Genomic DNA, 72,089 nt, shown 5'->3' with positions numbered 1-72,089 from the left:
TTCTTTGTTCACTATGTGACCGAGGAATTGAACTTCTTCCAACCAAAATGCACACTTTGAAAACTTAGCGTACAGTTTTTCTTTCCTCAATACTTCTAGCACTTTTCTCAAATGTTCTTCGTGCTCTTGATCATTCTTTGAGTAAATAAGTATGTCATCGATGAAAACAATGACAAACTTGTCAAGATATGGCCCACACACTCGGTTCATAAGGTCCATGAACACAGCTGGTGCGTTAGTCAATCCAAACGGCATAACCATAAACTCGTAATGACCATAACGCGTCCTAAAAGCAGTTTTTGGAATATCATCCTCCTTTACTCGCATTTGATGATATCCAGAACGTAAATCGATCTTCGAATAAACCGACGAGCCTTGTAGTTGATCAAATAAGCGTCAATTCTCGGCAGTGGATAACGGTTTTTGATGGTAAGTTTGTTCAACTCTCTGTAGTCAATACACAACCTAAATGTACCATCCTTCTTCTTGACAAACAAAATAGGAGCTCCCCATGGTGCTGTGCTTGGTCGAATGAAACCACGTTCTAATAGTTCTTGCAGTTGGCTTTGCAGTTCTTTCATCTCGCTGGGTGTGAGTCTATAAGGAGCACGAGCTATTGGTGCAGCTCCTGGTACAAGATCTATTTGAAATTCAACAGATCGATGTGGAGGTAGTCCCGGTAATTCTTTCGAAAATACATCGGGAAATTCTTTTGCGACGGGAATATCATTGATGCTCTTTTCTTCAGTTTGTACTTTCTCGACGTGTGCTAGAACAGCATAGCAACCTTTTCTTATTAGTTTTTGTGCCTTCAAATTACTAATAAGATGTAGCTTCATGTTGCCCTTTTCTCCGTACACCATTAAGGGTTCTCCTTCTTCTCGTACAATGCGAATTGCATTTTTATAACATACAATCTCTGCTTTCACCTTCTTCAGCCAGTCCATGCCAACTATTACATCAAAACTCCCTAACTCTACTGGTATCAAATCAATCTTAAATATTTCACTACCCACTTTAATTTCTCGATTCTGACATATATTATCTGCTGAAATTAATTTACCGTTTGCTAATTCGAGTAAAAATTTACTATCCAACGGCGTCAATGGACAACTTAATTTAGCACAAAAATCTCTACTCATATAGCTTCTATCCGCACCCGAATCAAATAAAATGTAAGCAGATTTATTGTCAATAAGAAACGTACCCGTAACAAGCTCCGGGTCTTCCTGTGCCTCTGCCGCATTAATATTGAAAACTCTTCCGCGGCCTTGTCCATTCGTGTTCTCCTGGTTCGGGCAATTTCTAATAATGTGGCCCGGTTTTCCACATTTATAACAAACTACATTAGCATAACTTGCTCCGACACTACTTGCTCCGCCATTACTCGTTCCGACACCATTTGTTCCTTTCGTTCTGTTAACCCCAGGTCCATAGACCTCACACTTCGCCGCGCTATGACCATTTCTTTTATACTTGTTGCAAAATTTGGTGCAGAACCCCGAGTGATACTTTTCACACCTTTGGCATAGCTGCTTCTGATTGTTGTTGTTGTTGTTGCGATTGTTATTGTTGTTGGGACGATTGTTGTAGTAGTAGTAGTAGTAGTTGTTGTTGTTGTTGTTGTTGTTGTTGTTGTTGTTGTTGTTGTTGTTGTTGTTGTTGTTGTTGGGCCGTTTGTTGTAGTTGCGATTGATGTTGCGATTGTTGGGATAATTGTTGCGATTATTATTGTAATTGCTGTTGTTGTTGTATTGGTGATTCTTATCACCGTTTTCCTCCCACTTTCTTTTGACTTGCTTCACATTGGCCTCTTCAGCCGTCTGTTCTTTAATTCTTTCCTCAATCTGGTTCACTAGTTTATGAGCCATTCTACATGCCTGTTGTATGGAGGCCGGCTCGTGTGAACTTATATCTTCTTGGATTCTTTCCGGTAATCCTTTCACAAACGCGTCGATCTTCTCTTCCTTATCTTCGAACGCTCCCGGACATAATAGGCACAATTCTGTGAATCGTCTTTCGTACGTGGTAATATCAAATCCTTGGGTTCGTAATCCTCTAAGTTCTGTCTTGAGCTTATTGACCTCGGTTCTGGGACGGTACTTCTCGTTCATCAAGTGCTTGAATGCTGACCACGGTAGTGCGTACGCATCATCTTGTCCCACTTGCTCTAGATAGGTATTCCACCATGTTAACGCAGAAACTGTGAAGGTATGCGTAGCGTACTTCACTTTGTCCTCTTCAGTACACTTACTTCTGGTAAACACTGATTCGACCTTCTCGGTCCACCGTTTCAATACGATCGGTCCTTCGGTTCCATCAAATTCCAAAGGTTTGCAGGCAGTGAATTCTTTGTAGGTGCATCCTACATGATTTCCTGTACTGCTAGATCCAAGGTTATTGTTGGTATGTAGCCTAGCCTGTACTGCGGCTATGTTTGAAGCTAGAAAAGTACGAAATTCCTCTTCATTCATTTTCACGGTGTGTCGAGTAGTCGGTGCCATTTCCTTCAAAATAGTCAAATGGAACAAGTTAATCATACAGAATATTAAGAGTAGTTAATAGTATTTCGTAGCATAATATGAACTCATTTATAAAAGCTTTTTCTTCATATTAGCGTTTTATAAGTTTAAATCCGGGTAGTACCTACCCGTTAAGTTCATACTTAATAGCTAATATATACAATTCAACTACTATAATTTTATATGAAAAACTGATTATAATAATATTTCGCGTTCAAACTTTTATACAATATTTTACAAACTTACAATACCGCTTATTTTACATAAAGCATGAAATATAGCACACAATAACTTTGATACAAGATAGTTGTAAAGATAATTCTAGCTAGTACACAAGTCGTTCAGCAAAGGCAATAAAGACACGTAATTCATACGTCCAGAAACAAGTCATGCATTCTGGTTTTACTAGGACTACTTCCCATCCTTGGTCTTGTGGAACATAACCGTTATGGCCGTTGATAAGACAGCGTGTTGTAACATCGTTAAAGGGACGAGGGTTGCGTAATGACCAACAGTCTCGTAATAACCTAAAAACCTCATTTCTTACCCCAATTACCGACTCCGTCATTTGTGGGAACGTTTTGTTTAATAGCTGTAGCCCGATGTTCTTTTTCTCACTTTGGTGAGAAGCGAACATTACTAACCCGTAAGCATAGCATGCTTCTTTATGTTGCATGTTAGCCGCTTTTTCTAAATCATGAAGTCCTATATTCGGATACATTGAGTCAAAATAATTTCTTAACCCGTTGCGTAAAATAGCATTTGGGTTCCCCGCAATATATGCGTCAAAGTAAACACATCGTAACTTATGGGTTTCCCAATGTGATATCCCCCATCTTTCAAACGAAAGTCTCTTATAAACCAAGACATTCTTGGAACGTTCTTTGAATGTCTTACAAACTGATCTCGCCTTAAATAGTTGTGCCGAGGAATTCTGACCGACTCTAGACAAGATTTCATCAATCATGTCTCCGGGTAGGTCTCTTAAAATATTGGGTTGTCTATCCATTTTGTGTTTTTAAACTGTAAAATAGACAAGAGTTAGATTCATAAAAAAATACTTATTAATACAAGCAATTTTTACATATATCATAAAGCATAAGCACACTATATTACATATATTACACCACACGAATACAAGTATCTTATTCCGACTCGCACGTTTCTTCTTCTTCGGTTTTGGTTCGTTTTGCCAAGTTTCTAGGGATATATGATGTTCCCCTAATACCAGCTGTCGTTTTCCACAACGGTTTAGAAAAACCTGGTGGTTTAGAGGTTCTCGGGTCATTGTTACAACTTAAGGACTTCGGGGGTTGACGATACATATAAAGTTCATCGGGGTTGGAATTAGATTTCTCTATTTTTATGCCCTTTCCCTTATTATTTTTTTTGCCTTTTTAAATTCAGTTGGGGTAATTTCTATAACATCATCGGAATTCTCGTCGGAATCCGATTCATCGGAGAATTGGTAATCCTCTCAATATTTTGCTTCCTTGGCGGAAACACCATTGACCATAATTAACCTTGGTCGGTTGGTTGAGGATTTTCTTTTACTTAACCGTTTTATTATTTCCCCCACCGGTTCTATTTCTTCTTCCGGTTCCGATTCTTCTTCCGGTTCCGATTCTTCTTCCGGTTCCGACTCTTCTTCCAGTTCCTCTTCGGGAACTTGTGAATCAGTCCAATATATATTCGACTCTTCGTTATTATTAGGTGAGTCAATGAGATTTGTGCTAGAGTTAGACATCTATCACACAATATCAAACATGTTAAGAGATTAATATATCACATAATATATACATGTTAATAATATATAGTTTCCAACAAAAATGTTAAGCAATCATTTTTAAAGAAAACACGGTCGAAGTCCAGACTCACTAATGCATCCTAACAAACTCGATAAGACACACTAATGCAAATTTTCTGGTTCTCTAAGACCAACTCTCGGATACCAACTGAAATGTCCCGTTCTTATTGATTAAAAACGTTCCATATTAATTAATTTCGTTGCGAGGTTTTGACCTCTATATGAGACGTTTTTCAAAGACTGCATTCATTTTTAAAACAAACCATAACATTTATTTCATAAATAAAGGTTTAAAAAGCTTTACGTAGATTATCAAAGAATGATAATCTAAAATATCCTGTTTACACACGACCATTACATAATGGTTTACAATACAAATATGTTACATCGAAATCAGTTTCTTGAATGCAGTTTTTACATAATATCATACAAACATGGTCTCCAAATCTTGTCCTTATTTTAGTATGCAACAGCGGAAGCTCTTAGTATTCACCTGAGAATAAACATGCTTTAAACGTCAACAAAAATGTTGGTGAGTTATAGGTTTAACCTATATATATCAAATCGTAACAATAGACCACAAGATTTCATATTTCAATACACATCCCATACATAGAGATAAAAATCATTCATATGGTGAACACCTGGTAACCGACATTAACAAGATGCATATATAAGAATATCCCCATCATTTCGGGACACCCTTCGGATATGATATAAATTTCGAAGTAGTAAAGCATCCGGTACTTTGGATGTGGTTTGTTAGGCCCAATAGATCTATCTTTAGGATTCGCGTCAACTAGGGTGTCTGTTCCCTAATTCTTAGATTACCAGACTTAATAAAAAGGGGCATATTCGATTTCAATAATTCAACCATAGAATGTAGTTTCACGTACTTGTGTCTATTTTGTAAATCATTTATAAAACCTGCATGTATTCTCATCCCAAAAATATTAGATTTTAAAAGTGGGACTATAACTCACTTTCACAAATTTTTACTTCGTCGGGAAGTAAGACTTGGTCACTGGTTGATTCACGAACCTATAACAATATATACATATATATCAAAGTATGTTCAAAATATATTTACAACACTTTTAATATATTTTGATGTTTTAAGTTTATTAAGTCAGCTGTCCTCGTTAGTAACCTACAACTAGTTGTCCATAGTTAGATGTACAGAAATAAATCGATAAATATTATCTTGAATCAATCCACGGCCCAGTGTATACGTATCTCAGTATTGATCACAACTCAAACTATATATATTTTGGAATCAACCTCAACCCTGTATAGCTAACTCCAACATTCACATATAGAGTGTCTATGGTTGTTCCGAAATATATATAGATGTGTCGACATGATAGGTCGAAACATTGTATACATGTCTATGGTATCTCAAGATTACATAATATACAATACAAGTTGATTAAGTTATGGTTGGAATAGATTTGTTACCAATTTTCACGTAGCTAAAATGAGAAAAATTATCCAATCTTGTTTTACCCATAACTTCTTCATTTTAAATCCGTTTTGAGTGAATCAAATTGCTATGGTTTCATATTGAACTCTATTTTATGAATCTAAACAGAAAAAGTATAGGTTTATAGTCGGAAAAATAAGTTACAAGTCGTTTTTATAAAGGTAGTCATTTCAGTCGAAAGAACGACGTCTAGATGAACATTTTAGAAAACATAATTCCACTTTGAGTTTAACCATAATTTTTGGATTTAGTTTCATGTTCATAATAAAAATCATTTTCTCAGAATAACAACTTTTAAATCAAAGTTTATCATAGTTTTTAATTAACTTACCCAAAACAGCCCGCGGTGTTACTACGAGGCGTAAATCCGGTTTTACGGTGTTTTTCGTGTTTCCAGGTTTTAAATCATTAAGTTAGCATATCATATAGATATAGAACATGTGTTTAGTTGATTTTAAAAGTCAAGTTAGAAGGATTAACTTTTATTTGCGAACAAGTTTAGAATTAACTAAACTATGTTCTAGTGATTACAAGTTTAAACCTTCGAATAAGATAGCTTTATATGTATGAATCGAATGATGTTATGAACATCATTACTACCTCAAGTTCCTTGGATAAACCTACTGGAAATGAGAAAAAATGGATCTAGCTTCAAAGGATCCTTGGATGGCTTGAAAGTTCTTGAAGCAGAATCATGACACGAAAACAGTTCAAGTAAGATTTTCACTCGAAATAAGATTGTTATAGTTATAGAAATTGAATTAAAGTTTGAATATGATTATTACCTTGTATTATAAATATAACCTACTGTAAGTAACAAAGGTTTCTTGATCTTGGATGATTACTTGGAATGGATTTAGAAAACTTGGAAGTAAACTTTCAACCTTGGAAGTATTCTTGATTTTATGAAACTAGAACTTTTGGAATTTATGAAGAACACTTAGAACTTGAAGATAGAACTTGAGAGAGATTAATTACTTGAAGAAAATTGAAGAATGAAATTGTTTGTAGGTGTTTTTGGTCGTTGGTGTATGGATCAGATATAAAGGATATGTAATTTTGTTTTCATGTAAATAAGTCATGAATGATTACTCATATTTTTGTAATTTTATGAGATATTTCATGCTAGTTGCCAAATGATAGTTCCCACATGTTTTAGGTGACTCACATGGGCTGCTAAGAGCTGATCATTGGAGTGTATATACTAATAGTACATACATCTAAAAGCTGTGTATTGTACGAGTACGAATACGGGTGCATACGAGTAGAATTGTTGATGAAACTGAACGAGGATGTAATTGTAAGCATTTTTGTTAAGTAGAAGTATTTTGATAAGTGTCTTGAAGTGTTTCAAAAGTGTATGAATACATATTAAAACACTACATGTATATACATTTTAACTGAGTCGCTAAGTCATCGTTAGTCGTTACATGTAAATGTTGTTTTGAAACCTTTAGGTTAACGATCTTGTTGAATGTTGTTAACCCATTGTTTATTATAACAAATGAGATGTTAAATTGTTATATTATCATGATATTATGATATATAATATATCTTAGTATGACGTATATACAGTTAAATGTCGTTACAACGATAATCGTTACATATATGTCTCGTTTCGAAATCATTAAGTTAGTAGTCTTATTTTTACATATGTATTTCATTGTTAATACACTTAATAATATATTTACTTATCATTTAACATAATTAACCAAGTGTATCAATATCTTAATATGATTCATATGTACCTAGTAAGACGTTGTTATAATGATAATCGTTATATATATCGTTTTCGAGTTTCTTAAATTAATAGTCTCATTTTTATGTATATAACTCATTGTTAAAATACCTAATGAGATACATACTTATAATAAAATCATGTTAACTATATATATAACCATATATATGTCATCGTATAGTTTTTACAAGTTTTAACGTTCGTGAATCACCGGTCAACTTGGGTGGTCAATTGTCTATATGAAACCTATTTCAATTAATCAAGTCTTAACAAGTTTGATTGCTTAACATGTTGGAAACACTTAATCATGTAAATAACAATTTCATTTAATATATATATAAACATGGAAAAGTTCGGGTCACTACAGTACCTACCCGTTAAATAAATTTCGTCCCGAAATTTTAAGCAGTTGGAGGTGTTGACGTATCTTCTGGAAATAAATGCGGGTATTTCTTCTTCATCTGATCTTCTCCTTCCCAGGTGAACTCGGGTCCTCTACGAGCATTCCATCGAACCTTAACAATCGGTATCTTGTTTTGTTTAAGTCTCTTAACCTCACTATCCATTATTTCGACGGGTTCTTCAATGAATTGAAGTTTTTCATTGATTTGGATTTCGTCCAACGGAATAGTGAGATCTTCTTTAGCAAAACATTTCTTCAAATTTGAGACGTGGAAAGTGTTATGTACAGCCTCGAGTTGTTGAGGTAGCTCCAGTTGGTAAGCTACTGGTCCGACACGATCTATAATCTTGAATGGTCCAATGTACCTTGGATTTAGTTTCCCCCGTTTACCAAATCGAACAACGCCTTTCCAAGGTGAAACCTTAAGCATGACCATTTCTCCAATCTCAAACTCTATATCTTTTCTTTTACTGTCCGCGTAGCTCTTTTATCGACTCTGGGCGGTTTTCAATCTTTGTTGAATTTGGATGATTTTCTCAGTAGTTTCTTGTATTATCTCCTGACCCGTAATCTGTCTATCCCCCACTTCACTCCAACAAATCGGAGACCTGCACTTTCTACCATAAAGTGCTTCAAACGGCGCCATCTCAATGCTTGAATGGTAGCTGTTGTTGTAGGAAAATTCTGCTAACGGTAGATGTCGATCCCAACTGTTTCCGAAATCAATAACACAAGCTCGTAGCATGTCTTCAAGCGTTTGTATCGTCCTTTCGCTCTGCCCATCAGTTTGTGGATGATAGGTAGTACTCATGTCTAGACGAGTTCCCAATGCTTGCTGTAATGTCTGCCAGAATCTTGAAATAAATCTGCCATCCCTATCAGAGATAATAGAGATTGGTATTCCATGTCTGGAGACGACTTCCTTCAAATACAGTCGTGCTAACTTCTCCATCTTGTCATCTTCTCTTATTGGTAGGAAGTGTGCTGACTTGGTGAGATGATCAACTATTACCCAAATAGTATCATAACCTTGCAGTCCTTGGCAATTTAGTAATGAAATCCATGGTAATGTTTTCACATTTCCATTCCGGGATTTCAGGTTGTTGTAGTAGACCTGATGGTTTCTGATGTTTAGCTTTGACCTTAGAACACGTCAAACATTCTCCTACATATTTAGCAATATCGGCTTTCATACCTGGCCACCAAAAATGTTTCTTAAGATCCTTGTACATCTTCCCCGTTCCAGGATGTATTGAGTATCTGGTTTTATGAGCTTTTCTAAGTACCATTTCTCTCATATCTCCAAATTTTGGTACCCAAATTCTTTCAGCCCTATACCGGGTTCCGTCTTCCCGAATATTAAGATGCTTCTCCGATCCTTTGGGTATTTCATCCTTTAAATTTCCCTCTTTTAAAACTCCTTATTGCGCCTCCTTTATTTGAGTAGTAAGGTTAGTGTGAATCATTATATTCATAGATTTTACTCGAATGGGTTCTCTGTCCTTTCTGCTCAAGGCGTCGGCTACCACATTTGCCTTCCCCGGGTGGTAACGAATCTCAAAGTCGTAATCATTCAACAATTCAATCCACCTACGCTGCCTCATATTCAGTTGTTTCTGATTAAATATGTGTTGAAGACTTTTATGGCCGGTATATATAATACTTTTGACCCCATATAAGTAGTGCCTCCAAGTCTTTAATGCAAAAACAACCGCGCCTAATTCCAAATCATGCGTCGTATAATTTTGCTCGTGAATCTTCAATTGTCTAGACGCATAAGCAATCACCTTCGTCCGTTGCATTAATACACAACCGAGACCTTGCTTTGAGGCGTCACAATATATCACAAAATCATCATTCCCTTCAGGTAATGACAATATAGGTGCCGTAGTTAACTTTTTCTTCAATAATTGAAACGCTTTCTCTTGTTCATCCTTCCATTCAAATTTCTTCCCTTTATGCGTTAATGCAGTCAAGGGTTTTGCTATTCTGGAAAAGTCTTGGATGAACCTTCTGTAGTAACCAGCTAGTCCTAAAAACTGGCGTATGTGTTTCGGAGTATTCGGGGTTTCCCACTTTTCAACGGTTTCAATCTTTGCTGGATCCACCTGAATACCTTCTTTGTTCACTATGTGACCGAGGAATTGAACTTCTTCCAACCAAAATGCACACTTTGAAAACTTAGTGTACAGTTTTTCTTTCCTCAATACTTCTAACACTTTTCTCAAATGTTCTTCATGCTCTTGATCATTCTTTGAGTAAATAAGTATGTCATCGATGAAAACAATGACAAACTTGTCAAGATATGGCCCACACACTCGGTTCATAAGGTCCATGAACACAGCTGGTGCGTTAGTCAATCCAAACGGCATAACCATAAACTCGTAATGACCATAACGCGTCCTAAAAGCAGTTTTTGGAATATCATCCTCCTTTACTCCCATTTGATGATATCCAGAATGTAAATCGATCTTCGAATAAACTGACGAGCCTTGTAGTTGATCAAATAAGTCATCAATTCTCGGCAGTGGATAACGGTTTTTGATGGTAAGTTTGTTCAACTCTCTGTAGTCAATACACAACCTAAATGTACCATCCTTCTTCTTGACAAACAAAACAGGAGCTCCCCATGGTGATGTGCTTGGTCGAAGCAAACCACGTTCTAATAGTTCTTGCAGTTGGCTTTGCAGTTCTTTCATCTCGCTGGGTGCGAGTCTATAAGGAGCACGAGCTATTGGTGCAGCTCTTGGTACAAGATCTATTTGAAATTCAACAGATCGATGTGGAGGTAGTCCCGGTAATTCTTTCGAAAATACATCAGGCAATTCTTTTGCGACGGGAACATCATTGATGCTCTTTTCTTCAGTTTGTACTTTCTCGACGTATGCTAGAACAGCATAGCAACCTTTTCTTATTAGTTTTTGTGCCTTCAAATTACTAATAAGATGTAGCTTCATGTTGCCCTTTTCTCCGTACACCATTAAGGGTTCTCCTTCTTCTCGTACAATGCGAATTGCATTTTTATAACATACGATCTCTGTTTTCACCTTCTTCAGCCAGTCCATGCCAACTATTACATTAAAACTCCCTAACTCTACTGGTATCAAATCAATCTTAAATATTTCGCTACCCAGTTTAATTTCTCGATTCCGGCATATATTATCTGCTGAAATTAATTTACCATTTGCTAATTCGAGTAAAAATTTACTATCCAACGGCGTCAATGGATAACTTAATTTAGCACAAAAATCTCTACTCATATAGCTTCTATCCGCACCCGAATCAAATAAAACGTAAGCAGATTTATTGTCAATAAGAAACGTACCCGTAACAAGCTCCGGGTCTTCCTGTGCCTCTGGCGCATTAATATTGAAAACTCTTTCGCGGACTTGTCCATTCGTGTTCTCCTGGTTCGGGCAATTTCTAATAATGTGGCCCGGTTTTCCACATTTATAACAAACTACATTAGCATAACTTGCTCCGACACTACTTGCTCCGCCATTACTCGTTTCGACACCATTTGTTCCTTTCGTTCTGTTAACCCCTGGTCCGTAGACCTCACACTATGACCATTTCTTTTACACTTGTTGCAAAATTTGGTGCAGAACCACGAGTGATACTTTTCACACCTTTGGCATAGCTGCTTCTGATTGTTGTTGTTGTTGCGATTGTTATTGTTGTTGGGACGATTGTTGTAGTTGTTGTTGTTGTTGTTGTTGGGCCGTTTGTTGTAGTTGCGATTGATGTTGCGATTGTTGGGATAATTGTTGCGATTATTATTGTAATTGCTGTTGTTGTTGTATTGGTGATTCTTATCACCGTTTTCCTCCCACCTTCTTTTGACTTGCTTCACATTGGCCTCTTCAGCCGTCTGTTCTTTAATTCTTTCCTCAATCTGGTTCACTAGTTTGTGAGCATTCTACATGCCTGTTGTATGGAGGCGGGCTCGTGTGAACTTATATCTTCTTGGATTCTTTCCGGAAATCCTTTCACAAACGCGTCAATCTTCTCTTCCTCATCTTCGAACACTCCCGGACACAATAGGCACAATTCTGTGAATTGTCTTTCGTACGTGGTAATATTAAATCCTTGGGTTCGTAACCCTCTAAGTTCTGTCTTGAGCTTATTGACCTCGGTTCTGGGACGGTACTTCTCGTTCATCAAGTGCTTGAATGCTGACCACGGTAGTGCGTACTCATCATCTTGTCCCACTTGCTCTAGATAGGTATTCCACCATGTTAACGCAGAACCTGTGAAGGTATGCGTAGCGTACTTCACTTTATCCTCTTCAGTACACTTACTTATGGTAAACACCGATTCGACCTTCTCGGTCCACCGTTTCAATCCGATCGGTCCTTCGGTTCCATCAAATTCCAAAGGTTTGCAGGCAGTGAATTCTTTGTAGGTGTATCCTACACGATTTCTTGTATTGCTAGATCCAAGGTTATTGTTGGTATGTAGCGCAGCCTGTACTGCGGCTATGTTTGAAGCTAGAAAAGTACGAAATTCCTCTTCATTCATATTCACGGTGTGTCGAGTAGTCGGTGCCATTTCCTTCAAAATAGTCAAATGGAACAAGTTAATCATACAGAATATTAAGAGTAGTTAATAGTATTTCGTAGCATAATATGAACTCATTTATAAAAGCTTTTTCTTCATATTAGCGTTTTATAAGTTTAAATCCGGGTAGTACCTACCCGTTAAGTTCATACTTAATAGCTAATATACAATTCAACTACTACAATTCTATATGAAAAACTGATTATAATAATATTTCGCGTTCAAACTTTTATACAATATTTTACAAACTTACAATACCGCTTATTTTACATAAAGCATGAAATATAGCACACAATAGCTTTGATACAAGATAGTTGTGAAGATAATTCTAGCTAGTACACAAGTCGTTCAGCAAAGGCAATAAAGACACGTAATTCATACGTCCAGAAACAAGTCATGCATTCTGGTTTTACTAGGACTACTTCCCATCCTTGGTCTTGTGGAACATAACCGTTATGGCCATTGATAAGACAGCGTGTTGTAACGTCATCAAAGGGACGAGGGTTGCGTAATGACCAACAGTCTCGTAATAACCTAAAAACCTCATTTCTTACCCCAATTACCGACTCCGTCACTTGTGGGAACGTTTTGTTTAATAGCTGTAGCCCGATGTTCTTTTTCTCACTTTGGTGAGAAGCGAACATTACTAACCCGTAAGCATAGCATGCTTCTTTATGTTGCATGTTAGCCGCTTTTTCTAAATCATGAAGTCCTATATTCGAATATATTGAGTCAAAATAATTTCTTAACCCGTTGCGTAAAATAGCATTTGGGTTCCCCGCAATATATGCGTCAAAGTAAACACATCGTAACTTATGGGTTTCCCAATGTGATATCCCCCATCTTTCAAACGAAAGTCTCTTATAAACCAAGACATTCTTGGAACGTTCTTCGAATGTCTTACAAACTGATCTCGCCTTAAATAGTTGTGCCGAGGAATTCTGACCGACTCTAGACAAGATTTCATCAATCATGTCTCCGGGTAGGTCTCTTAAAATATTGGGTTGTCTATCCATTTTGTGTTTTTAAACTGTAAAATAGACAAGAGTTAGATTCATAAAAAAAATACTTATTAATACAAGCAATTTTTACATATATCATAAAGCATAAGCACACTATATTACATATATTACACCACACGAATACAAGTATCTTATTCCGACTCGCTCGTTTCTTCTTCTTCAGTTTTGGTTCATTTTGCCAAGTTTCTAGGGATATATGATGTTCCCCTAATACTAGCTGTCGTTTTCCACAACGGTTTAGAAAAACCTGGTGGTTTAGAGGTTCCCGGGTCATTGTTACAACTTAAGGACTTCGGGGGTTGACGATACATATAAACTTCATCGGGGTTGGAATTAGATTTCTCTATTTTTATGCCCTTTCCCTTATTATTTTCTTTTGCCTTTTTAAATTCAGTTGGGGTAATTTCTATAACATCATCGGAATTCTCGTCGGAATCCGATTCATCGGAGAATTGGTAATCCTCCCAATATTTTGCTTCCTTGACGGAAACACCATTGACCATAATTAACCTTGGTCGGTTGGTTGAGGATTTTCTTTTACTTAACCGTTTTATTATTTCCCCCACCGGTTCTATTTCTTCTTCCGGTTCCGATTCTTCTTCCGGTTCCGATTCTTCTTCCGGTTCTGACTCTTCTTCCAGTTCCTCTTCGGGAACTTGTGAATCAGTCCAATATATATTCGACTCTTCGTTATTATTAGGTGAGTCAATGGGATTTATGCTAAAGGTAGACATCTATCACACAATATCAAACATGTTAAGAGATTAATATATCACATAATATATACATGTTAATAATATATAGTTTCCAACAAAAATGTTAAGCAATCATTTTTAAAGAAAACACGGTCGAAGTCCAGACTCACTAATGCATCCTAACAAACTCGATAAGACACACTAATGCAAATTTTCTGGTTCTCTAAGACCAACTCTCGGATACCAACTGAAATGTCCCGTTCTTATTGATTAAAAACGTTCCATATTAATTGATTTCGTTGCGAGGTTTTGACCTCTATATGAGACGTTTTTCAAAGACTGCATTCATTTTTAAAACAAACCATAACCTTTATTTCATAAATAAAGGTTAAAAAAAGCTTTACGTAGATTATCAAATAATGATAATCTAAAATATCCTGTTTACACACGACCATTACAAAATGGTTTACAATACAAATATGTTACATCGAAATCAGTTTCTTGAATGCAGTTTTTACACATAATCATACAAACATGGACTCCAAATCTTGTCCTTATTTTAGTATGCAACAGCAGAAGCTCTTAGTATTCACCTGAGAATAAACATGCTTTAAACGTCAACAAAAATGTTGGTGAGTTATAGGTTTAACCTATATATATCAAATCGTAACAATAGACCACAAGATTTCATATTTCAATACACATCTCATACATAGAGACAAAAATCATTCATATGGTGAACACCTGGTAACCGACATTAACAAGATGCATATATAAGAATATCCCCATCATTCCAGGACACCCTTCGGATATGATATAAATTTCGAAGTACTAAAGCATCCGGTACTTTGGATGGGGTTTGTTAGGCCCAATAGATCTATCTTTAGGATTCGCGTCAATTAGGGTGTCTGTTCCCTAATTCTTAGATTACCAGACTTAATAAAAAGGGGCATATTCGATTTCGATAATTCAACCATAGAATGTAGTTTCACGTACTTGTGTCTATTTTGTAAATCATTTATAAAACCTGCATGTATTCTCATCCCAAAAATATTAGATTTTAAAAGTGGGACTATAACTCACTTTCACAGATTTTTACTTCGTCGGGAAGTAAGACTTGGCCACTGGTTGATTCACGAATCTATAACAATATATACATATATATCAAAGTATGTACAAAATATATTTACAACACTTTTAATATATTTTGATGTTTTAAGTTTATTAAGTCAGCTGTCCTCATTAGTAACCTACAACTAGTTGTCCACAGTTAGATGTACAGAAATAAATTGATAAATATTATCTTGAATCAATCCACGACCCAGTGTATACGTATCTCAGTATTGATCACAACTCAAACTATATATATTTTGGAATCAACCTCAACCCTGTATAGCTAACTCCAACATTCACATATAGAGTGTCTATGGTTGTTCCGAAACATATATAGATGTGTCGACATGATAGGTCGAAACATTGTATACGTGTCTATGATATCTCAAGATTACATAATATACAATACAAGAAGATTAAGTTATGGTTGGAATAGATTTGTTACCAATTTTCACGTAGCTAAAATGAGAAAAATTATCCAATCTTGTTTTACCCATAACTTCTTCATTTTAAATCCGTTTTGAGTGAATCAAATTGCTATGGTTTCACATTGAACTCTATTTTATGAATCTAAACAGAAAAAGTATAGGTTTATAGTCGGAAAAGTAAGTTACAAGTTGTTTTTGTAAAGGTAGTCATTTCAGTCGAAAGAACGACGTCTAGATGACCATTTTAGAAAACATACTTCCACTTTGAGTTTAACCATAATTTTTGGATATAGTTTCATGTTCATAATAAAAATCATTTTCTCAGAATAACAAATTTTTAAATCAAAGTTTATCATAGTTTGTAATTAACTAACCCAAAACAGCCCGCGGTGTTACTACGAGGCGTAAATCCGGTTTTACGGTGTTTTTCGTGTTTCCAGGTTTTAAATCATTAAGTTAGCATATCATATAGATATAGAAAATGTGTTTAGTTGATTTTAAAAGTCAAGTTAGAAGGATTAACTTTTATTTGCGAACACGTTTAGAATTAACTAAACTATGTTCTAGTGATTACAAGTTTAAACCTTCGAATAAGATAGCTTTATATGTATGAATCGAATGATGTTATGAACATCATTACTACCTCAAGTTCCTTGGATAAACCTACTGGAAATGAAAAAAATGGATCTAGCTTCAAAGGATCCTTGGATGGCTTGAAAGTTCTTGAAGCAGAATCATGACACGAAAACAGTTCAAGTAAGATTTTCACTCGAAATAAGATTATTATAGTTATAGAAATTGAATTAAAGTTTGAATATGATTATTACCTTGTATTATAAAGATAACCTAATATAAGTAACAAAGGTTTCTTGATCTTGGATGATTACTTGGAATGGATTTAGAAAACTTGGAAGTAAACTTGCAACCTTGGAAGTATTCTTGATTTTATGAAACTAGAACTTTTGGAATTTATGAAGAACACTTAGAACTTGAAGATAGAACTTGAGAGAGATCAATTAGATGAAGAAAATTGAAGAATGAAAGTGTTTGTAGGTATTTTTGGTCGTTGGTGTATGGATTAGATATAAAGGATATGTAATTTTGTTTTCATGTAAATAAGTCATGAATGATTACTCATATTTTTATAATTTTATGAGATATTTCATGCTAGTTGCCAAATGATGGTTCCCACATGTGTTAGGTGACTCACATGGGCTGCTAAGAGCTGATCATTGGAGTGTATATACCAATAGTACATACATCTAAAAGCTGTGTATTGTACGAGTACAAATACGGGTGCATACGAGTAGAATTGTTGATGAAACTGAACGAGGATGTAATTGTAAGAATTTTTGTTAAGTAGAAGTATTTTGATAAGTGTATTGAAGTCTTTCAAAAGTGTATGAATACATATTAAAACACTACATGTATATACATTTTAACTGAGTCGTTAAGTCATCGTTAGTCGTTACATGTAAATGTTGTTTTGAAACCTTTAGGTTAACGATCTTGTTGAATGTTGTTAACCCATTGTTTATTATAACAAATGAGATGTTAAATTGTTATATTATCATGATATTATGATATATAATATATCTTAGTATGATGTATATACAGTTAAATGTCGTTACAACGATAATCGTTACATATATGTCTCGTTTCGAAATCATTAAGTTAGTAGTCTTATTTTTACATATGTATTTCATTGTTAATACACTTAATAATATATTTACTTATCATTTAACATAATTAACCAAATGTATCAATATCTTAATATGATTCATATGTACCTAGTAAGACGTTGTTATAACGATAATCGTTATATATATCGTTTTCGAGTTTCTTAAATTAATAGTCTCATTTTAATGTATATAACTCATTGTTAAAATACCTAATGAGATACATACTTATAATAAAATCATGTTAACTATATATATAACCATATATATGTCATCGTATAGTTTTTACAAGTTTTAACGTTCTTGAATCACCGGTCAACTTGGGTGGTCAATTGTCTATATGAAACCTATTTCAATTAATCAAGTCTTAACAAGTTTGATTGCTTAACATGTTGGAAACACTTAATCATGTAAATAACAATTTCATTTAATATATATATATATAAACATAGAAAAGTTCGGGTCACTACAATGGGTTCGTGAAATACTTACCCTATGGAGAAATGAAGAAGGTACTCCATATCACGAGCCGAACTTACCACCTAACGTCAGAGTGCTCGATCTGCTTACCGGCGAACCTGTTAGCAATACCGTTTTCACTATTTTCGCACGGATTTTCCGCCTCGAAGGTCGACTCGATGTAGTTAAAGATAGTATTCGTCCTCTACTCCCGAATTCAAATCAGATAGGATTATTAGAAGAAGTTAGAAGACTTCGAACTAAATATCAAGAATTGACAAACCTTACGGAAGAATGGGTAGAACTAATTCATAGACTCGAGCGTAGAGTAGAAACCCTGGAGGTGACGGTGTTAGATTTGGAAGCTAGGCTCGCATCTACTACGCAGGTACCACAAGTAGTACCAAGACCAACAACAACACCACCCGCACCAGCATTATTTCCATCACCACAATCTCCGTAAGCACCACAGACACCGAAGAGTACCGAGAATGATGAATTATGAAATATTAATTCATTACTTCTGTTCACGATTAAAGGATATATGTATATATTTATGTATATCTTGAGATCGTAATAAAAAAATTCTTTTCATATTAACTATGACGTGTGAATTTTTTTTTAACGGGTAGGTAATACCCGAGAAAGATAAAAGAAGCTTTAAAGGGCTCCTATCATAATTAATTCACATATGTTATCATTCACATCTTTCATCATCGATTTAACAATCGATATCTATAAATCCATGATTACATCTGAAGAAGATATATATGTAAGTATATTTTCATAAAGATTGTAATTAAAAATTCTTTTGTACAAACTGTTAATCATGAAAATGTTTTAACGGGTAGGAAATACTCGAGAGATATTTAGATTTCACATTAATAAGTTACATTGTACATTCTTTCAAATCTAATTCAACAGTTATTTTACTATCCTACGTGCAATCACTGATATACGTATCTGTTCACCGCAGAATAACCATGTTCATTCAATTTCATATTTGGATTTTGACCTATCAGAATCCAACAAGTGGCATAATGAAGAAAACATTGGACAAAATAAAATTTGTTAGAGACAAACGAATTAACTAATTGAAATTTTGTTAAGAATCCACGCTAACTGTTCCTAGCTAACTTATTACATTTTATTTATTGCAATTTTATTTATCGTCATTTAATTTCTGTTATTTATTTTACGTGTTTTAAATATCGGGACACGTATACAAAGTGTATACATGTATAATAATATTCTTGGTACGTCCTAACACAATAAGTATACAATACGTTTTGATAAATCCTAAGACAATACGTACACAATACGTCCTAGTTAATTCTAAGACAATACGTATACAATACGTCTTTGGGTTGATGCAAAGACAATACGTATACAATACGTCGTGGGGTAATTCTAAGATTATATATATATAAACCGATTATTGGACTATCAACATTGGACAATTAAAATGAATTAAAATATTGATTATAAAATATGAAACTAAACAATTCTTCAAGTTTGCCACTTGATTACATCTTAAACCTCGTTTGTATCTTGACGATTACAATCTACGCTCAAACCTTTCACGAATCTTGAAAACACCTCAATCGAGAGGATGAACCAGCCGCACTTCATCTACGGAAGAAAAGATTGATGCATGTAGTCATGCACCTGAAAAACTCTCGGAAACTGAGTAAACGTTTAACACATAGCTGTGCTAATTCCTTAGTGTTATTATTACCCAAAATAACTTGATAATTCCTTTCAAAATAGCCAATTTTGTCACAGCTCCATCAATACAACTCCGACTTTTCATTCGAAACAACCTTATTATAACCTTGATATATATGCCTGTTCTTTATTGTTAACAGGAAACCTTTCATATTACCATCAGCGTTTAATCATCTAAAAACAAAATTCTCTTGAAACCACCTCGGATTGATAACCGATAATTCAGATATCGTAGCATTAAATGCCGAGGAAACAGAAAAATTGTAAATGGTTTAAACGGTCAAAATTTTGATGATAAAGAAGGGAGTGTTAGGAACGCTCGATAGAAAATTTGGTACTGAAAAACGGATTGAGTTAACCATGAAGGAAACAAAGAACAAATACAAGGACCAAACCCTATATTTCAAGAATCCAGGTAAATCTGGATCCGATGAAATCTTTAGAGAATATTTTGCTCCGTACCCACGTTAAAATTTTGCGAAAAATTTTCTCCATCAATCTTCGAACTTAGAAATTCCAAAATATCATCATAAATATCTTCGATATTTTTGAGGATATTTTCATAAATATTCCTGTCCGAAATTATCTACCTCTTCGTGTTTTCAGTATTCCATTATATTGAAAACTTCTGTAAAATCTAAGTATAAATTATGAATGAATTGTGGAGAAGTGTTGGAAATTGAAGCATGAGTTAGTATAATATAATGGCGCTTGGCCAACGTGATTATATTACAGTAAGTCATGCTGAAAATTCTAATGAAACGTGATGAGGATTCACAAATCATAACATCATCATGTGCCATGTTACACGACTCGTTCAATCTGTTCAACCTCCAAACATATCAATAAAATATATTATTGATAGTTCCATCCTCAGTGATTCTGGTAATTTAACCAATCAAATCGTGAGAATACGCTCTTTCGTGCTTAGAACGTTATAATCATTCGAAACTCTATATCTACGAGTTCTAGACCATTATTCGCTTGATTTAAAATTGAGAAGAGAAAACAAGAGCATGGAGCTTCGAAATATAAGGGAAAATATAAAGCCCGATAACAACACATAAATTACAAACCGTGTATATCAACGTTTATCGCAACATAAAGACACGGGAGAATTAAAAACACTATAACCTCAAGAGCGAAGTAGAAGAAAATAGATTCCTCCGGTGGAAGTTGGAAAAGGAGAATGATTGTTGCGATAGTAAGGATAAGGACAAGGATCAGAACTGGATTAAGCATCTTCACAATCTTTTGAAATTGGGAATTTAGTATAGGAATGATAAAAGTAATGGAACGGAAGAAGTTAATTTATAGTGAAATATCTGATAAAGAAATCAAGGCAGGTTTCCACATTTAATTAGAGAGATCCTAATTTCCTTATTCACCAAAGAATCAAATCTTTCGAATTTCGAAGATTTTCTTTAAATCCCTTGAATTCCGGAATTCAACCATGACTAGCCAAAAGTTATGATAAAACATGTCTTTCTCATTTCACTATTTAGTGATAGCTTCACTCGTACTCTTCGAGTAATCGAATTATCTTATCCATATTACTCAACAGTAATAAAATTCTATTTATCAGCTCAAATTTGTCATGAAAACATTTCTAATGTTAGCTATGACGACCACGATCAAATTTCTGGACGAAATTTCTTTAACGGGTAGGTACTGTGACGACCCGGAAATTTCCGACCAAATTTAAACTTATTCTTAATATGGTTTTGACACGATAAGAAAAGTCCATTCAACTAAATCTCAAAAATTTTGAACTGTTTCAGATATCTATTTGACCTTCAACTATTTCCAACGATTCACGAACCACTATCTGTAAATAAATAAATAAATATATATATATATATATATATATATATATATATATATATATATATATATATATATATATATATATATATATATATATATATTAATTTGAAATAGAAACTTATATGAGTTAGTTTATTTGTGTAAATAAAATAATACATGACATTACTATAAATCTATCTATATATGAAAAGTACATTAAATATATATAATTTAGAATTTATTTAATAAACGCTCGTGGCACTCGTTTATCATCTTAATAGTTATTAATCAAGTTAAAAATGAACTTATATGATTTTAAAATAAAAGGGTGAATCCGAAAAAGAGTTATATAAATTAGAGACTTATTAATAATATATTAAGGAGCTATTTGTTAAATTTTTTACACCAAGTATATTTTACATGGGGTTGGGAGTGAATAATTAAATTAATTTTTATTTAATAGTTAATGACCAAATTTATACCATAATGACTAAAATAAATAATTATAGTTAATTTAAAAATATGGGATTTTTCTGAATAATTTATCCGCCACTAATTATCAATGGGCACGATATCACACCTAATTAGAACTGTCGGTAGAAAATATCAAATGATCCGGCTGCTACACTGTTTATAATATTGAATTTTTCTGTTTACTGTATCATTCTGGTACACATCCTTTTCCCCTATCATGTTATAGGAATCTTTCATAAAACACAGCTGGATCACATTTTAATTATTTAAATATAATATTATACTTATCATCCTACTTACTAGACATATATATACATATACACGATGGATTACTTACGTTCACACAAAACCACCTTCTATTATGATCCAATTGTCATTGCCCATGAATATGAGCACCGACTGCTTCACTATTTCACTCTATTTCATCCGTGATGATAATTGATATTTATTTATACTGTTTACGTTTCTTGTTAGCCACCATCAAATTTAATATATATAAATTCTTTACATATGCATGTATATACTCACAACATGATCAATCATCTCTATATATCTCACTCTCACTTTCTCCTTCGATAAAACCACCACCATTCAAATAACCATCTTCCACCTTATACACACATATTCGGTTCATATTCTTGTTTCTTACTTCGATAGTTCTTCAGCCGATGCACAAGTCAAACGAGAACCACCATCAACAACCTTCACCCAACAATCACCACTACCTATTTCTTCTCCTCTCACATATCTCTCTCTCGTTAATTATTCTGCTCTTTTAAACCAAACTTCACTTAAATACTAGATAGGGGATTAGAATATTGGTGATGAAATATTAAACCTTTCAAAGAATGGACAAGTGGGAGTATGACTAACACCTATGCTTTTTCTCTAATGGCCGACATTTCACTACCATATCCACTACCACATTTTTTTTTACATGATGAAAAGTTTATGGTGAGAGTGGTCGCATGACCTACCACAATTCGTTTATTTTTTTTTTTGTTTTTACCGAATCGTAAACCAAACCTTTAACTTTGTTGGACCGTTGAACTAATTGCATTCCATCGAGCCGGCTGTGGAATCCAAACAGCCACAAGATTTAATTGTAGTACGATATTTCTTTAGGCTTCTAATTGGTATTGTGGGCCGAGGTAGGGTATTAGGATGATACTGTTAAAAATTTACAAATGATGAAAGTCGATAATGATTAGGAGAATAATGATGACGTGATTTTATAAAGATGATGGATAAGGAATTTAGATAATGATGATGGCGACTGTGATGGAGATTAATGATGATGATATATACACGATGAAGTGGTGAAGTAATATGATGATGAATGATGAAGTGAATCGATCCAACTATACCGCACCATATGTTTCCACTAAATCCATATGAATTGGGTTTTTAATTTTGGGCTTATATTATGCTTTGTGCCTAGATAAAATCGGGTTTGTGAAAGTGTATTGGACCGAGACCCAAATCCTGTTTGGATTATACATGATGAGGTGATATTATCATTTTTGAGGAAGAAGGCTAACGATGAGGAAGTTATATTAATTAGATTAGGTACTAATTCAAAAAGGAACCAGACAGAGAGATGGTTAAGGGTGTTTATGTTTAAGCTAGAGGTCTCGGGTTCGAGCCTCGCCTATGACATAATTGCTATCTTTTTAAGGTAGTATTTTGTTTCCGTTTATTATTATTATTATTATTATTATTATTATTATTATTATTATTATTATTATTATTATTATTATTATTATTATTATTATTATTATTATTATTATTATTATTATTATTATTATTATTATTATTATTATTATTATTATTATTATTATTATTATTATTATTCTTATCTTTGTTATTTTAATATAAATATTAGTATTATTATTAGTAAAATCATTATTTTTATAGTTATTATTACTCTTAGTATTCATTATTATTAAAAGTATTATTTTTATAAAAATTACCATTTTCATTATTATAACCATTATTATTAAAACTATTTTTTATTTAAAATTTCATTATCATTATTGTTATTATAATATTATAACAAATAAATATTTTATATAAAAATATACTTATACTAACATTTTATTAATATTACCTATATTTATATATTAAAAATATTAACATTTCTACTATGTACATACAAAATAAATACATAGATAACATACAATTTAAGATAAAATATATTAGGATTTAGTACGAATTATATTTATAACTACAACACTTAATATATAAATATTAAAAGATTAATAAATGAAATTATTTGATTACTATTATATGTGTTAATATACATAATTGATATAGGTTCATGAATCTGAGGCCAACCCTGCATTGTTCAGTTGTTAAATAATACAAAATACATTAGGTGAGTTTATTTGCTCCCTTTTTAATTGCTTTTGAAATATATATTTTTGGGCTGAGAATACATGCGCTGCTTTTATAAATGTTTACGAGATAGACACAAGTACTTAAAATATATTCTACGTTGAGTTGTACCACCCTGCATATCTTCCCTAATAGCTTGGTAACTACTATTTACATGTGGTATTGTAAACGCGAATCCTGTTGATAGATCTATCGGGTCTGACAACCCCAACCGGACTGGACGACCAGTATTCAACGGTTGCACAGTACTTCATTTCGGTGACTACTCTTGGTACAGTGTAGTGAGATTTCATAATAAAGGGAATATGCGACGTTGATTAAATGTTAAGTATGGATACCAAATGCTCAAACACTTAGAATATTTTTATTAAAACGTTTGTGTATATGAAATCTTGTGGTCTATTAAGATATTGAAATGATTGTTATGATAAACCTATGAACTCACCAACCTTTTGGTTGACACTTTTAAGCATGTTTATTCTCAGGTATGAAAGAAACCTTCCGCTGTGCATTTGCTCATTTTAGAGATATTACTTGGAGTCGTTCATGGCATATTTAAGTCAACGCCTCGCAATGGGACCAAATGTTGATGACTTCGTCCAGGTGGATTAGGACGGGTCACTACAGCTGTCGTTGCCTAGAATGCTCGTACACATCCTGGGCGTGCCACTGCTCGTATCGACTTTGTCTATCCTGGTTTGTCATTTCTACCTCATCTATACGCTGGTAGACGTCATCATAGCCTCCCTAATGACATCCCTAATGTCATCTGCTTCCTCCATTTCCTCATCTGAACCTTTCTCTACCTGAGGATGACTACCATCATATGGTATTGCCTGATTGCGTCTGCTCTTTAATACCTTAGCACCCTGATAGACCTTCAATCCTAAAGTATCATCCTGTTCCCTACATACCAAAAGTGGACCCCCTTGATCCCTATCTACACCCAAATACTCTCCAATGAGAGTAACAAAAATACCTCTTCCTATTATTCCCCCGTCCTGTATTCCTGCCACTACTTTGGACAGATAAAAACCAACACAGTAGGGGATATTAACAAAGCTTCTAGTGTTTCGAATACACTTAAGGTAAAATAAGTCGTGTAAGGTCATCTTTTCCTTATTTTTACCTCTTTGTGTAATCGAATTAGCTAAAAATCTATGTATAATACGTAGCTCTGCTTTGTTAATATCTAAGTATGAGTGTTTTCCTCCTAGCGAAAAAACATTATAATCTGAAATACGTCTCCAGACGGCGTTTGCATCAAAATTCCTATCTACCCGCTCCCCATGATTAATCAAATTTGTACAATCGGGTAGTAGTAATTCACCAGGAGTGTAAATCTGTAAAGCCCTGGCCATGTCCAGCATGGACATCCTGTACATCCTACGGCCAAGTATAAATCTAAGAAAACTTCTATCATCTAACCTATCTACATCCGCATTAAGTGAAATAGTACTCATAAGCTCAACGCACCACTCTTTATATACAGGTCTACGAATGGTGAATAAACGCTCCCAATCGGGAAAAGAAGAGCTGCCATATCTTTGGATCAGATGCAGTCTAACTGAGTTAACTAGTTGGACCCTTTCCAAAGGCTCCCAATCGATTACCCTCGGCACTTCTACATTTTTGTTACCAGTTTGAATTTGTTACTTTGATACGTCGGGTAATCTCTCCAACTTCAATCAAATCTCAAATTGGGATGCAACTGTTCTTCATGAATCGTTGGGTGTGCTACTATCGGATGAATCGAAAAAATTACGTAGGCATTAACATATTCTTGTTGCGGATCATAATAAGGTACGTGTTGATCAGGTTATTGTTGTTATTCCTGTTGTTGCTCCGTTTCATATTGTGGCTCATATTACATTTCTGGTTCAGGTTCTGGAGCAGGTTGCCTAGATGATGATGATGCACCATCAGTATCGGTAAATCTCTGCAAAACACATTAAACACAAAATTTGTGCATCCAAATATGCATTAGTGTTAGCAAAATAATAACTTAAAACAATTACAATAACATGTTCAATCAAAATTAAACTTATACACATTTTCATAATTTTAACAATTCTACATTTTTTCAAATAAGCATATATGAAAATGTTTACAAAGTTCATAAGCATTCAACGCAAATAACATGTTAAAATAACCATTACTAGCAATTAAACAAGTTTCAAATGGCATTTACATCAATTTAATCAAGTTCATGAATTTTATACTTAAAAAGTCCACTTTAATTCTCAAAAATCATGTTTATGATCAAAGTTTGGATCATTTAGCTACCCAAACATGTTACACTACTTAATTTAGCAATAATTCATGACAAAAATCGGTCATAACCTGTTTATATCAAAAAGCCCCAAATTGCTCAAGAACACAAACCCTAGATTTCTAAAATTTTTGAAGTTTTTGGCTTCAAATCATGTTAAATAGCATTAATCTAGGTTATACATGCATAATATACTAACAATTTAACTCTAATTACACTAGAAATTAACAAAATCAAATTAGGTAAAATATTGGTAATTATCACAAAAACTAAGAAATTTAAGAGTTTAGGGGTGTAATTTTTACCTTCTTGCTAAAAAATCCGAACCTAGGCATGATTGTAGCGAAGTTTTGTGAGAAATTTGGAGTAATTTGGTGAAAAAATAGTGATTTGAGGAGTGTATGTGTGTGTATGCTCGTGTGTTTGTGTGTGTGGTGGTGTAGAGCAGAAGCAGCTCGTCTGCTTTTGTTCCTGAGCTAATTTTTCACTCCATGCGACTGCATGGATTTTGTGAAGGAACCCCATGCGATCGCATGGGTTCTGTTATATATATATATATATATATATATATATATATATATATATATATATATATATATATATATATATATATATATATATAAACCTTTACTTAATAAAACATAAATTAAATTAAATTTAAAATTTTTGTTTTCCTTTTTATTTAGGACGAGGTTGTTTCGGATCGATGTCCTAGTCCGTCCCTCGATAAAATTTTAAAAATTTGTCATTTCAAAGTGTTGTTTTAAAAGCAAAGATTTTTGAGTTTTTTAAATATTTTTGGCATACTTTAATTCAATAAGATTAAAAATAATGATAATAAAAGTTCTCGTCCCTCCCTTGGGTAAAGCAATTTCGGTTCAACGACCTAGTTTTCAACTCACGACGAATTTTGAATATCATATTTTTAACTTAATGAAATAAAGTAAATTTTGTTTTTAAATTCACACCAAACTTAAATTTAAAATGCATAAAATTAAAATTCATTAATATACATACAAACTTATTTTAAAAATATTAATTTTTCAAATATTTATAAACTTAAATATATTGATTTTAAAAAGTTTACAATATTAATTTAATATTTAAATATTAATTTTAAAAACAAGGTAAAAATTAAAATTCAAAATCTTTTTGGTCTTTTATCCCACTTTAATCAATCAAATATTATCAAAAATATACGCCCCTCTTTTCGGTAAAGTAATTTCGGCTATATTACCTAGTTTTACTCCTGACGAATTTCTGAAATATTTTGGGTTGATTGATTAAAGATATTTATAGCTTAAGAATAAACGGTAAATTTCGCAGTGATGTAATAAATTTTTGTATGATATCAATAATTTCGGTTACGCATACCTAATTTTATTGAATACTAATTTAATACTTTATAGCGAACGATTTAGCGTTTATTATCAAAAGGTTAAAAACAATAAAAAAATAAAAAACTGTACATACTTACCTGTGAGAAAGAATTCTCAGAGACCTGCTTTAGCCGACTCATAGGAGAGTCGTGTGATTTGATTCTCCATAGCTACATAAGCGTAACCTCGATTCTTCAATATCTTTTCTTCTAAACATATAAACGGTCCTTCTCTGCATAGAGTAACAAATTCGGTATTTGAATATGTTTGATTATTTGAAAATTTACCTTCGTGTGACCATTTTCCGCATTTATAACATCTTTTAAGGTGTCGTGCTCTTCTTTTTGTTGCGGATTTTGATTTTCCTTTACCAAAATGTATCATATGATGATCTTTTCTAAGTTCTTTTCTTACTCCGTCCATTTTGTCTCTTACGAATGATACCAATTCACTCGGAAGTGTGTCATTATTACGTTTAGTAATCATAGCATGTAGCATTAGACCATGGTTCAGATCAAAGGAATTCTTCATCTCGTAAAACCTAAAAAAATAAAAATTCAGAATGGGGGGAGAAGATTTGTTCTTTAGGGTCTGCTAGGGAAAGACCATTCGGATTCCATTTTCGGAAACTACATGAAAATAGAATATCTAATTCTAACAGAAATAACTATTATCCTAAAAAGATTCGAACCTTACCACACTTAGTTAGCTGTGGTGTCGAAATTATGATTAACTTCATCTTCAACTTCCATTAGATTATCTATGTAATGTTTAACTCTGTGACCATTAACCTTAAATTCAATTCCATTTAAATTTATTAATTCTACTGTTCCATATGGAAAAACTCTTTTGACTATGAATGGTCCAGACCATCTTGATTTCAATTTTCCAGGAAATAGCTTGAATCTTGAATTGAAAAGAAGAACTCTGTCTCCTTCTTAAAATTCTTTTGAACTTCTGATTCTTTTATCATGCCATTTCTTCGTTCTTTCTTTATAGATTAACGAATTTTCATATGCTTCATGTCTTAATTCTTCTAATACGTTTAGCTGACTTAACCGTAGACGTCCGGCTTCAGGTAAATCAAGATTACATGTCTTCAAAGCCCAAAATGCTTTATGTTCAATTTCTACTGGAAGGTGACATGCTTTTTCGTAAACGAGTCTAAAAGGTGTGGTTCCAATTGGAGTTTTGTAGGCTGTTTTAAAAGCCCAGAGTGCATCCTCCAATTTCATGGACCATTCTTTCGGATTTGATCCTACGATTTTCTCTAGAATACGTTTTAAAGCTCGGTTGGTATTTTCAACTTGTCCACTTGTTTGTGGATGATAAGCGGTTAAGATTTTATGAGTTACTCCATCTCTTTTGAGAACTTTCTCAAGTTGATTATTACAAAAATGAGTACCCCGATCACTTATTAAAGCTTTCGGTGTTCCAAACCTAGCAAAAAGACGTTTTAAAAAGTTGACTACAACTCGTGCATCGTTAGTCGGGAGAGCTTGTGCTTCCGCCCATTTAGATACATAATCAATGGCAACGAGAATGTAGAGATTATTATGAGATTTTGAAAATGGACCCATAAAGTCAATACCCCAAATGTCAAATACTTCACATACTTGAATGACATTTTGTGGCATTTCATCACGTTGACTTATTTTTCTGGCCCTTTGACATGCATCACAGGATTTGCAAAGAAGGTGTGCGTCTTTGTAAATTGTAGGCCAATAGAATCCAGCATCGTAAACTTTTCTTGCTGTGAGTTGAGGCCCATAATGCCCTCCTGTTGGTCCTGTGTGACAATGGTTTAAGATTTGACTAGCTTCGTCTCCGAATACGCATCGTCATATTATTCTATCTGGACAACTTTTAAACAAATGTGGATCTTCCCAGAAATAGTGTTTTATATCACTAAAGAATTTCTTTCGTTTTTGGTACGACAACCCTTTTTCAAGGAATCTACATACTAAGTAGTTTGCATAGTCTGCAAACCATGGAATTTCACTATAATCTATCTTCAATAGATATTCATCAGGAAAGTTGTCTTGTATGGCCGATTCATTTAGAACTTCTAATTCAAGATTTTCAAGACGAGAAAGATGATCAGCTGCGAGATTTTCTGCTCCCTTTTTATCTCGGATTTTAATATCGAATTCTTGTAAGAGTAAGATCCAACGGATTAATCGTGGTTTGGCATCTTGTTTCGAAAATAGGTATCTAAGAGCAGAATGATCGGTATAGACCACCGTTTTAGCTAGAACGAGATATGAACGAAATTTGTCAAAAGCAAAGACGATAGCAAGGAGTTCTTTTTCAGTAGTTGTATAATTCATTTGTGCTCCTTGTAACGTCTTACTAGCATAATAAATAGGTTGAAATCGTTTTTCAATCCTTTGTCCTAAAACGGCTCCCATTGCAAAATCACTTGCATCGCACATAAGTTCAAACGGTAGATTCCAATTTGGAGTTATCATGATTGGCGCATTAGTGAGTTTTTCTTTAATATTATTAAAAGATTTGATGCATTCATCTGACAAGATGAATGGAGCATCCTTTTCTAGGAGTTTATTCATAGGAGTGGCAATTTTATAAAAATCTTTTATGAAACGTCAGTAAAAACCGGCATGCCCTAGAAAACTCCTAACTCCTCTAACATTGGTGGGATGTGGAAGTTTAGCAATTACATCTACTTTAGCTCTATCCACTTCAATTCCTTCCTTTGAAATTTTATGACCAAGAACGATGCCTTCTTTAACCATGAAATGGCATTTCTCCCAATTAAGAACTAGATTTGATTGTTCGCATCTAATAAGTATTCGTTCAAGATTAACTAGACATGTATCAAAAGTATCACCGAAGACTGAAAAGTCATCCATGAAAACTTCCATGCATTCTTCTATCATGTCGTGAAAAATCGCCATCATGCACCTTTGAAAGGTTGCAGGGGCGTTGCAAAGTCCAAATGACATGTGTTTGTAAGCAAAAGTACCATAAGGGCACGTGAATGTGGTTTTCTCTTGGTCCTCGGGTGCTATTGGAATTTGAAAATAACCGGAGAAACCATCAAGAAAACAATAGTAACTATTTTCGGCTAATCTTTCCAACATTTGATCAATGAAAGGTAATGGAAAGTGATCTTTTCTGTTGGCGTCATTTAATTTTCTATAATCAATACAAACACGCCATCTTGTTACAGTCCTAGTAGGATTAAGCTCATTTTTCTCATTTGTGATGACAGTCATGCCACCCTTCTTAGGTACGCATTGAACTGGGCTTACCCATGGACTATCAGAGATTGGATAAATTAAACCTGCATCTAGCAGTTTAATAATTTCTTTCTTAACAACATCTTGCATATTAGGATTTAGTCTTCATTGGCGTTGCACATAGATTTTATGACCTTCTTCCATTAGGATTTTATGTGTGCAATACGAAGGACTTATTCCTTTAATATCATGAATCTTCCATGCAATAGCTGGTTTATGAGATTTTAGCACAGTAATGAGTTGATATTTTTCATTTTTCGTAAGAGAAGACGATATTATTACAGGTAATTCAGATTCACCATGTAAATAAGCATATTTCAAATGGTTTGGAAGTGGCTTTAACTCTAATGTCGGCGATTCTTCTATCGATGATTTGTATCGATATCTGTCTTCCTCTTTTAGCATTTGAATTTCTTCTGTTGTAGGTTCATATCCATTAGCCATAAGTGTAGCTAACATTTCAGTTTCATCAATTGGTTCAGTTCCTTCTCCTAAAGAACATTCTTCTGTTCCTTGCATTTCTGGACATTCTTCTAACAATTCTGCATGTGAATCTATGGTTTGAATATAATAACATGTATCATCTGCAGATTGCGGTTGTTGCATGGCTCTATCAATAGAGAAGGTAACACTCTCGTCCTCCATACTTAGGGTCAGTTTCTTACCAAACACGTCTATTATTGCTTTAGCCGTGTTTAAGAATGGTCTTTCTAATATGAGAGGAACTCGAGAATCTTCTTCCATGTCCAGAATAACCAAATCTACTGGAAATACTAAAGTACCAACTTTAACTAGCATGTTTTCCATTATCCCTCTAGGATATTTTACTGATTGATCGGCTAGTTGTATGCTTATTCGTGTTGGTTTCAATTCTCCAAGGTCTAATTTAGCATATAGTAAATACGGCATTAGATTTATACTAGCACCTAAATCTGCCAATGCTTCTATTGAACTAAGACTACCCAGAAAACATGGAATTGTGAAACTTCCTGGATCAGATAATTTTTCTGGTATCTTATTCAATAGCACTGCAGAACAATTAGCATTCATAGTAACAGCCGAGAGTTCTTCCATTTTCTTTCTATTTGTGATTAGATCTTTCAAGAATTTGGCATATCTAGGCATTCCTGAAATTACATCAATGAAAGGAAGATTTACATTTATTTGTTTAAACATATCCAAAAATTTGGATTGCTCGGCTTCAAGTCTCTCTTTTCTCATTTTACTCGGGTAAGGAAGTGGTGGTTGGTATGGTTTAACATAAGATTTAGCCTTAACTGTGTTATCTTCATTAATCTTTTCAATTACCGGTTCTGTTTTCTTATCTTGCTCAGGTTGTGGTTCTTGTGGAGTAGGAATAGAGTCATCAGAAATTATAGGCATTTCAGGTGATTTAAGTGTAATACCACTTCTTGTGGTAATGGCTTTAGCTGTTTCATTCCGGGGGTTAGCATTTGTATCGCTAGGTAGACTTCCCGGTTTTCTTTCACCTATCAACCTTGCTAGGTTACTTACTTCTTGCTCCAAATTTTGAATAGAAGCTTGTTGATTTCTAAATGCTTGAGCATTTTGTTCATTCGTTTGTTTCTGAGATGTAAAAAATTGAGTTTGAGATTCAACTAGCTTTGACATCATATCTTCTAAATTTGGTTTTTTATCATCGGTTTGTGGTGGTTTATTTTGAAAAATAGGTCTTTGCTGATTGTAAGTATTATTGGATACTTGTTGATTACTGGGACCTTGTTGGTTGTTGTATGGAATATTTCGGTTATAATTCTGGTTTTGATTGTAGATTGGTCTTGGCAGTTGATAATTATTCTGATAATTATTTCCAGGCCTTTGGTTCATGTATGAAACATTCTCCCTTTGTTCCATTGTTTGTTCAATACTGAGACAATCTTTTGTTAAATGTGGTCCTCCACACTGCTCACAACTAATTCGTATTGAGTGAATATCTTTAGTCATCTTTTCCATTCGTCTCTCGACAGCATCTATCTTTGCAGAAATGGAATCAAAGTCATGGCTAGAATCAGCTCTAGCTGCTTTAGATGATCTAACGATATCTTTTTCTTGGTGCCACTCATGTGAGTGGGAAGCAGTGTTATCAATAATTTTGTAAGCTTCAGTTGCGGTTTTCTTCATAATGGAACCACCAGCTGCTATATCTATGTCTTTTCTTGTAGTGATGTCGCATCCTTGGTAGAATATTTGTACTATTTGATAAGTGTCTAAACCATGTTGCGGACATCCTCTCAATAACTTTCCAAATCTTGTCCACGCTTCATATAGAGTTTCGTTTGGCTTTTGTGTGAACGTAACAATTTCTCCTTGAAGTCTCACGGCTTTAGATGTCAGAAAGAATTGTTTAAGAAATTTTTCAACTAAAACATCCCATGTATCAATCGCCCCTTCAGGTAACGATTCTAACCAATCTTTGGTTTCTCCCTTTAAAGTCCAGGGAAATAACATGAGATAGATCTGTTCATCCTCCACTTCTCGGATTTTAAATAGAGTACAGATCCTATTAAAGGTACGAAGATGTTCATTTGGATCTTCCTTCGGCGCACCACTAAATTGGCATTGATTTGTTACCATGTGTAGGATTTGTCATTTTATTTCATAATCTGGCGCATTAATGTCTGGTTGAGTAATTGCGTGACCTTGGCCAATGCGTTTAGCTCTCATTCGGTCTTCCATACTTAGAGGTTCCAGATTTTCCATGATTGAATTTGTTAAATCTGAATCACTAGAGGATTCTGATTTAATGGTTTATTCCTTGACAATCTCTGTTTGAATGATTGGTGGTTCCGGAGGAATGATTAGTGGTTCAGGATCTCTGAATTGTCCCTGAATATCCTCCGGATTCTCAATTCTGAGGTCGGGTTCAAAAAACAGATTATCGAAAATTTGAATTGGAGTACTTGGTCGACTTGATGACGATTCTAAAGAAAAATCAACGGCGACAATATTAGCTAGATGTCTTGATCGAGTTACAGGTGATGAACGTATAAAAGGTGGTGAACGTTTTGCTCGGTGCATTCACTGAATATCCTATTAGTTATAAAAATAAAAATTATATAAGTTACCAAATTAATAAACTTTTCTGATTTTGCCTACTTTTCGAATAGCCAATAGATGCAGCAGGTAGCCAGGACCCTTTAAATCGGAAGCCCACAACTCGCCACTAACAAATCCAACTATTACTACGAACCAGAAAATTTTGGATGTCTATCAATTTAACCACTTAAAGTAATTTTTCGTTGAAATTTAAAGAAATTTTAGAGAAGAAATATAAAATTCTATGTCCTAAAAACTAGAGCGTCGAAAAATAAGAAAGAAAAAGAGCGCGTCGGAAAACGTCGAAAAATAAAAGGTCGAAAAATAATAAAAAGAACGTAGCTTGTCGAAACTTAAAAGTCTAAAAACTAAGAATTAAAAGTTTCGTCTAAAAGTATTAAAGCTTAAAAGAAATACTATATCCAAAACGGCAATAACTTAAAAAGTACTAAAATTTATAAAACGGCGTCGCAAAATTCTAAAACACCTAAATCTTAATCTAAAGAAAAAGCACTTAATGGATTTTACGGAAAAGCCTAAAAATCTAGAAATAAAAATAACTACGGCAAAATACTACACTTAAAACTAATTACGAACGAAAAAAATATATATACAACTTACGAATTAAACTAATAAAAAGATACGGAAAAATAAAACTAAAGTTATAAAAATACAATTTTTTATAAAAATATTATTTTTATATTATTTATTTTATAAAAGTAATAAGTTTATATATTTTATAAAACTAAATAAAACTTAAAATACAAATTAAAACTAAAAACTAAAATAATTAATATTATAATTAACCCTAATTAGGGTTTATAATAATAATAATTATTAAATTATTAATATTCCGTAATTAATTATGTACCAGGTCAATTCTGGCGTGTCAGAACCCTTCATGCGGTCGCATGAGTTTTGGTCTACGGATCCATGCGGTCGCATGAATTAAAAAATCGGGCCAGATTATTTGGGCTGCTACGGTGTAGCCGAATATAATTTTAATTTTTTTTCTGTTTTAAATTTTCTGTTTTAATATTTATATAAAATATTTATATAAATTAAATAAAAACTTATATTTTTACAAACTAAAAATAGAAATAGAAATATTTTATAATTTATATATTTTGAATAATTCTTAAAAATATATATATTTTGTTTCTCTTTTTATATTTTTGTATTTTTAAAAATTAAAACATATTTTTACAAAAGTAAATTAAAAATCTTTTTTTTTTTATATAGCGTTTCGCTTCCGGCGTTTAAGCAGTTCCCCGGCAGCGGCGCCAAAAATACTTGATGTGCGTAGAGGTGTATACGAAATAGTTATATTTTTACTACAAAATACTATTAAATGCGATTCAATTTTACACAAGTTATTTATTTATTTATAGAGTGGATATACCTAAACCTTGCTACAACACTTATAGGAAGTGTACCTAATCGTACAGTAGTGTAGTTTTTAGTAAGTCCGGTTCGTTCCACAGGGAGCTAGCCAAGTTAAATCTCGGTGTCCTATTATTGTCGTTATTTTAATTATTACTAGCGGTTTGCTATAATTCGGTGTCGCTTTTCTCAACATTCAAGACATTTTAGATTATGATTTTTGTTCTAAAAAGTCTATGTTAGTATTTTGTGGTCATTTCAGATTATTTCTTCTGTTTTTATATGCATTTGAAGCTCTCTCTGAGTGTACGTAATTTCAACGAGGATAAAGAGGGTTCCAACATTTTTTCCTAATTACCAAAAGGAGTGTGCTGACTGCTAGGAAGGTAATTGTCTCATACATTGCCTATTATGTGTTCGAGCAACTTTATTCATGTTATTGGGAGTATATCTTTTATTTCGTAATGTTGAGATTATAATGTTCGTATGATCGTACTTTTAGAGTTCTACCCTTTGGCCAATGAGACAAATTATAACATGTGGAGAATGATGTGTCTGATCTTTTATTTTCTAAGGTTTTCGAAGAATTGATGGAGATGAATTCAATTATAGTTCCGGGTATGGTGAAGATCTTTCTTTCTTTGAAATGATTTTATTGTACTCATTTATGTTTGATTAATTTTTTTATTTGTTGTTGACTAATTGTGGTTTGTTTTATCGCGAACTTGGGCGTTTAAATGTGATTTCTTATCTTGAAAGGTGCTTTCAATAGTTTGGATTCCTTCGCTTTCTGTTGGCAGCTGATACTACATTGTATACATGGTTTTATAAGGTACCTGATTTCAGCAACACTTCCTCAATTAAGTTCGAGGTTGTTTGAGGTGCAAAGAATCCTGTGTAGTTTTTTTGATGTTAAAATACTTCTTATTTCTTATTATCCATCTTATTAGTTATGGTACGATAATGTTGATGTAGAAAAGTTATGGTGACGGGTTCAGATGCCTCCTATTGTCAGTTCTTTGCTGATCAGTTGGGTTATCACTAAGGTAAGTTAAGATAGTTACCAAAATTCAGTTTATAAGCAAGGAAACGGTGTTCAGCCTGTGCCAACTGTAGCTATTTGGTAAAATGAGTTAACTTTATCAATTTCTTAATTTTTCACAACCATATAAATTTTGCAGTATTTGGCCTTAGATATAGACATAAAGATACCTTTAAATTAGTGTGAATCCTTACCCAATTAGTAGAGGTGACAATTTTGATTCAGTTATATACTAATGGGTCGGTCTATTATTATGCTTGGTGCCAAAAAGTTCAGCCGGTCATTTTTTAAAGATTTAACTAGAAATGATACATGTTAAATGGGTTAAAAGTGATCTGAAACTTTGATTATGGAGCAAATTCATTGAGTGTGCTGAGAAAATTTATTTGTCCAGGGACATTTCCATTTTTAAGTTGAAGTTATAGTTGCTTGACAAATTGTTTGTCCAGGTTAATATTCTTCATTCAACTCAAATATATACTACAGTAACCAGGACAAAAGATACGATGTTGGATTGCAGCTGCGCTTGCCACTTTTGGATGCCGATGCTACTGCTCCTTCAAGTAATCAATATGTTCAACAATTTTGTACAAATATTAACAGAATAGTAATGTTTTATACATTATCATTAACGAATACTTCTTTTTTGTTGGTTGTGGTTCATAAAAGATAATAATTTGTACTATTTTATGAAGTTTGGATGAGGTTGAAGTCCAAAACAGGTATGAGACAAAATTGTCAAATGCCCTAATCCAGTCTTAGTGATTTCTAAGTCCCGTATAATCTATCCTGTATGATTCAATCGATTAGTTGAAAAAAAGATTTTATATACATATAAACTCCATTGTATATGTTTGTACCCTATCCATGCTACGGTCAGACGTTTACATTATATCAGTTTCCAAAGTAGACGTTTACATTATATCAGTTTCCAAAGTATCCAAATGAGGTATCTTCTATTTTTGAAATTACTTTTTAAAACAAACTGCACATTTTATAATTTTCTAACCAGGGTGTTTTTAGTTTACGCATGTAGTTTGACTGCTATGTACTTTAAAAGGCACCTATTTTCAAACACATTATTCCATTATGAAGGTCTATAACCAATAAGGTCAATTTAATCAATAGTTTATTTAGTAAAATCGGTCATAAAAATATGTCATGTTATTTAGTTCCCAGGTTCACTCAATATAAGTCTATTAACAATGTCAAATAGATTCTTTTGTATCAACAGCTTAATGTTTCATTGATATCTCTGAATATATATATATATATATATATATATATATATATATATATATATATATATATATATATATATATATATATATATATATATATAGGGGCAGGATCAATGGGAAGTAACCAATCGGGGGGAAGCGGGGGGAAGCAAATTTTTTTTTTTTGTTTTTTTTAGAAATTTTTTTTTCCGGCATCAAGATCACACGAAAATATGAACATTTAGAAGAGACACTTCGTGATGAATGTTATTATTTAGGCGGGAAAACGATCGACAAAAATAACATTCAAGATAATATTGTTCGTGAAGAATATGAAGGTTTTTTTTTCATGTTTTGTGAAGTAAAATTTAGCCCGATTTAGAGTTTAGGGTTTAGGGTTTAGGGTTTGGTGTTTTGGGTTTATTCCATAAACCCAAAACACCAAACCCTAAACCCTAAACCCTAAACTCTAAACCGTTCGTGTTAAAAACTCAATCTAAATCCTAAATCTAAACCCTAAATCTAAACCCTAAACCCTAAATTTCTAAACCCTATAAACCCTAATATCTAAACCCTAATATCTAAACCCCAATAGCTAAAACCTCAAAATACGCTCGAAAAACACGATAATTGTTATATATTACTTCTTCGAGCGTTTTCCCGCCAAAATAAAAACATTTATCACAAAGTGTGTCTACTAAATGTTCATATTTTCATCTCATCTATAATGTTCGTGAACAAAGTTTTTTATAAAAACGAAAAAAAAAAAAGTTTTTGCTTCCCGCCGTTTTCCCCCGAATGGTTACTTCCCTCTTGATCCTACCACTATATATATATATATATATATATATATATATATATATATATATATATATATATATATATATATATATATATATATATATATATATATATATATAGGGGCAGGATCAATGAGGAAGTAACCAATCGGGGGGAAACGGGGGGAAGCAAAAAAAAAAAAATTTCGTTTTTTTTTGAATTTTTTTTTTCCGGCATCAAGATCACACGAAAATATGAACATTTAGAAGAGACACTTCGTGATGAATGTTATTATTTAGGCGGGAAAACGATCGACAAAAATAACATTCAAGATAATATTGTTCGTGAAGAATATGAAGGTTTTTTTTTCCATGTTTTATGAAGTAAAATTTAGCCCGATTTAGAGTTTAGGGTTTAGGGTTTAGGGTTTAGGGTTTAGGGTTTGGTGTTTTGGGTTTATTCCATAAACCCAAAACACCAAACCCTACACCCTAAACCCTAAACCCTAAACCCTAAACTCTAAACCGTTCGTGTTAAAAACTCAATCTAAATCCTAAATCTAAACCCTAAATCTAAACCCTAATATCTAAACCCTATAAACCCTAATATATAAACCCTAATATCTAAACCTCAATAGCTAAAACCACAAAATACGCTCGAAAAACACAATAATTGTAATATATTACTTCTTCGAGCGTTTTCCCGCCAAAATAAAAACATTTATCACAAAGTGTCTCTACTAAATGTTCATATTTTCATCTCATCTATAATGTTCGTGAACAAAGTTTTTTCAAAAAACGAAGAAAAAAAATTTTTTTGCTTCCCCCCGCTTCCCCCCGAATGGTTACTTCCCTCTTGATCCTACCACTATATATATATATATATATATATATATATATATATATATATATATATATATATATATATATATATATATATATATATATATATATATATATATATATATATATATATATATATATTTATTAGATATCATGTGAATATTTTTGGTAGCAACTATTAAATTTATCTACTATTAATTTAGCTCTTTCACAAACAGATTTGCTATTCTGAGTAGTTGTTTGTATAGGTAATGTTTATCCTTCGTGTATTGCTCTTTTAACCGACCATGTATGTAATATCTTTGATACTAATAAACTGTAGTATATGTAATATCTTTGATACTACTCAGATTTTGCCGGTAGCTTCTATACCATATGTTACGAATATAACAAATGACGTTGAATTGAGTACCTAATGTATAACACATACAATATGTACACATATTAACGTATTACTATACCACGTTTTTAAGCCACCGTGAAACCCACAAATGTACTTACGGAAATGACCATATAATATCGTTATTTCATATACATTTGCAAAATACTAGATAATGTTTTCGGATGAGTACTCGTGGAACGCACGGGCTCATAAATCTAGTACGAAGTATATACCACATGAACAATTTTTTTATATTACTAAGAAATACTACGTAAACAATAGGGGACAATAAATTTACATGCTTATCATTCTTAGTCTAGACACATCTTACTGCATTGATTGTATAAATAGTGTATAGACAAAGTTCATATTTTAGCGTATATGCTAATTCATATCTTAGCATATCTGTTACTGTAAACTTTGCCTAACATATTTCGTAAATTCCTCCGTAATCTATGAAATCTTTTGCTCTATATATATAGATATTCTATGTAATTAGAATACCATCCGATAGCCGAAAATCATTTCATAACAAAAAATCATTTATTCAATCGTACGAAATGGAACTCTCCACTAGTTCAAGTCCCTCGAATTCCAATATGGAATTTCACTCGAGCTCCGAAAGCAGTGTGACCAGAATGGATCAACCAATTAGCCATCATCTATTTTGGATGAATTGGGGATGGGTTCGTAGTCTACTTAATCATTGGAGACAAGAAGAAGGTGATCCCTTCTATCCACCACATTGCCCTGTTGGTGAAGAACATGAGGCACTTACCGGCGAACCCGTTCGTAACACCATTTTCTCTCTCCTTTCCAGGATATGCCGCAACGAGTATAATATTACTAATATTATTGAGGCTATCCGACCTTTACTCCGTATCTTGCATGGTGAATTATTTAGTAAAAAAAAAATTACTGTCATGAAAATCAAAACTTCATTAGCAAGTGCATCCTACATCATTTTATTCCCTTTATAAAGCTCTTGACCTCTCTTTTTATTCAAGAAACTTTGTACATCTTCTTTCACAATACAAAACAAAACAAAACAAATTCTCATCATCTATACTCACATCAAACCACTACCAGCACCAGCACCAGCATTACCAACAACATCACAAGCCTCAACATCGCAAGCCGCATTACGAGCATCAACATCATACGCACCGCAGGCACTAAGGGATACCAACAATAATGAGTGATGAAGTATTAATTCATTATTTCATTTACGTTGAATAAATATTCCGCGGCGATTATGTAATCTCTAAAGTTTTAGGGATTATTCATTTCTAGTTCCAACCGTAAACCAAATGAGATTAATATAATATTAACTCATTAAATCCATATTACATCTGAAGAAAATATACATACATATATTTTCATAAAGACTGTAATAAAAATTCTTTTGTACAAAATATTACTTGTGAAATTTTATTATAACGGGTAGGTAATACCCGAGAAATACTTAAGTTCACATTAATATGTTACACTGTACATTTTCAATGATGTTTCGACAATTGTTAATTATACTCTCTCCTTTCATAGCAATATACATCATTTCACAAAATTCAAGACAACCATTTTCCATACGAATTCAATTACATATTCTGATTTTGACAGATCAAAATCCAAGTCAAGATTTAAGAAGTGCCATCAATCTTAAATTCCTACATCCTTCAAAATCATACTTTAAATTCAAACTATACTAGAACATCACTTTCATTCACAGAACTCATAAAGATATTCGTATCATTCAAGATTCACGACGAATTCATTATACAGGTATTGACGATGACAACCTGCGTCTAAACCCTTCAAAATTCTTGATAACATCTCAACTAAGGAACAATCGAGAGAATGAACCAATCACACGATACATACGAAGAATATATGCATATAGATATGCATTCGGAGGACACTTGAACCTAAGCAAAGGTTCAACACGTATCCGTGTCAGATCCTTTAGCATTATTATTACCCAAAATAACTTTACAATTCCTTTTCAAAATAGCGAATTTTATCACAGCTCCAAAAAAGACAACTTCGACTTTTCATCCGGAGTAGCCTTATTATAACCTTGATATATACGTTGTCTTTTCGCCATCGTTACTGGGGAACTTTTTATATTCCACCACATTAGTAGTAAGCTTACCAGCAACTTTATTGCTCTTTGACTTAAATCTCTCTGAAAGATCACTATAAAACCTTGTCATGTACCCATCTACATCTTGTAACAATAATTGTCATACCAAACTCCAGGAAGCATCAATAATTATTCTTGAATCTCACATCATTTCTGCATATACATATAACGTTATTTCCTGGAATTGTAATTCTAAAATCCGGAATAGCACTTCAGCCTATGAATCAGTACTATGAAGTTTTAAAAAAGTTGAATGAAGCAGCAGAAACTGTAGACAATCGTAACAGTCAAAAGTTGATGATAAAGAATATTGTGTTAGCAAAGCACATAAAAAGAGAAGGTTTGGAACTGGAAAATGGATTGAGCAAACCCTGAAGGAGGCTGTGGACAAATCACAAGGACGAAATCTACCTTCAAAAAATCCAAATGATTCGGTGTCTGCTAAAATCCTTAGCAAATACCTTGCTCCTTACTCTAAAACCCTTGCGGATAATATTCTTCATCATCCTCTTATCTTAAATATTCTAAGATATCATCGTATCTTCCATTATAAATATCCTTCATATTTCTGAAGATATTTTCTTAACCATTCTTATCTAAAATCATTTATTCCTTCGCGTTATCTGTATCACATCATAAAGAAAAATGTTTTAGTTTCTAAATATCTGAAACCTCTGAGTGTAAAGTATGAATGTTTTTGAAGTAATGTTGGGAACTGAAGCATGAGTTAGTATAATATAATGACACTTGATCAACGTGATTATATTACAGTAAGTCATGCTGAGTTTCTAAATGGAACATAATGATTCACAGACCATAACGTCATCATGTGCCATGTTACATGACTCTTACATTCAATCTAATCTCTAAACATATCAAGAACATATTCTATTGATAGTTTTATCTTTTCCTTTGGATTCTGGTAATTTCACAAGTCAAATTGTGCTATTACAATTTCTCTCTTAGAGCATTAGCTATGTTCATTCCGAATTTCATATCTATGAATTCTAGACCATTATTCGCTTGACTTGAAGTCGGGAAAAGAATACGGAAGCATGAAACTCCAAACAACAACAACAACAACAACAACAACAATACCCAATTCCACTAAAGTGGAGTATGGGGGAGGTTAGATGTAGGCAGTCCTTTCCTCTACCCTAAAGTAAAAGAGAAGTCATTCTTCTACCCAGGATACCTATCGGTCCCCAGGTAGAGGAAGTCGTCCCTCCCTATTCTGTAGAGCATAGAGACTGCTTCCTAGGGACCTCCGACAAGAAAAAACCATGAAATCCGATATGTGAAGTAAAAATATACAAGTAAAGTTGGCAAAATAGAAGCTTTACCATGAATAATGTATACTTCAATACGATATATATATATAGGTAAATAAAGCATATAATAATATTGAGTAATATAACATATAAGTAAAATATGTGAGTGTCAAATATGCAAGTATAACAAGTCATGTAAGTACAATAAGTATACGTAAACATGTTGGTAAGAAGCATGTAGGTATAATATGCATTATAAAATAGATGGTATACTATGTAGGCATAGACAAATAAGTATGCTATGTTAGCATAAAAACATGTGATATGTAAGTACGTATAAATTAATTGCTATATAATGTAATACAAACATGTAACCATATAGTGCAATAAAGCATGTGAATATGCTACAATAAGTATAGATATATTATATATCCATAAAACATGTCCAGCCAATACGTAAAGTCTCACGAAAAAAAAGACATATATGAAGTGCACACAAGCAAGTAGGCAAGAAATATAATATAAATATATAAGATAAATAAACACCATGTAGAACCTAGTCATCTATTCTAATTCTACTCCTCCACAAATTCCTATCAGAAGTCATGTCCTCGGTCAATAAGAGCTCCTTCATGTCAAGCTTCAATCTATCCTCCAACCTACGTTTGGGTCTACCCCTTCTCCTTACGCCCCCAACAACGAGGGTGTCGACTCTCCTAACTGGGGCTAAAAGTGGGCGCCTCATAACATGCCCGAACCATCTAAGTCGTCCTTCCCTCAACTTGTTGGTTATGTTCCCAACTTCCAAGTTCTCCCTAAAAACTCCATTTGGTATCATATCTAGCATGGTCTTGCCACACGTCCACCTAAGCATCCTCATTTCTGCCACCTCCATCCTCCTCTCTTGGGCTTTCGTCATTGGCCAACACTCTGAGCCGTACAACATGGCCGGTCTGATTGCGACCTTGAAAAATTTCCCTTTCAATTTAAGGGGTACCATCTTGTCGCACAACACCCCTTTCGCTGCCCTCCACTTCAACCATCCTACTCATATACGATGCGTCACGTCCTCATCTATCCTTCCCGATTTGTGAAGCATCGAGCCTAAATATCTAAAGGACTCTTGTGGAGGTAAAATCTGATCCCCAATTCTGACATCTACTAAATCCTCTTGTTCTTCTTCGCTCGTCTTGAAATCGCATCTAAGGTACTCCGATTTAAGTCTGCTAATCCGTAGGCCATTTGATTCTAGTACAGTCCTCCATTGCTCTAGCCTTCTGTTAAGCTCCTCCTGGGAATTCGAAACTAAAACAATATCGTCGGTGAATATTAGGCACCATGGGATGTTATCTTGTATCCTCTTAGTTAGTTCGTCTAGGATCAAAGCGAAAAGATATGGGCTAAGGGCCGATCCCTGATGTAAACCTACCTCTACAGGAAAAAACTCTGTGTTTCCTACTGCCGTGCGTACGCGAGTCTTCGCCCCATCGTACATATCTCTAATAGTTCTTATATATCTACTTGGGACACCCCTAGCGTTAAGAGTCTTCTAAATCAGCTCGCGCGGGACACAGTCATAAGCATTTTCCAGGTCTAAGAACGCCATGTGTAGGTTCTTTTGTTTTTCCCTATACTTCTCCATAAGGCTTCTAATGACGTGAATCACCTCAATCGACGAGCGTCCTTGCATGAAACCGAATTGGTTCTCTGAAACCTTTGTCTCGCGTCGGAGCCTCGTCTCAATCACTCTCTCCCAAAGCTTCATAGTATGACTAAGTAACTTTATGCCTCTGTAATTACTACATATTTGTGCATCTCCCTTGTTCTTGTAAATGGGGATGACCTCACTGAGTCTCCATTCCATAGGCATCTTTGCGCTTCTAAACGTCGTGTTGAAAAGGTTTGTCAACCATCTAACCCCATCGCCTCCTAGGCACATCCACGCCTCAATCGGGATTTGGTCTGGTCCTACTGCTTTGTTTCTCCCCATCTTTCGTAGGGCTGATCTAACTTCCTCCTGGTTAATCCTCGTGCAGTAACAGTTGTTTTGATATTCACGAACCTCACAGAGTTCCTCGTTCCACTCTGTTCTTTCCCTACCAAAAAGGGATGCAAAATACTCTTCCCATCTTTTCTTAATAAGGTCTTCTCTCACTATACTTTGACCCGCTTCATCCTTGATATATTTGACGTTAACTAAGTCCCTGCCTCTTCGCTCCCTAGCTTTAGCTATTCTATATATGTCATTAGCTCCCTCTTTAGAGTCTAGTTTCCTAAATAAATCTTCATAAGCTTTGTCTTTTGCAATTGCTACGGCCTTCTTTGCTTTTCTTTTAGCTTCTTTATATCTTTCTTCTACCCTAGTTCTCTCTGCATGTATCCCTTCTCCAAAAGTAATGAGCTCCCTAAACCTCATCTGCTTTAACGCGACTTTCGTTTAGACATCATCACTAAGCCACCACGATTCTCTACTACTCTTATAGGCTCTCGATGCCCTTAATGCCATCCCTAAAGCTTCTTTTGCCACCTCTCTGATAGTGGACGCCATGCGGTTCCATAACTGGTCCACGTTAGCAGGGGCTACGTTATCCCCTTCTACACTCAATCTATCGGCCACAGTCATTCTAAAAGTCTCTGCCTTCGTTCCATGTAGGTTCTTCCAAAGGATTCTATGTTGCACAACCCTAGCCCTCCTACGAACTCTTCCCCGGGTAACTAGGTCCATGATCAACAATCTGTGCTGGGAGGATCACGTATATGCTGGAAGGACCTTACAGTCCCTACATGTCCTAAGTTCCCCTTTACGAAGGAGCAAAAAGTCAATCTGGGTGCAACGGCCCCCGCTATAAAAAGTGGCTAACTGAGCATCCCTCTTCTTGAAAAAAGAGTTAGCTACAACCAACTCGTGGGTAATGGCAAACTTAAAGATTGAGCGCCCTTCTTCATTTCTAGGACCAAACCCAAAACCCCCATGGGCTCCCTCGTAACCTTCTGCCTCCACTCCTATGTGTCCATTCAGATCACCCCCTATAATTAGTCGATGATTCGCTGGGCACCCCCTCACTACCTCATCTAACAATTCCCAAAAACTCTTCTTTTCCGAATCTCTTAAACCCGCATGAGGTGTGTACGCGCTAATGACCGTGAAAGTTTCCTCCTTAATAATTAGACTAACCGACATAATCCTATCGCTAAACCTACCCACATCAACAACGTTATCCTTATGTAGATTTCCCAAAAAGATACCTACCCCGTTCCGTGCTATCCTAGAACCCGAGTACCACAACCTATAGTCCTTAATATCCACTGCCCCTTCACCCTTCCATCTAGTCTCTTGAACACACCCTATATCCACATTACACTTAAGAAAGGTATCAATAAGCTCAATCCTCTTACCCGTCAAGGTTCCTATATTCCAACTACCCACTCTAATCCTACCAAGGGTGGCCACCCTACTACCGCCTCTAACCCCTCTGGACCTACCCACCCCTAAACTAGGAGGACATGACCTCAAGTTACCATAGGTATGCGTAAGATCTATATTAACCTATATACCAAAAGATGACCCAAGTAGAGACTAAAAATAAGAAAATATGACTATGCTAAAAAGTATTTGTTATTACTTATGATATTAAGAACAGAAAATAAAATAAAATATAGATGTATGCTATGGATAATATAAAGATTTCAAAAGGAAAAGCAAGTGTAACAGTGATATCACTACAAATATAAATATATCAGTATAGTCTATATAAATATAAATATATCAATATATGTCTAGACAGAAATACGTTTATACTTTTACACCTAATAAATACAAGTATAAGAAAGCAAGTAAAACAGTGATATTAGTAATAGACAAGAATTAGATAGCAGTTAACACAAAGATAAATTGAGAGAGAGAAACGTAACCAGCCGAAAAATTTAATTTCCGGTAACAGGCGGCGGTGGTGGCGGTGGCGGTGGCGGTCAGCGGGAGTAATGCGGTGAGGCAAAGGGTGGTAATATTCTATGCGAAAAAACCTTCTTGGGCCAGGAATGGGGTCTGTGATTGTTCACTCGCCGGGATTTGACAGGAAAAGCTTGTAAATTGGCCGGAAAAATCGACCTACGGTGGATGTTCTTGGCGGCACGTGGGACCTCTGACGCCGACGAGACTGGTCTGGTTCTGATCGTTAGCTATAATCTAGTTAAATAGGAGTGGTGGTGTCGTCTTAAAATCGACAGATTTGATGAATTAGACTAGCAAAATTTTGGCACTCTTGGTACAAAGTTTACGTTGGGAGAAAAAAGCGGAAGAGAGAGAACAGAGAAATTACAACGCAGAAATTACAAACCGTGTATATCGATGCGTATAGCAATATAAAGACACGGGAAAACTAAGAACACTATAAACCCAAGAGCATAGTAGAAATTAATGTATTTCTCCGGTGGAAGATGAAAAAGAAGAATGACAGATGTGATAGTCAAGAATATATCAAGAATTAAAACTGGATGAAGCATATTGACAAATGTTTTAGAAGTACAAAGAAAGGAAGAAAGTATAAAAGATGGGAGATGTGGAAATAAGGAAACGTAGGAGGTTGATTTATAGTAAAATATCTGACAGAGAAATCGAGACAGATTATTGCATTAAATCGAAGAGGATCATAATTTCCATAATCGCAGAAGAATCAAATTTTATATAGATTACAAAGATTTTCTTTAATCCAGAGATCAACCGTGATGACGTCAAAAGATAAGACGAATCCCTATTTTCTCATTTCACTCTTTTACGATAGCTTCACTCATACGTTTCGAGTAATCGAATTATTTTATCCATATTTCTCAATCATGATAAAACCCTATGAATCAACTTATATTCGTCATAATAACATTCTTATTGTTAGCCATGACGACCTCGATCAAATTTCGGGACGAAATTTCTTTAACGGGTAGGTACTGTGACGACCCGGAAATTTCCGACCAAATTTAAACTTAATTTTTATATAATTCCGACTTGATAAGCAATGAATTTTAATAAATCTTGAACCTCCGAAAAGAGTTTTACACAAGCTTTTGGTCACCCTTTTATTCCGACTATTCACGAATGTCAAAACTTGATTTAATTGTTTAATTGTTTAATTATTGTGTATATATATGGATTTATATATATTTAACTTAAAAATATGATAATTAAATATCTCATTAAGTATATTAACAAAGTATTATATATATATTTTCATACTACTAATTTAAAGAGTTTTCAAACAATATATATGTTATTATTTAAACGACGTAATTAACTTATGTTAAAATGTATTTACATATAATGTATTACGAGTGTAAATACATCCTTACAAGTATTGAATACACTTTATAATATACCAATACATATAAAGGATAGCTATACTCATATTTCCGTTCAATTTCCTCAAGAATTCTACTCGCATTCATACGATATTTTTACCCGTATTATACACAGCTTCTAGAAGTATTTACTATTGTTATATACCAATAGAAATCTGCAATTATTTGTGTAATATTTTATCCATGACCTAATCAATTTAATATGTCATGCATGACTTATTACAATTTAACTTATCTTAGATATTTTTACTAAAAGCCAAAATTATAAGCTTATAACTAAGGACCATTTTAACTCATTTTTACTCCACATTTTCTTAAACTAAAAACCCACACTTGAATGCTCTCATATCATACTTTAATCTCAGCAACTTTCCTCTTCATAATCAAGGTAAAATACTTCTCAAAATCCTTGTTCAATTCCTTGTATAGTTGCTATCTTATTATACTTATAAAACTTGTAAAAACTAGAACTTGTTTTGGTGAACACCAAGCTTGTTTGAAAAACTAATCTAATCTTTCTAACTTAACTCTAATAACACTTATTTATATGTATTATGATGTTATATTAAGTTAATATAAGAACTTATAACTTGTACATATGAAGAACACCTTGAAACTTAACATATATCATTTAATCTCCATTCGGTAAAAAGCGGGCTGTTTTGGGTTGGGAATTAAAAACCTATCTTAGACTTTAAGTTCGAGGCTAAGACTTTGGAAATATGTTAATATATGTAAATAAGACTTCCAGTATTTTTTCATTATTTTAGACAAAGTGGAAGTATTTTATCAAAAATCATATATTGGGTGGATGCCGGGATTTTTCCAAATCTGTCCACCGACAAAAAAGAGGGTAAAGCTCTAAAAATTACTACTTGGGATAAACTTTTCGAATTGGTTTTGTAAAATTTACTTCTTAAGGAATCCATAGCAATTTGATTCACTTTAAACGGAGTTGTAATGAATATTTGGCGAGCAAAACAAAATCTGCTAAAATTAACGTTGTATGGACGAAATTTATATTATAAAAACTATATTAACCATATCCTTGTTAACTTTTCCTATATCCTATATATATGTTTTTACATGTTATCAGTAGTATAACAAAATATTATAATCTTGGTTAATTCTGTGATTGTATATATGTATAATAATATTCTTGGTACGTCCTAACACAATAAGTATACAATATGTTTTGATAAATCCTAAGACAATACGTACACAATACGTCTTAGTTAATTCTAAGATAATAAGTATACAATACGTCTCTGGGTTGATGCAAAGACAATACGTATACAATACATCGTGTGGTAATTCTAAGATTATATATATATATATATATATATATATATATATATATATATACCGATTATTGGACTGTTGAACTTGTCGGACTATTTTGGACTACTAACAATGGACTACTAACATAAAATGTTAAAAATTATTATATAAGTATTCTATGAACTTGCTTTATTTTATTCATATGTCGTATTATTATCTGAATCGTTATTATTGTTATAGGTTCGTGAACCCAAGGACGACGGTCATATTTTTAATAAGTTGAAAACTTATTATTAATATACTTTTACTACTGTGAGTATATAGTCCCATTTTTAAACTCTAAAAATATTTTGGGATGAGAATACATGCATTTTTTGTTTTACGCCATGGACACAAGTACTTAAAATATATTCTACGTTGAGTTGTACCACCTTGCATATCTTCCCTAATAGCTTGGTAACTAATATTTACATGTTGTAAGAACATGTAAGCGCGAATCCTATTGATAGATCTATCAGGTTTGACAACCCCAATCGGGCTAGTCGCTCTAGTATCGTAAACGGTTGCATAGTACTTCGTTTTTACTACACTTGGTACAGTGTAGGGAGATTTCATAATAAAGGGAATATGCCACATTAATGGTTAAGTATGGTTACCGAAGTGCTCAACAAGTTATAGAATATTTTAATACACTTGCGAGTGTACATATATTTATAACTATGAAATCTTGTGGTCTATATTTATATCGATGATAAACCTATATATCTCATCAACCTTTGTGTTGACTATTTACGCATGTTTATTCTCAGGTCCTTAAGAAAGTCTTCCGCTGTTGCATTATCTGAGCAAGCTGTGCATGGAGTCTCATACTTTTATTTAAATAAAGTGTTGCATTCAATAAAATCTTTGTCATGTATTATATTCGACTGTTACGTCACGTGTGTAGTATTTGGAAACCGATGTATTTTGGGGATTATTTCTTAAATAATCGCCCACTTGTTTAAAACATGCATTATGTATAATAATGATGTGCTTTTTATGAAACGAATGTAATATTTTCTAAAACGTATCATATAGAGGTCAAAGACCTCGCTATGGGACCAATGAGAACGTACTGCGTTTATAGTAATATGGACGGGTCGTTTCACATATAGATTAGTTAAAACATATATTTACTTATATTATAAAGTATTTTGCTAAATTAAATTCATAATCGGCGATGAATTATAATCAAAACATGCGCAAACATGTGTAACAAATTAAAAACATAAAGATTGAATACTTACATTTATTATAATCTATATTAAATTGTCAAAAACGTTGTTAGATTAAAATTTAATTTGATATCCAATGGATATCCATTAACTCGCTTAATCCAACGGATATGGATATGGACGGATGAGCTTAAACTAAATGGATATGGATATGGATGATAAAAAATTAAATAGATATGAATGTGGATATGACATCATCCAATTCATATCCGATCCATTGTCATTCCGAGATTTAACCATATAAGGAAGTTACCTTATGCGTAGATGATTAAACTTAAATTGAAAATTTGATTTAATACTTATTAGCTATAGCTGTAGCTACTAGTGATTAATTAAGACATTAAATATTTTTTTTTAGAAAAATAGCTAGAACATTTATAACAAAAAAACGTATATAACGCTGAAAATGTTTCGGAATGTGAGTAACTCGTAACACGATCATGTAGTCACTAAAACATTACATAGTTTTCCCAAGAAAATAAAATGACGCATATGCGTTTGGTAATTCATATGTGTTTGATTCAGGAGGCTCAATCAGTACAACTGGGGCCGTAACAATTTCTACCTTCAAGTAGGCCGAACGAATGAGAATAGGTTAATGGTTGGATCTGGGATAACAAATCGTGACTTGTGAAGGAAGCTATAAAACTTTGTTTACAATTCTAATTATCTTGTTTTCCTATTTAATTTATTTTGTTTCTATTACTTAAACCTGAAGATTGTTTTGATTTAGTTTATTTTAAGATTACATTTATTTAATAAAAAGAGCCGCAGACTTACGAGGTTTCACAATATTAGTGAACCTTATACTATTTCGATTGCCCATTTGCTTTTGTCCTGCATTATTTGATAATTAGAGCTCATGTTGTAATCGAAAGAATGCATCATAGAGGTTACCATCGAGAACCACTTCACAGAAATGTCGATTGAGGCAATGAAGTTGATCCAAGAGATGCTGAAATCGTTCGATTGAATCAAAGAATTGTTGAGTTAGAGTTTTACCTATTCCATGGTTATTAAGAAACTGATTCGAAGCACACCAAGAATCAACGGGAAGACATGAACCCATTCGCTAATGCACCGAGGGGGTTCAATAGGGATCATCATGAAGATTCTTTGTGCAATCTGGGTTTGAAGATCGAAATTCCTGAAGGAAAGACTCAACCAGATAAATTTATCGATCAGGTAAGAAACGTTGATTAGATTTTTAACATGGAATATGTTCTTGGAATTATGTTGACTGAAGATACCACCAGTGGCGTAACTTGAACCCAGACACAGATGAGGCGGGTATAAAAATTAAATATATTTTTTCATTGTCAGCAGGGATAAACACTTTAAACAACCTTATTTTTTTAGTAAAATTTTGTATTTTTTTTTGTATTTTAGTGTAAATTTTTCCGTTAAATCCAGGTGGGGTGGATACCCTCTTGGATAACACTATGTTCCGACCCTGGATACCACACCAGTTTATGATACTGATGGTGAGGAAGAAGATGATGTTGTTTAAAACATTGTTCATGATGAAAGAAACCGATGGGTATTATATCTACATCAAGGATCTCCCGAATGTGGATTATGAACACGTTGATGAGTTTGATTTGGCCTAGCAATTTCATGAATTGAAACAAGTAGAGTTTGCTTTAAACCACTATGGTTAATCGTACAATGGGTAATAGTCCGTTTGAGATCGTTTATGGGGAACATCCTCTTACACCTCTGGCGTGACATGTATTAAAAGATGTATCTCGTGGTGGAGAACAACATGCCGATCATATTAAGGAGCTGCACAAGCAGGTTCATAACCATATTGAGCAATAGAATCATTTTACAAGAAGCATGCATATACATGTCATAAGCGCGTTGTTTTAACCCAGATTTGTTCGACCAGAGTTTACCCCAGATTGCATTTTGACTGATGAGGAGCGATTGATACTTGAAAAGGATGTTACAGAGGAGGAGATTCGTGAAGCTATTTGGAGTTGTGGTAGTGATAAAGCACCGGTCCGAATGGTTTTTCTTTCTCATTTATCAAAATTTTTTGGCAAATACTCAAAGTGGAGTTAGTTAAAACGGTCTCCGAAGCTTTTGTTAACAAAAGAATGCCTAAAGGTGCAGGTTCAGCTTTTATCACGTTGATCCCTAAGATATCTAACTCGTCTTTTATTAAAGAGTATCGACCAATATCGCTTATTAGTGTGGTTTATAAAGTTATCACGAAAATTCTTGCTTCCAGAATGGTGAAAGTTTTGAACAAAATTATTTGTGGCGAGCAATCGGCATTTATTTCAGGTAGACAAATTCTTGATGGCCCATTGATTCTTAAGGAGACAATTGGATGGTACAAACGGGTCAAGGAAAAACTGCTCATTTTTAAAATCGATTTCGAGAAGGCATATGATACGGTACGGTGGGATTTTCTTGTCTACATGTTAGAACTACTGGGTTTTGGTTCTACTTGGAGATCATGGATTCATATGTGCCTCGCGTCGGCTAGAACATCTAATTTAATTAATGGAAGCCTAACTAACGAGTTTGTTGTCAAACGAGGTTTAAGGCAAGGCGATCCATTGAGCCCTTTTTTGTTCCTCATTGTAATGGAGGGTTTACATCTTCTTATAAAATGGGAGGTGGTTATGGGACACTTGAATGGTGCTTCAGTTAGACGTCCAACATGCAATATTTCACATCTATTGTATGCCGATGACGCCATCTTGGTTTGAAAGTGGAGCAGACGCGACTTTGAATGTATCATGCAGATTTTCGCATCATTTCATTCTTTTGCAGGTTTGTCTATAAACATTAATAAATCCTCGTTGTTTGGTATTGGAGTATCCAACTTGGAGATTGATGAATTTGTTGCATATGCGGGATGCACCAAAGGTACTTTTCCTTTCTCTTATCTAGGATTACCTATGGGTGTCTTATCACCCCCCCAGTTAGGGCCTGGGTGAATGTGATATTAATATCAAAAATACCAACATATTATATAATGAGAACGACACTATATGATAAAAACAAACTTTATTGAGTACGCAACGGAAAATGGAATGTCGTTACAAGAATTTAAATTACAAGAATGTAAATGTTCATAAATGCATAAATAATAAATGTGACTCTTTCTTCTAGTCCTAGAGTCCAAGTAGCATCACATAGATAAGAGTAAGCTGATTAATCATAACCTGAGACAAAACATGCTAAAGTGTCTACCAAAAAGGTTGAGTGAAGTTCATAGGTTTAACAAAATAGTTGACCGTTATTTAGACCACAAGATTTTTATTTATAAGAGTAGATCTCGCAGGGATCTAAAAGTTAGTGCCAAGTTTATGATATTTAGACTAAACAGTTTCAATGTTTGCCCCGTGACAAGTTGTACTGTCCTTGTCAGTTTGAATCATTATTAAGTAATACAATGACTTGGTCAAATGTATCGGGGACGTTACTCCCGATAGGCCTACCCCCAATAATTAAGAATGCGTTATGTAAAAGAAATTAAAAATATCATAGTGGGGACTTGCAGGACATAGCCTGGTATAGCACAGTTTAATAGTTGGTACTTGTGTCTAAGTTGTAAATATTAAAAGAAGCATGTGTCTCACCCCAGTAAGTTTAAATAAATTGCGCAATAGTAAGTGGGGCTATGAAGTTCACCTTAGTAAGTGGGAGAAGAGTTTGTTATTCCTCGGATAAGAAGAGTTGGATGAATGTGAGTAGAAAGTCAACCTAATGACATTTAAGAGTAATTAAATGTTTGCCCAAGTTTAAGTTACGTATGCAAGTGTCTAAGTTCATTTTACTAAGTTCCCATCCTTAGTAAGTTTCCATTTTTAGTAAGTTTCCATTTTTAGTAAGTTTCTATTTTTAGTAAGTTTCCATTTTTAGTAAGTTTCTATTTTTAGTAAGTTAGTGTTGAACACTAGTGAGTTGTTCTTAATAAGTCCACCACTTATTAAGTGTACAAGTGAATAAGTGTTGTTCACTTAGTGAGTGTATGATCACTATAGTCGGGTTTGATATGGTGCACCATACCTAAACATCTATGTCACAGACGAGTCACTCTGAAAGTCTGTTGTTATCGGGACCCAGGTTACTTGACCATTTTGGCATTCGTGAACCACAAGCTATTCCCTTCAGATAACAAGGACCAACCTAGGCCATATGTAGCGTAGACGTTCAAGTAATCTCACGTTATCGTGAATGACTATTGTAATCGTACGCTATAATCTTATAATATAAGCATTATAATATATGTACATTATAAGTGTTAGTAATAGTATAAGTGTATAAGTGTTAGGTAGTAGTATGTAGTATAAGTAGTAGTATTAGAGTTTAGTAGTATTAAATGTTTTAAATATTATTTAAGTAGTATTTGGTTTAGGGTTTAGTAAAGTAATGATTAGATTTAATGATTAAATGATTAGGTTTAGTAATTATTATTATATGATTAGCGTTTAAGTAATTAATGATTAATAATTAAGAAATGATTAGGTAATGATTTAGGTTAAATTAGGGTTTAATAATGATTATTATATAATTAGGGTTATATAATTAATGTTTAGGGTTTAAGTAGTATTAGGGTTTTATATTATTTAATGTTTATGTATATGTAGCATGTATATGTCGTGTATTATGTATGTATATATAGTGTTTTATTTTTTATTTTTATATATATGTATATGTAGCCGTAGGTATATGTATATGTATTATATTTTTTTTTACAATTAATAAACATGAGTAATAACATAAACATGATTAGGTTTTAGGGTTTTGAAGATCTAAACATTTTTTTTAGCCGTATATGTATGTGTATGTATATGTTTATATTATTTTTTTATATGTATATGTATACGTGGTATATGTATATATATATTTTGTATATTTTTAACAAGATTACATACATAATAATGTTCCAACTAATTAGGGTTTAAAGATCAAACATTATATATTTTTTAGTCGATACATATATATGTATATATGTATGTCGATTGCATATGTATATATATAATGTTTAGGTTAATTAAACATGATTAATATGTATCAAGAACAAAACATGAATCAAAACAAGAATTGAATGAACAAATTAAATAGTTAGGTTTATAGTTTTTATACCTTGAAGATGGATGAAGATTAACAAAGAAAAGATGAGTATCACTTGAAGATGAAGATCAAAGCACTCGAATAACGAAGAACACGCTTGAAGATCTTGATGAACACGATGACCAAGCCCGGAAACAAGAAGTAATTAACTAAAACTTCAAAGTGGTGTATGTGGTGTGTTCCTTGGCCGAAAACCACAAAGGAGAGGGAGAGGGTTTTAGAGATGATTGTAGATGTGATGAATGATGAAAATGAGCTAGCCTTCACCTCCTTTTATAGTTGTAATTGGAAGGATCTAGGCCTAGGGACAAAATGGGAAAACTTGGTGCAAAAGTCAAGCTTTAGGGTTAGGTTTATGATGGTTGTTTTGGCCAATTTTTACCAATGGCAAAAGGGTCTTTTTGCCCTTCCTAGATCACAGCTAGGGTTAGGAGGAAGTATGTGGATCTTTTTCATTTTTGACCTTGTAGTTTGGTTTGGTTAAAATGGTTCCTTATAAGTTCCAGTTTACATGTTTAAAAGCTTTAAGTTTTGAGTTATTACATTTTCTTCACGGAAGTTAATAAGCTTTTATTTTCATCTTTTATTAACTTGTCAATTATTGCACAAGGTTAATTAATATGTTTTATAATTCTTAATACTTAACAATTGTTAGTTAAAGTTTAATCATTTAATTATATTGTTTGGGCATTTAATATTGGAAGAAATATAAAATGAAAAAAATGAGGGTCGTTATAGTACCTCCCCGTTATTAGAAACTTCGTCCCAAAGTTTTAAGTAGATTTCTCGTTTGCATCAGCAGTTGAGAAGAGATGGGGGTATTTCTGTATCATTTGGTCCTTGCGTTTCCATGTATATTCGAGGCCTCTACGCGAATTCCAATGGACTTTAACGATAGGTATGTTGCTTTTACGCGTTTGTTTGACCTCTTCATTCATGATTTCTAGAGGTTCTTCAACGAAGTGCATTTGCTCATCAATGCGGATATCATCCAAAGGAATAACAAGTGTGTCATCAGCAAGACACTTTTTAAGATTCGAGACATGAAACACATCATGTACTTGGCTAAGTTCAGTTTGTAGTTCTAATCGGTACGCCACTGGACCGACTCTTTGATTGATTGTGAAAGGTCCAACATATCGTGGACTGAGTTTACTTCGTTTACCGAAGCGGACGACACCTTTCCAAGGGGATAATTTCAACATGACTTTATCTCCAACTTGGAATTCTATATCCTTCCGATGCTTATCAGCATAGCTCTTTTGTCGGCTGTGGGCAGTTTCTAATCGTTTCTTAATCTGAACGATCTTTTCAGTAGTTTCATGAATAATTTCAGGACCAGTTAAATGTCTGTCCTCGATTTCATCCCAACACAAAGGGGATCTACATTTCCAGCCGTATAAAGGTTCAAAAGGTGCAGCTTTAATGCTAGAGTGATAAATGTTGTTGTGGGAAAATTCAACTGAAGGTAGATGTCTATCCCATCCTTTGCCGAAATCGATAGCACAAGCACGTAGCATATCTTCCATTGTTTGAATGGTTCGTTCACTTAGACCATTAGTTTGAGGATGATAGGCTGTACTCATGTCAAGTTGAGTTCCAAGAGCAGATTGCAAAGTTTTCCAGAATCTAGAAATGAATCGACTGTCGCGATCAGAAATAATTGAGATAGGAACTCCATGACGTGAGACAATTTCCTTAATATAGAGTTGTGATAATTTCTCCATCTTGTTGGTTTCCTTGATCGGTAAGAAATGTGCAGATTTAGTAAGACGATCAACTATGACCCAAATAGTATCGTTACCGTTTGAAGTCTTAGGCAACTTAGTAACGAAATCCATAGTGATACATGAAATGTCCCGTTCTTATTGATTAAAAATGTTCCATATTAATTGATTTCGTTGCGAGGTTTTGACCTCTATATGAGACATTTTTCAAAGACTGCATTCATTTTTAAAACAAACCATAACCTTTATTTCATAGATAAAGGTTTTAAAAAGCTTTACGTAGATTATCAAATAATGATAATCTAAAATATCCTGTTTACACACGACCATTACATAATGGTTTACAATACAAATATGTTACAACAAAATAAGTTTCTTGAATGCAGTTTTTACATAATATCATACAAGCATGGACTCCAAATCTCGTCCTTATTTAAGTATGCGACAGCGGAAGCTCTTAATAATCACCTGAGAATAAACATAACAAAAAATGTTGGTGAGTTATAGGTTTAACCTATATATATCAAATCATAATAATAGACCACAAGATTTCATATTTCAATACACATCCCATACATAGAGATAAAAATCATTCATATGGTGAACACCTGGTAACCGACATTAACAAGATGCATATATAAGAATATCCCCATCATTCCGGGACACCCTTCGGATATGATATAAATTTCGAAGTACTAAAGCATCCGGTACTTTGGATGGGGTTTGTTAGGCCCAATAGATCTATCTTTAGGATTCGCGTCAATTAGGGTGTCTGTTCCCTAATTCTTAGATTACCAGACTTAATAAAAAGGGGCATATTCGATTTCGATAATTTAACCATAGAATGTAGTTTCACGTACTTGTGTCTATTTTGTAAATCATTTACAAAACCTGCATGTATTCTCATCCCAAAAATATTAGATTTTAAAAGTGGGACTATAACTCACTTTCACAGATTTTTACTTCGTCGGGAAGTAAGACTTGGCCACTGGTTGATTCACGAACCTATAACAATATATACATGTATATCAAAGTATGTTCAAAATATATTTACAACACTTTTAATATATTTTGATGTTTTAAGTTTATTAAGTCAGCTGTCCTCGTTAATAACCTACAACTAGTTGTCCACAGTTAGATGTACAGAAATAAATCGATAAATATTATCTTGAATCAATCCACGACCCAGTGTATACGTATCTCAGTATTGATCACAACTCAAACTATATATATTTTGGAATCAACCTCAACCCTGTATAGCTAACTCCAACATTCACATATAGAGTGTCTATGGTTGTTCCGAAATATATATAGATGTGTTGACATGATAGGTCGAAACATTATATACGTGTCTATGGTATCTCAAGATTACATAATATACAATACAAGTTGATTAAGTTATGGTTGGAATAGATTTGTTACCAATTTTCACGTAGCTAAAATGAGAAAAATTATCCAATCTTGTTTTACCCATAACTTCTTCATTTAAATCTGTTTTGAGTGAATCAAATTGCTATGGTTTCATATTGAACTCTATTTTATGAATATAAACAGAAAAAAGTATAGGTTTATAGTCGGAAAAATAAGTTACAAGTCGTTTTTGTAAAGGTAGTCATTTCAGTCAAAAGAACGACGTCTAGATGACCATTTTAGAAAACATACTTCCACTTTGAGTTTAACCATAATTTTTGGATATAGTTTCATGTTCATAATAAAAATCATTTTCCCAGAATAACAACTTTTAAATCAAAGTTTATCATAGTTTTTAATTAACTAACCCAAAACAGCCCGCGGTGTTACTACGACGGCGTAAATCCGGTTTTACGGTGTTTTTCGTGTTTCCAGGTTTAAAATCATTAAGTTAGCATATCATATAGATATAGAACATGTGTTTAGTTGATTTTAAAAGTCAAGTTAGAAGGATTAACTTTTGTTTGCGAACAAGTTTAGAATTAACTAAACTATGTTCTAGTGATTACAAGTTTAAACCTTCGAATAAGATAGCTTTATATGTATGAATCGAATGATGTTATGAACATCATTACTACCTTAAGTTCCTTGGATAAACCTACTGGAAAAGAGAAAAATGGATCTAGCTTCAATGGATCCTTGGATGGCTCGAAGTTCTTGAAGCAGAATCATGACATGAAAACAAGTTCAAGTAAGATCATCACTTGAAATAAGATTGTTATAGTTATAGAAATTGAACCAAAGTTTGAATATGTTTATTACCTTGTATTAGAATGATAACCTACTGTAAGAAACAAAGATTTCTTGAGGTTGGATGATCACCTTACAAGATTGGAAGTGAGCTAGCAAACTTGAAAGTATTCTTGATTTTATGAAACTAGAACTTTTGGAATTTATGAAGAACACTTAGAACTTGAAGATAGAACTTGAGAGAGATCAATTAGATGAATAAAATTGAAGAATGAAAGTGTTTGTAGGTGTTTTTGGTCGTTGGTGTATGGATTAGATATAAAGGATATGTAATTTTGTTTTCATGTAAATAAGTCATGAATGATTACTCATATTTTTGTAATTTTATGAGATATTTCATGCTAGTTGCCAAATGATGGTTCCCACATGTGTTAGGTGACTCACATGGGCTGCTAAGAACTGATCATTGGAGTGTATATAACAATAGTACATACATCTAAAAGCTGTGCATTGTATGAGTACGAATACGGGTGCATACGAGTAGAATTGTTGATGAAACTGAACGAGGATATAATTGTAAGCATTTTTGTTAAGTAGAAGTATTTTGATAAGTGTATTGAAGTCTTTCAAAAGTGTATAAATACATATTAAAACACTACATGTATATACATTTTAACTGAGTCGTTAAGTCATCGTTAGTCGTTACATGTAAGTGCTGTTTTGAAACCTTTAGGTTAACGATCTTGTTAAATGTTGTTAACCCAATGTTTATAATATCAAATGAGATTTTAAATTATTATATTATCATGATATTATCATGTATGAATATCTCTTAATATGATATATATACATTAAATGTCTTTACAACGATAATCGTTACATATATGTCTCGTTTAAAAATCATTAAGTTAGTAGTCTTGTTTTTACATATGTAGTTCATTGTTAATATACTTAATGATATATTTACTTATCATAGTATCATGTTAACTATATATATATATATATATCCATATATATGTCATCATATAGTTTTTACAAGTTTTAACATTCGTGAATCACCGGTCAACTTGGGTGGTCAATTGTCTATATGAAACATATTTCAATTAATCAAGTCTTAAGAAGTTTGATTGCTTAACATGTTGGAAACATTTAATCATGTAAATATCAATCTCAATTAATATATATAAACATGGAAAAGTTCGGGTCACTACAGTACCTACCCGTTAAATAAATTTCGTCCCGAAATTTTAAGCTGTTGAAGGTGTTGACGAATCTTCTGGAAATAGATGCGGGTATTTCTTCTTCATCTGATCTTCACGCTCCCAGGTGAACTCGGGTCCTCTACGAGCATTCCATCGAACCTTAACAATTGGTATCTTGTTTTGCTTAAGTCTTTTAACCTCACGATCCATTATTTCGACGGGTTCTTCGATGAATTGAAGTTTTTCGTTGATTTGGATTTCATCTAATGGAATAGTGAGATCTTCTTTAGCAAAACATTTCTTCAAATTCGAGACGTGGAAAGTGTTATGTACAGCCACGAGTTGTTGAGGTAACTCTAGTCGGTAAGCTACTGGTCCGACACGATCAATAATCTTGAATGGTCCAATATACCTTGGATTTAATTTCCCTCATTTACCAAATCGAACAACGCCTTTCCAAGGTTCAACTTTAAGCATGACCATCTCTCCAATTTCAAATTCTATATCTTTTCTTTTAATGTTTGCGTAGCTCTTTTGTCGACTTTGGGCGGTTTTCAACCATTGTTGAATTTGGATGATCTTCTCAGTAGTTTCTTGTATAATCTCCGGACCTGTAATCTGTCTATCCCCCACTTCACTCCAACAAATCGGAGACCTACACTTTCTACCATAAAGTGCTTCAAACGGCGCCATCTCAATGCTTGAATGGTAGCTGTTGTTGTAGGAAAATTCTGCTAACGGTAGATGTCGATCCCAACTGTTTTCGAAATCAATAACACATGCTCGTAGCATGTCTTCAAGCGTTTGTATCGTCCTTTCGCTCTGCCCATCAGTTTGTGGATGATAGGCAGTACTCATGTCTAGACGAGTTCCTAATGCTTGCTGTAATGTCTGCCAGAATCTTGAAATAAATCTGCCATCCCTATCAGAGATAATAGAGATTGGTATTCCATGTCTGGAGACGACTTCCTTCAAATACAGTCGTGCTAACTTCTCCATCTTGTCATCTTCTCTTATTGGTAGGAAGTGTGCTGATTTGGTGAGACGATCAACTATTACCCAAATAGTATCAAAACCACTTGCAGTCCTTGGCAATTTAGTGATGAAATCCATGGTAATGTTTTCCCATTTCCATTCCGGGATTTCGGGTTGTTGAAGTAGACCTGATGGTTTCTGATGCTCAGCTTTGACCTTAGAACACGTCAAACATTCTCCTACGTATTTAGCAACATCGGCTTTCATACCCGGCCACCAAAAATGTTTCTTGAGATCCTTGTACATCTTCCCCGTTCCAGGATGTATTGAGTATCTGGTTTTATGAGCTTCTCTAAGTACCATTTCTCTCATATCTCCAAATTTTGATACCCAAATCCTTTCAGCCCTATACCGGGTTCCGTCTTCCCGAATATTAAGATGCTTCTCCGATCCTTTTGGTATTTCATCCTTTAAATTTCCCTCTTTTAAAACTCCTTGTTGCGCCTCCTTTATTTGAGTAGTAATGTTATTATGAATCATTATATTCATAGATTTTACTCGAATGGGTTCTCTGTCCTTCCTGCTCAAGGCATCGGCTACCACATTTGCCTTCCCCGGGTGGTAACGAATCTCAAAGTCGTAATCATTCAATAATTCAATCCACCTACGCTGCCTCATATTCAGTTGTTTCTGATTAAATATGTGTTGAAGACTTTTGTGGTCGGTATATATAATACTTTTGACCCCATATAAGTAGTGCCTCCAAGTCTTTAATGCAAAAACAACCGCGCCTAATTCCAAATCATGCGTCGTATAATTTTGTTCGTGAATCTTCAATTGTCTAGACGCATAAGCAATCACCTTCGTTCGTTACATTAATACACAACTGAGACCTTGCTTTGATGCATCACAATAAATCACAAAATCATCATTCCCTTCAGGCAATGACAATATAGGTGCCGTAGTTAGCTTTTTCTTCAATAACTGAAACGCTTTCTCTTGTTCATCATTCCATTCAAATTTCTTCCCTTTATGCGTTAATGCAGTCAAGGGTTTTGCTATTCTGGAAAAGTCTTGGATGAACCTTCTGTAGTAACCAGCTAGTCCTAAAAACTGGCGTATGTGTTTCGGAGTTTTCGGGGTTTCCCACTTTTTAACAGTTTCTATCTTTGCCGGATCCACCTTAATACCTTCTTTGTTTACTATGTGACCGAGGAATTGAACTTCTTCCAACCAAAATGCACACTTTGAAAACTTAGCGTACAATTCTTCCTTCCTCAATACTTCTAACACCTTTCTCAAATGTTCACCGTGTTCTTGGTCATTCTTTGAGTAAATAAGTATGTCATCAATGAAAACAATGACAAACTTGTCAAGGTATGGTCCACACACTCGGTTCATAAGGTCCATGAACACAGCTGGTGCATTAGTTAAACCAAACGGCATGACCATAAACTCGTAATGACCGTAACGTGTTCTGAAAGCAGTCTTTGGAATATCATCTTCTTTCACCCGCATTTGATGATACCCGGAACGTAAGTCAATCTTTGAATAAACAGACGAGCCTTGTAGTTGATCAAATAAGTCATCGATTCTCGGTAGTGGGTAGCGGTTCTTGATGGTAAGTTTGTTCAACTCTCGGTAGTCGATACACAACCTGAATGTACCATATTTCTTCTTGACAAACAAAACAGGAGCTCCCCACGGTGATGTGCTTGGTCGAATGAAACCACGCTCTAAAAGTTCTTGTAATTGGCTTTGTAGTTCTTTCATCTCGCTGGGTGCGAGTCTGTAAGGAGCACGAGCTATTGGTGCAGCTCCTGGTACAAGATCTATTTGAAATTCAACGGATCGATGTGGGGGTAATCCCGGTAATTCTTTCGGAAATACATCGGGAAATTCTTTTGCAATGGGAACATCATTGATGCTCTTTTCTTCAGTTTGTACTTTCTCGACGTGTGCTAGAACAGCATAGCAACCTTTTCTTATTAGTTTTTGTGCCTTCAAATTACTAATAAGATGTAGCTTCGTGTTGCCCTTTTCTCCGTACACCATTAAGGGTTTTCCTTTTTCTCGTATAATGCGAATTGCATTTTTGTAACAAACGATCTCTGCTTTCACTTCTTTCAACCAGTCCATACCGATTATCACATCAAAACTCCCTAACTCTACTGGTATCAAATCAATCTTAAATGTTTCGCTAACCAGTTTAATTTCTCGATTCCGACATATATTATCTGCTGAAATTAATTTACCATTTGCTAATTCGAGTAAAAATTTACTATCCAAAGGCGTCAATGGACAACTTAATTTAGCACAAAAATCTCTACTCATATAGCTTCTATTCGCACCCGAATCAAATAAAACGTAAGCAGATTTATTGTCAATAAGAAACGTACCCGTAACAAGCTCCGGGTCTTCCTGTGCCTCTGCCGCATTAATATTGAAAACTCTTCCGCAGCCTTGTCCATTCGTGTTCTCCTGGTTCGGGCAATTTCTAATAATGTGGCCCGGTTTTCCACATTTATAACAAACTACATTGGCATAACTTGCTCCGACACTACTTGCTCCGCCATTACTCGTTCCGACACCATTTGTTCCTTTCGTTCTGTTAACCCCTGGTCCGTAGACATCACACTTCGCTGCGCTATGACCATTTCTTTTACACTTGTTGCAAAATTTGGTGCAGAACCCCGAGTGATACTTTTCACACCTTTGGCATAGCTGCTTCTGATTGTTGTTGTTGTTGCGGTTATTATTGTTGTTAAGATGATTGTTGTGGTTGCTGTTGTTGTTGTTGTTGTTGTTGTTGTTGTTGTTGTTGGGCCGTTTGTTGTAGTTGCGATTGATGTTGCGATTGTTAGGATAGTTGTTGCGATTATTGTTATAATTGCTGTTGTTGTTGTATTGGTGATTCTTATCACCGTTTTCCTCCCACTTTCTTTTGACTTGCTTCACATTGGCCTCTTCAGCAGTCTGTTCTTTAATTCTTTCTTCAATCTGGTTCACTAGTTTGTGAGACATTCTACATGCCTGTTGTATGGAGGCGGGCTCGTGTGAACATATATCTTCTTGGATTCTTTCTGGTAATCCTTTCACAAATGCGTCGATCTTCTCTTCCTCATCTTCGAATGCTCCCGGACACAATAGGCACAATTCTGTAAATCGTCTTTCGTACGTGGTAATATCAAATCCTTGGGTTCGTAACCCTCTAAGTTCTGTCTTGAGCTTATTAACCTCGGTTCTGGGACGGTACTTCTCGTTCATCAAGTGCTTGAATGCTGACCACGGTAGTGCGTACGCATCGTCTTGTCCCACTTGCTCTAGATAGGTATTCCACCATGTTAACGCAGAACCTGTGAAGGTATGCGTAGCGTACTTCACTTTGTCCTCTTCAGTACACTTACTTATGGCAAACACCGATTCAACCTTCTCGGTCCACCGTTTCAATCCGATCGGTCCTTCGGGTCCATCAAATTCCAAAGGTTTGCAGGCAGTGAATTCTTTGTAGGTGCATCCTACACGATTTAGTGTACTGCTAGATCCAAGGTTATTGTTGGTATGTAGCGCAGCCTGTACTGCGGCTATGTTTGAAGCTAGAAAAGTACGGAATTTCTCTTCATTCATATTCACGGTGTGTCGAGTAGTCGGTGCCATTTCCTTCAAAATAGTTAAATGGAACAAGTTAATCATACAGAATATTAAGAGTAGTTAATAGTGTTTCGTAGCATAATATGAACTCATTTATAAAAGCTTTTTCTTCATATTAGCGTTTTATAAGTTTAAATTCGGGTAGTACCTACCCGTTAAGTTCATACTTAGTAGCTAATATACAATTCAACTACTACAATTCTATATGAAAAAATGATTATAATAATATTTCGCGTTCAAACTTTTACACAATATTTTACAAACTTACAATACCGCTTATTTTACATATAGCATGAAATATAGCATACAATAAATTTGATACAAGATGGTTGTGAAGATAATTCTAGCTAGTACACAAGTCGTTCAGCAAAGGCAATAAAGACACGTAATTCATACGTCCAGAAACAAGTCATGCATTCTGGTTTTACTAGGATTACTTCCCATCCTTGGTCTTGTGGAACATAACCGTTATGGCCATTGATAAGACAGCGTGTTGTAACGTCGTCAAAGGGACGAGGGTTACGTAATGTCCAACAGTCCCGTAACAATCTAAAAACCTCATTTCTTACCCCAATTACCGACTCCGTCACTTGTGGGAACGTTTTGTTTAATAGTTGTAGCCCGATGTTCTTGTTCTCACTTTGGTGAGAAGCGAACATTACTAATCTGTAAGCATAACATGCTTCTTTATGTTGCATGTTAGCCGCTTTTTCTAAATCACGAAGTCCAATATTCGGATATATTGAGTCAAAATAATTTCTTAACCCATTGCGTAAAATAGCATTTGGGTTCCCCGCAATATATGCGTCAAAGTAAACACATCGTAACTTATGGATTTCCCAATGTGATATCCCCCATCTTTCGAACGAAAGCCTTTTATAAACCAAGGCATTCTTGGAACGTTCTTCGAATGTCTTACAAACTGATCTCGCCTTAAATAGTTGTGCCGAAGAATTCTGACCGACTCTAGACAAGATTTCATCAATCATGTCTCCGGGTAGGTCTCTTAAAATATTGGGTTGTCTATCCATTTTGTGTTTTTATACTGTAAAATAGACAAGAGTTAGATTCATAAAAAAAATACTTATTAATACAAGCAATTTTTACATATATCATAAAGCATAAGCACACTATATTACATATATTACACCACACGAATACAACTATCTTATTCCGACTCGCTTGTTTCTTCTTCTTCGGTTTTGGTTCGTTTTGCCAAGTTTCTAGGGATATATGATGTTCCCCTAATACGAGCCGTCGTGATCCACATTGGTTTAGAAAAACCTGGTGGTTTAGAGGTTCCCGGGTCATTGTTACAACTTAAGGACTTCGGGGGTTGACGATACATATAAAGTTCATCGGGGTTGGAATTAGATTTCTCTATTTTTATGCCCTTTCCCTTATTATTTTCTTTTGCCTTTTTAAATTCAGTTGGGGTAATTTCTATAACATCATCGGAATTCTCGTCGGAATCCGATTCATCGGAGAATTGGTAATCCTCCCAATATTTTGCTTCCTTGGCGGAAACACCATTGACCATAATTAACCTTGGTCAGTTGGTTGAGGATTTTCTTTTACTTAACCGTTTTATTATTTCCCCCACCGGTTCTATTTCTTCATCCGGTTCCGATTCTTCTTCCGGTTCCGATTCTTCTTCCGGTTCCGACTCTTCTTCCGGTTCCTCTTCGGAAACTTGTGAATCAGTCCACGAATCATTCCAATTTACATTTGACTCTTCATTATTATTAGGTGAGTCAATGGGACTTGTTCTAGAGGTAGACATCTATCACATAATATCAAACGCGTTAAGAGATTAATATATCACATAATATTCACATGTTAAAAATATATAGTTTCCAACAAAATTTGTTAAGCAATCATTTTTCAAGTAAACACGGTCGAAGTCCAGACTCACTAATGCATCCTAACAAACTCGATAAGACACACTAATGCAAAATTCTGGTTCTCTAAGACCAACGCTCGGATACCTACTGAAATGTCCCGTTCTTATTGATTAAAAACGTTCCATATTAATTGATTTCGTTGCGAGGTTTTGACCTCTATATGAGACATTTTTCAAAGACTGCATTCATTTTTAAAACAAACCATAACCTTTATTTCATAGATAAAGGTTTTAAAAAGCTTTACGTAGATTATCAAATAATGATAATCTAAAATATCCTGTTTACACACGACCATTACATAATGGTTTACAATACAAATATGTTACAACAAAATAAGTTTCTTGAATGCAGTTTTTACACAATATCATACAAGCATGGACTCCAAATCTCGTCCTTATTTAAGTATGCAACAGCGGAAGCTCTTAATAATCACCTGAGAATAAACATGCTTAAAACGTCAACAAAAAATGTTGGTGAGTTATAGGTTTAACCTATATATATCAAATCATAATAATAGACCACAAGATTTCATATTTCAATACACATCCCATACATAGAGATAAAAATCATTCATATGGTGAACACCTGGTAACCGACATTAACAAGATGCATATATAAGAATATCCCCATCATTCCGGGACACCCTTCAGATATGATATAAATTTCGAAGTACTAAAGCATTCGGTACTTTGGATGGGGTTTGTTAGGCTCAATAGATCTATCTTTAGGATTCGCGTCAATTAGGGTGTCTGTTCCCTAATTCTTAGATTACCAGACTTAATAAAAAGGGGCATATTCGATTTCGATAATTCAATCATAGAATGTAGTTTCACGTACTTGTGTCTATTTTGTAAATCATTTATAAAACCTGCATGTATTCTCATCGCAAAAATATTAGATTTTAAAAGTGGGACTATAACTCACTTTCACAGATTTTTACTTCGTCGGGAAGTAAGACTTGGCCACTGGTTGATTCACGAACCTATAACAATATATACATGTATATCAAAGTATGTTCAAAATATATTTACAACACTTTTAATATATTTTGATGTTTTAAGTTTATTAAGTCAGCTGTCCTCTTTAATAACCTACAACTAGTTGTCCACAGTTAGATGTACAGAAATAAATCGATAAATATTATCTTAAATCAATCCACGACCCAGTGTATACGTATCTCAGTATTGATCACAACTCAAACTATATATATTTTGGAATCAACCTCAACCCTGTATAGCTAACTCCAACATTCACATATAGAGTGTCTATGGTTGTTCCGAAATATATATAGATGTGTCGACATGATATGTCGAAACATTGTATACGTGTCTATGGTATCTCAAGATTACATAATATACAATACAAGTTGATTAAGTTATGGTTGGAATAGATTTGTTACCAATTTTCACGTAGCTAAAATGAGAAAAATTATCCAATCTTGTTTTACCCATAACTTCTTCATTTTAAATCCGTTTTGAGTGAATCAAATTGCTATGGTTTCATATTGAACTCTATTTTATGAATATAAACAGAAAAAGTATAGGTTTATAGTCGGAAAAATAAGTTACAAGTCGTTTTTGTAAAGGTAGTCATTTCAGTCGAAAGAACGACGTCTAGATGACCATTTTAGAAAACATACTTCCACTTTGAGTTTAACCATAATTTTTGGATATAGTTTCATGTTCATAATAAAAATCATTTTCTCAGAATAACAACTTTTAAATCAAAGTTTATCATAGTTTTTAATTAACTAACCCAAAACAGCCCGCGGTGTTACTACGACGGCGTAAATCCAGTTTTACGGTGTTTTTCGTGTTTACAGGTTTTAAATCATTAAGTTAGCATATCATATAGATATAGAACATGTGTTTAGTTGATTTTAAAAGTCAAGTTAGAAGGATTAACTTTTGTTTGCGAACAAGTTTAGAATTAACTAAACTATGTTCTAGTGATTACAAGTTTAAACCTTCGAATAAGATAGCTTTATATGTATGAATCGAATGATGTTATGAACATCATTACTACCTTAAGTTCCTTGGATAAACCTACTGGAAAAGAGAAAAATGGATCTAGCTTCAATGGATCCTTGGATGGCTCGAAGTTCTTGAAGCAGAATCATGACACGAAAACAAGTTCAAGTAAGATCATCACTTGAAATAAGATTGTTATAGTTATAGAAATTGAACCAAAGTTTGAATATGATTATTACCTTGTATTAGAATGATAACCTACTGTAAGAAACAAAGATTTCTTGAGGTTGGATGATCACCTTACAAGATTGGAAGTGAGCTAGCAAACTTGAAAGTATTCTTGATTTTATGAAACTAGAACTTTTGGAATTTATGAAGAACACTTAGAACTTGAAGATAGAACTTGAGAGAGATCAATTAGATGAATAAAATTGAAGAATGGAAGTGTTTGTAGGTGTTTTTGGTCGTTGGTGTATGGATTAGATATAAAGGATATGTAATTTTGTTTTCATGTAAATAAGTCATGAATGATTACTCATATTTTTGTAATTTTATGAGATATTTCATGCTAGTTGCCAAATGATGGTTCCCACATGTGTTAGGTGACTCAAATGGGCTGCTAAGAGCTAATCATTGGAGTGTATATACCTATAGTACATACATCTAAAAGCTGTGTATTGTATGAGTACGAATACGGGTGCATACGAGTAGAATTGTTGATGAAACTGAACGAGGATGTAATTGTAAGCATTTTTGTTAAGTAGAAGTATTTTGATAAGTGTATTGAAGTCTTTAAAAAGTGTATAAATACATATTAAAACACTACATGTATATACATTTTAACTGAGTCGTTAAGTCATCGTTAGTCGTTACATGTAAGTGTTGTTTTGAAACCTTTAGGTTAACGATCTTGTTAAATGTTGTTAACCCAATGTTTATAATATCAAATGAGATTTTAAATTATTATATTATCATGATATTATCATGTATGAATATCTCTTAATATGATATATATACATTAAATGTCTTTACAACGATAATCGTTACATATATGTCTCGTTTAAAAATCATTAAGTTAGTAGTCTTGTTTTTACATATGTAGTTCATTATTAATATACTTAATGATATATTTACTTATCATAGTATCATGTTAACTATATATATATATCCATATATATGTCATCATATAGTTTTTACAAGTTTTAACGTTCGTGAATCACCGGTCAACTTGGGTGGTCAATTGTCTATATGAAACATATTTCAATTAATCAAGTCTTAACAAGTTTGATTGCTTAACATGTTGGAAACATTTAATCATGTAAATATCAATCTCAATTAATATATATAAACATGGAAAAGTTCGGGTCACTACAATACATTCCCACTTCCACTACGGAATATCGGGTTGTGTCAACATACCAGAAGGCTTTTGATGTTCAGCCTTGACTTTCAAACAAGTGAGACACTTACTAACATACGTAGCGATGTCAGCTTTCATGTTAGGACACTAGTAGAATTCCTTCACATCGTGGTACATCTTACTGGAACCGGGATGAATAGAGTACCTAGTCTTATGAGCTTCATCCATGACTAGATCACGGAGATTATCGAAGAGATGAACCCAAATTTTGTTACCAAAGTACCTTGTACCATTAGCTTTCACTTGGAGTTGGTTCTCGAAACCGATAGGTCCTTCACCTTCGATAAGTGTTGGTTTAATAGCTTCAAGTTGAGCTTCACCGATTCGTGATATAAGATTCGATTTGGTTTTCAGGTTTAAAGCACGAACACGTCTAACATTGTCTTTTTGACTAAGGGCATCGGCAACTACATTCGCCTTGCCAGGATGATATCGAAGTTCACAATCCTAGTCATTTAATAACTCAATCCAACGCCTTTGCCTTATGTTTAATTGCTTCTGGTCAAAGATATGCTGAAGACTTTTATGATCGGTATACACTGTGATTCTAACCCCATAGAGGTAATGTCTCCACATCTTTAGTGCAAATACCACAGCTCCTAATTCCAGGTCATGTGTGGTATAGTTCTTCTCATGTTTCTTCAAATGTCTAGATGCATATGCAATAACTTTTTCACGCTGCATTAAAACACAACCAAAGCCTTGCTTTGAGGCATCGCAGTAAACAACAA

At 33.9% G+C, this 72,089-nt stretch overlaps 2 protein-coding genes and 1 long non-coding RNA gene across 4 annotated transcripts; 1 reads left to right on the top strand and 2 right to left on the bottom strand.

The window, feature by feature from the left end:
- The first annotated feature begins 35,901 nt into the window (after window positions 1-35,901).
- Window positions 35,902-37,482, top strand: LOC139867393 (uncharacterized). 2 transcript variants are annotated; one of them, XR_011765817.1, is made up of 3 exons: window positions 35,902-36,054; window positions 36,244-36,549; window positions 36,644-37,482. It is a non-coding gene; the product is annotated as an uncharacterized lncRNA (long non-coding RNA). The 2 variants fall into 2 exon arrangements; XR_011765818.1 differs by having other exon boundaries at window positions 36,244-36,714; window positions 37,160-37,482.
- Window positions 37,483-39,898: 2,416 nt separating this feature from the next.
- LOC139869109 (uncharacterized) lies at window positions 39,899-45,764 on the bottom strand. Its single transcript, XM_071857433.1, has 2 exons — window positions 45,267-45,764; window positions 39,899-39,964 (listed from the first exon to the last, which is right to left on the bottom strand). Exons 1-2 carry the CDS (start codon window positions 45,762-45,764, stop codon window positions 39,899-39,901), a joined length of 564 nt encoding a protein of 187 aa, XP_071713534.1.
- Window positions 45,765-46,097: 333 nt separating this feature from the next.
- On the bottom strand, window positions 46,098-52,152 carry LOC139869107 (uncharacterized). Its single transcript, XM_071857432.1, has 2 exons — window positions 52,063-52,152; window positions 46,098-46,895 (listed from the first exon to the last, which is right to left on the bottom strand). The coding sequence occupies exons 1-2, from the start codon at window positions 52,150-52,152 to the stop codon at window positions 46,098-46,100; spliced, it is 888 nt and encodes a 295-aa protein (XP_071713533.1).
- Window positions 52,153-72,089: the final 19,937 nt, after the last annotated feature.

This window comes from Rutidosis leptorrhynchoides, chromosome 9 (assembly GCF_046630445.1).
Source record: "Rutidosis leptorrhynchoides isolate AG116_Rl617_1_P2 chromosome 9, CSIRO_AGI_Rlap_v1, whole genome shotgun sequence".
Lineage (NCBI taxonomy): Eukaryota > Viridiplantae > Streptophyta > Magnoliopsida > Asterales > Asteraceae > Rutidosis > Rutidosis leptorrhynchoides.
Note: the sequence above shows the minus strand (reverse complement) of the source record. Positions and strands in the feature narration are given on the sequence as shown.

What these genes read in the sequence shown, in the direction of transcription:
- LOC139869109 (XM_071857433.1), bottom strand. Translation starts at nt 45,764, where the DNA reads ATGAGGTTTAGGGAGCTCATTACTTTTGGAGAAGGGATACATGCAGAG. An exon ending in TGTGCCTAGGAGGCGATGGG is followed by an intron (nt 39,965 to 45,266) that starts GTTAGATGGTTG and finishes GTTATACATTAG; the next exon opens with GTACTCAATTCAACGTCATT.
- LOC139869107 (XM_071857432.1), bottom strand. Translation starts at nt 52,152, where the DNA reads ATGGTAACCTCTATGATGCATTCTTTCGATTACAACATGAGCTCTAAT. An exon ending in GCAAATGGGCAATCGAAATA is followed by an intron (nt 46,896 to 52,062) that starts GTATAAGGTTCA and finishes TTTGGTATATAG; the next exon opens with GTTAATATAGATCTTACGCA.